Source organism: Carassius carassius, chromosome 2, assembly GCF_963082965.1.
Source record: "Carassius carassius chromosome 2, fCarCar2.1, whole genome shotgun sequence".
Classification (NCBI taxonomy): domain Eukaryota; kingdom Metazoa; phylum Chordata; class Actinopteri; order Cypriniformes; family Cyprinidae; genus Carassius; species Carassius carassius.
Genome location: NC_081756.1, coordinates 34,093,518 through 34,165,606, shown reverse-complemented (window position 1 = coordinate 34,165,606; position 72,089 = coordinate 34,093,518).

Genomic DNA, 72,089 nt, shown 5'->3' with positions numbered 1-72,089 from the left:
GGAATATGCCACATTTTGGATGACTAAATCAAAAGTAGGTCAGTACACTTCAAAACATGACATGTTTTAGTGTCTGTGAATATTAAGCCCCAAAAATGCAATATATGACTTGCACATTCTGCCTGTCTGTGGAAATCAGGCGCGGACTGGACACCGGGAGAACCGGGACAATTCCCGGTGGCCTGGCAGCCGATTTTGCCCCACTATTTAATATCATTATTGTATAATTGCCTGCCGAATGTACCAAAGCGATCATTTGTGAATACGCCATTTGATAATTAAATCTCTAATAAGTCATGAAGTGTTAGTCATGACTCGCGTGCTCTCCGCGCCTCCGCCAAACGGTTTGGATCAGACTCAGAGTAATCAATGCGAGAGAGAGAGAGAGAGAGAGAGAGAGAGAGAGAGAGAGAATAGACTGGACTGTGGAAGCGCACAGCTGGAGCAGAGAAGCAGAACTATACTGTTCAGGGTTTTAGGTCAGTTTCATCTGTAAAGATGCTTTTTTGTCTTTGTTTTTTTATTTAATTAATCAAGCAGCAGCACGTTGCTCATCAGTCATCACTCAAAAAACTATATAAAGGACATCATTATTATCTGTTGTTATGTTACAGTAGTAATTTAGCTGAAAAAAATTCAGATTTTTTTTTTTTATAGGTTTAGGGGGTTTAACACAACCCTTACGAAAATTAACATTTTAATATTTAACTATAAATCCAGAGAAAATGGTTACTATTGTTTAACTGTGGTAACCAAAAATGTAAAATTATTTTACAAATGTATTTATTTAAAAATAAATACAAATCCATTTGCAAAAAAACAAAACAAAAACAAAACAAGGTTATTTTACTTTTATATAGGCTAATAAAAGCATGGTTAATTTCTGTAAGGGAAAAAACATGACTCGTGTACAGTATTAGGATTTTTCTATAAAGATATTGTAGTATTGTAAAGTATTGTATTGTAAAGTATAGTTTTGTTCAATCTTGAGTATTAAAGTCATGAGAGAGATGGATAACAGGGCAAAATAAAGAGACTGAAGAGAAAAATGGAAGTGAAGGTGCAGTTCAGGAGAGAACTTTTAATTATTTTGCATGTCCCCAAATTAAAGATTTAAACATTTTTATGTCAGGTCCATACAAAAAATAGTTTTGTCCATGAATTTGTTTGTATGAGTTTGAATTTTCCAGTCTGAATTTTTTTCCCAGTCCGCCCCTCCTGTAAATTAATGGCAAACACATGGCTTCATTTAATACACATAGGCCTACTGAAGCTCACAGTGTTTTCAACCTCTGCCATCTCAATATAGGAGTACACGAGCACATAAACATAATTTCTAGAACTGCTCTGTGTCACTTCATGTGCATTTTACTTATTTTGAGAAAACTATCATCATATACAGAGACAGCAGTTTCAAAAAAACACCAATGTTTCAGGAGTTTATTACACAGAATACGTCACATGCTTATTAGATAAATGTATTTAAGTTGATGTACAGTATATGCTTTCATTTATAATTCTTTAATTTTCACAAATTTAGAAAAGTAATCAAAAAGTACTCAAAAGTAATTAGTTACATTACTTTAATAAAGTAATTGAAAAAGTTACACTACTATTACATTTTAAACAGGGTAACTTGTAATCTGTAACCTATTACATTTCCAAAGTAACCTTCCCAACACTGGTGATAACTGATGTTTAGAAAATATTTAAACAGGTAATGCATGCAGTAGACAAAATAAAATAAGCATTTATATTAAAAATGATGTCACAGTGTCTGGTCTGTGTTTCCCTGGGTGTCCATTAGTGGTCTCACTTCCCCATAGTCACCCCACTGCAGGCACCACATTTCCCACAAGCCTTTGTCCCATTCATCACTGTTAATTGCACACCTGGTATTGCACTCAGCTGTCTCCACTCTCATCGTTTTCACCTGTCCATATAAACCAGCCTGTCTCATTCTGTTTCATGGAGTCCTTGTTTTCCGTAATCCGGCTTTCTCGTGTTCCCTTGTGCTTTTCTTGTTTTGTACTGATTTTATGGTTATGACGTCTTTCCTGTTTTTTTGGATTTTGACCTTGGATTACCCCATTAAAGTACGGCAATTGGATCTCTCGTTTCCTGTGTGCATTCATGACAAATAAACAAACAGCTTTTTGGGATTTCGAAATGTTTGTTGGGGAAAGGAAAATTCAGAATAGACAGAATGTGTTGCCTGTAGTCTTTGTCAAAGGACTTGCTCAAGGGCACCTAAGTCATGGTATTGAAGGTGGAGAGAGAACTTTACATGCACGCACCCACAATTCCTGCCGGCCCGAGACTCGAACTCACAACCCTTCGATTGCAAGGCCGACTCTCTAACCATTAGGCCACGACATCCCCTCAAACACAGTTTACATACAACATTAAACTTTCTTACATTTCTCCTCTCTCTCTCTCTCTCTCTCTCTCTCTCTCTCTCTCTCTCTCAAGTTCAAGTTCAAGTTGCTTTATTGGCATGACATTTGAGTTACAGTATTGCCAAATTTAGCATTTAGATACAGAATAAAATATGATTACAATAAAATACAATACAATAAAAATAGCAGCAGCAGATATTTCTAATATTAATAATAGTAATTATATACAATTAAGAATATCAAATAAAACAGTTGAATATAATAAATTATCCCTTTCGTATGGTGTGTATGGTGTATAAATATTTAGCAGCTATTGTGACTGCCGTCTCATTCTCTCCAAGTATATAGAGTAGTTTCTCTGAGTCATTTAGAGACAAGAATGAAGGATTCAAAGCTTCAAACTGTGGGAAGAATGTTTCTCTTGTAGTGCTGTATTTGGGACAGACAAGAAGGAAGTGTTTCTCATCCTCTGTTTGATTCAGCTCACAGTGTTTGCCTCTCTTCTCTCGATAGCCAGGATCTATGTCTACCAATCTCTATTTATAAATCATGATCACGGAGTCGATATTTTGAAAGGATTTGTCTTTCTTTTAATTGTTTGAGTGATAAGTAATTTGCCAGTTTTGTGGTTCTGTTTAGGGCCGAATAACTCTGGAGTTTGGTTTGGAGCTCAAATTAATTTTTTCATTTTTCATCATAATTATACTTCAGATTTTTGTCAATTAGTTTCTGAATGTTGGGGTTGTGATTGGAGTCAGACTCAGTTTGGGTTTCCTTCATCAGGTGAAGCACGAGTGTCTCTCTCTCTCTCTCTCTCTCTCTCTCTCTCTCTCTCTCTCTCACACACACACACAAACACAATCTCTCTCTCAGAGTACATCCATAAGACATTACCTCTATTACAAGGTATTGCACTTGCAAAATATAAGATTCGAGAGAGTCTTGTCTGCAAGCCAAGCACGATGTGGCCTATCCCACCATGTATGCGCCACCGGTATGCGCGCTCATAATGGAAGCAACGCGGTCGCGACGCGCACGCGGTGACAAAAGCGATGACCCTCGGTACCCCTCAAGCTGAGATGTTGATGTGATATCTGATCTAAGTGGGCGTGGTCTGCGTAAGGTAGAGAGGGCATGACTGATGATAGTGTCCTGGTCCAGTCATGACAACGCGATTCTCAGCCTGCGCTCCAGCTGAGTAATCAATTTTATTTAAAAAAAAATAATTTATATATTTTATATTCAAACTGAAAACATAATGTGATTAACACTCAAGTCATTCAAGTCATCGTGTCTCAAGTCAAGTCAAGTCCCGAGTCTTTAACTTCCAAGTCCGAGTCAAGTCTCAAGTATTTTATTTTTTGTCAAGTCAAGTCACAAGTCATAAAAATAGCGACTCGAGTCGACTCGAGTCCAAGTCACCAAGTCACAAGTCCCCATGTCTGGCTTGAACTAGGCCTGACAATCAAATATTTATCAAATGTATCACATTCGTGTTATAAGAATCATGTCCAAAATTATACACTACAAGAGCGGGAAAATTCGGACCACATGCTTGGTAAGATAAACATATGATTTATGATGCCACCGAGCCAAGAAAATATCTGATTGGTCAAGACAACATTTGAGGTGTGGCCAACAGGCCAGTTTAAATACCCAGGACACCATAACATTTTGCTTTTTAGTTGTTAGCTTTGCTTCTGCTATTAGTCATGTCTGCTTTTAGCTAGCTTTTAGCTTGGCTTCTTAGCTTTAGCTTTTAGCCATGCTGTTTGTCATCACTGTTCTTTGAGCGCGATTCCAGCGTGCTTTAGCCTGCACGCCTGCTGCTACTTAGCCACGATGAGAAGAAACACCACCTATAGTCTCGTCAAACTTTACTTCTTTTCTTTTCCGTTTGAGAGTTTCGTGTTTAATATCCAGCGCAGATTTGATGTTAAACGGCTCATTCAGTGAATCGCAGGGCGTCTCAGTGATCAGCCGTGAAACAGTGATTCTGTTCAAATTCCCTTTAAAATCTTAAATGATTCCCTTTGAGCTAAATTGACCTGTTTCCCTTACAATGACCTTGAGAAACTGTCATCAGAGGGACTTAATATCATTGTTAATGGCATGGAGATGCATGTTTTTGGAGCTGTAGCTGCAATATTGGGAGACAATCTGTCATCTCACATGATAGGTGGATTTGCCATGTCTTTTGGTGCTGGTTGAATCTGTAGATACTGCATGCCTACTCACTCTGAGATGAAAAAGAACTTCAGTAAATCTGATTTTGTTTTAAGAAATGTTGATGTACACAGATACCATTTAGAATGTGTAAAACAAAATCCAGAAAACAAAGGAATGTATGGAGTTCGTGGTGGATGTGTATTTGACCAGTTAGATTACTTTGACGTCACAACATCTCTTCCTCCAGATGTCATGCATGATTTCTTGGAGGGTGTAGCACCGTTGGTATTGAGGCTTGATGTATGTAAAGCTCATCAAGAAAAACATATAACCATACAAGAACTAAATGATGAACTAAGAAAGATGTCCATTGGACAAAATGATAAGACAAATAAGCCTGTGGCTTTCTCAGAAAATATTTTACATGGATCCAGTGTTGTTTGATCTGCTTCACAGAAGTGGTGTTTATTCCACCTACCTCCTTTCTTGATGGCACACAGGGTACCTGAAGGCAGCAGTTACTGGCGGATCTATTTATTGTGTCGTGAAATTGCCGACATTGTAATGGCACCGGTTGTAAAAAAAGAGTCCCTTCTTCTTCTTGACCAATTAGTTTCTGAGTTTTTGTGTGGCATGGAAAAAGAGTTTGGAAATGTGATAACTCCAAAATGTCATTACTTGATCCATTATTCTCGTCTAATGTTGTCCTACGGTCCTTTACGGTCTTTGTGGTGCATGAGATTTGAAGGGAAACATCAGTATTTCAAACAGGTAGCTAGTTCCTCAAGGAACTTTATCAATGTTACATCAACTTTAAGCAGCCGCCATCAGTTTAGACAGTGTTGGGAATTTTCCTCAACTAATATGTTTGGGGAGTATGAGAGGGTTATGGGACGCAGTGTTAACACACTGTTACAGTCTCTTTCTTCAGCTCTTAGGCATTCCATAACTGTTAGTGAGCATTACAAACATGTCAATTTTCAGGACATTACACTCAACCGAGTAACAGAGGTTGTGATTAACAGTGTTAAATACTGTGTGGGAGATGTCTTTGTTGTGGGTCATTTGCACTGTGAAAAAATACCTTTGTTTTTTCAGGTCAAATATGTTCTAAACATACACACAGATTGGGCGTTATGTGGAAAACTATTAATTCCTCTTTCTCTCTGTTATCACTATTACGCCTACTTGGTGAAATATGAACAGGACTGGACTGTCCTTGACCCTTTTGAGGTGATGGATTTTCATGCTTTGGATACATACTGTGTCGATGATAAACTGTTTGTTAGTATGCAGCATTTATGTTAAGCTGTGTTGGGAGGGTTGTAGAGCGTTGTGGATGAGCTCAAAGCTTGTGTTTTTTAATCCAGAACACATCAAGTGTCATGTAGTTTATCCGTTAAGTGACTCTCTTTACTTAGGTGTGGTGTGCTAAAGTGTTTTGCTTGGTCTTTGATAATAAACTTATATTTTTCTGCACTATATTGCTGTTCTTATTAGTGATGTTCATGAAATTGAAAGAAGGAAAATATAAATGTTCCATTGTATTTATTCCCTTCCATGCATCAATCTCTGATATCGCTGTTCATTTTGTTTTTGGAGTGGCAGTAAGTTGTCAGTTGGTCAGTGAAATGCTTCTTAAAAAATGTAATTAATTATTTTTTATGTTTTTTATATCAGACATGACATCCTAAACATTGTGGCATTTTATTTTGGGATGTTACATTGTATGGAGATTAATTGTTACTGAATCTGTGAATTAAACTGTTTTCCATTTAAGGACTAAAATAAATGTCTAAAATTCAGTTAGTTGTTGTTTGCCTTTATTTTCTTTCACTACTTAAGGACTAAAATGAACGTTTTTGCCACCTAAAGGTACAAAATGGCTTTGTCACTGGGGCGGTACCTTAATGGGACAAAATTGTACCTTTTTCCAGAGGTACTTTATTGTACCTTTGTCTAAGGTACATTATTGATCCTCAAAGGTACAGTATTGGCCCGCTAGAAGGTACAAACAAGTAAGGTACAAATTTGCTCCTCTGACTCGAGGTACAATAATGTACCTTTGAGGGTACCACCCCAGTGACAAGCTTTTGTTCCTTAAAGGTACCGTTTTGTACTTTTTTTTCTGAGAGTGTACTCCAATTTATGTAATTTATTATAAAACCCTGTCTGTTTACTTAAGTAACAGATGTCATGCCATAACATATTTTTAATACGACTGTTTATATTAAATGTGAATTTAACATTGAAAGTTAATGTGATATAAAAATTGCTACTAATCTTTTATTGTTTAGAAAGAGAGCAACATTTACATTATTAAAGATCATTTTCACTGACAGTCTAGAGTTCAATCACTCTCAGAAACTCCCATTAAAATCACTGAAACTGTTAACACTGTGAAATCAATATCTTAATTATAGATTCGTACACACATCTGCACTTTGTTGTTTCTGACGAGAGAATTCGCCAGAAAGAGGTATTCAGTCAGTGAGCGAGTGAAGGAAGAACCGGAATTTTAGCGATGACTCTGAAAAAAACGCATCTATCTCTGGCTCAGCGCCAGCAAGCGATCACAGATCTGAATTTAGCAGCTGATGATATGACTTGCTGAACGTACTCGCACTGGTGTGATTGTATTAAAATTAATAAAATCTTAATCGCCTATTTTTTGTCTTTTGGAACTTGCATTCAACTTGACTCCCCTCTGTTATAAGCCACACGTACAACAAACTAATGTCACTGTGGTATCGTGTACTGTAATCGAATGTAGCCCAAGTTATTACCTGTTAAACAGTAGACAGCACACACGTTGTTCATCTAATAAAGATCTCCATTGCAAGCAAATAATAGCCTTTGCAGATTTGCTTTCAATTCAGTCCAATTCCATAGCTACGTTTTCAATGCTGCTGATGTTCTTAAACTTTACAGCTCTGAGTGAACCGCTTCCGACGCTCAGCGTGTGCGGCAGGGAACTGAACGAATCATTCAAACTGATTCATGAACCAATTCACTCGTTTGCCAATTGGTTTGATCAAGCCTTTGAACAGAATTGACTCAAAAGAATGAATCATTCGCGAATGGGCATCGTTCATTGTCCAGAGAAAAGTAGACGGCGCGTTTGGAATAAATTGAAGCATTTATAAGATTTATTGCATTAAGATAAAGTATCGAGAGGAGCGTCGCCCACAGTAACTAAGTACAAATACAGATTTTTCCCAAAAAATTTACTCAGTTAAGAGTAAAAGTACCCATCTTTAAATATACTCCAAAAAGTATTAGTTACCCCAAAAAATTACTCAAGTAAATGTAACGAAGTAAATGTAACTCGTTACTACCCACCTCTGGTTCTCATATATTCTCAATCCAGAACATGTTGGTGTACATGAAATTTTAGGTGGGGGGAATGCATGTGCAGTGCTCTCTCCACTCTCAATACCATGACTTAGGTCCCCTTGAGCAAGGCACCGAACCCCAACTGCTCCTAGGCCGCCACAGCATAAATGGCTGCCCACTGCTCCGGGTGTGTGTTCACAGTGTGTGTGTGTTCACTGCTGTGTGTGTGCACTTTGGATGGGTTAAATGCAGAGCACGAATTCTGAGTATGGGTCACCATACTTGGCTGTATGTCATGTCACTTTCACTTTCAGTTTCCGTTTCACTTTCAACCCTTTCTGTCCCTCAGTTAGGATCACTGAAGGAGGGTTGCATTTGACATTTCCAAATATGACTGTTTAACGTGGTTTATGGAGTAATACTAGTACTATTATGGAGTAAGACTGAAGCTTTGCAATAACAGGAATAAATTCAATTTTAAAATATAATTGGATTAATTAAATTAATTAATAAATAAATTAATTAATTTTTTTATAAAATTTCACAAGATTACTGTTTTTACTGTATTTTTGATCAAATAAATATAGCTTTTATGTGCGTAAGAGACTCCTTAAAAAAACTTATTTTTTTAAAGATTCTGTCTTTCTACCCGTTTTTTTTTTTTTTTTGCCTCTCGCCCCACCACTCAGACAATCATAACCATGCAGCCCTGATTTGTTTTTACACTTAACACTTTTCTAGACTGTGATCTTGACAGAGAGGAGCCCCTTCTCTCCCTCACACTGAATCACTGGAGCTTATAGTGTACAACACATGGCCTGCTGCTGGAGGTAAAGTAGGTTAAGAACTTTCACTCACCTCACAGTGGAAAACATTCTCCCTTACAGGGCTGAGATATGAAATACATTTCTGATATGTGTATTCACAGCACAAGCCATTCATCTTCATGCTATGGCAACTATCAGAATTTCAACAATTTCACTTGAATAAGAATTTTGTAATTTCAGCAGTTTAAAAATATACCCACAACAATAGCATTAATTTAGATAAACGTAGATGTAAAATGTAATTGCTTTTTAAGGGTATTCGCCATTAATGCATCTCAGAAGAGTGTTCACAGTTTCACCAGGGGCACTGGCGCACTCTGAGATAATATGAATGAATGGCAGTTAATAGGGATGTGCACTTCAGAGCAGAGGTCCATGACTACACATGCCTTCAGACTCTCTCAGGGACATTTAGTGTTCAGCATTAGGAAACACACTGCAGCAAGCTCTTAATGTAGTCTTTGAGTTTTTCAGTCAGGGAGAATGAGGAGGGGGATGTAGAAGTAGATTACCACCGACAACTGTGACTGCAGAAGGAGAGATAGAGAGGAGAGAGAGAGAGAGCAAATCATTATTTCGTCTGACCAGCGTTTAGAATAACTGATGTGATGTGGGGATTTGAAAATGAAAGTAAAGAAAATGTGACAGCACTCTTCATAGAGATAGGAACAGTTTGAAATGCGAAAGGGGAAAAGACAGGAGAGATGGAGAGATTTAGATAACTAAATCAAAAGTTAGTCACACCTGCTGCCCGTGAGGCACTGCTTAAAGAGATCTGGCCAGGCATCTCTTCTGAGTAATGAACAACTGAAAATGTCACACACTGTCCTTTTATTTCAAGGCTGAAACCAGATGTTTAGTGTTATGAAAATTGAACTGTTTTGAATATGTCTTCCATCAAAGCCCTTGCTACTGTGTATTCAATAACAATTACACTTTAGTACTTTGTTATAAAAAAAAAAAAAATCACATTTTGGTGTTAAATCTGAGAGCAGTAAGCCATGAACATGCAACAGTCAGCAGGGCTCTATGTTGGGTCCCCTGCCTTTGCCATGTACAGACCGTTGTATTCATCATGGTTATTTCACAGATAGACAAGTCCTATGGTATCAGTTCACTGCATGCTTTCTCCGTTGTCAAAGAAAAAGTTTATTTAAAAAATAGTTTTGTCACACTACTGCCATTTCACCCCTAGTAGTCTCTTGTTGTTCAATCTGGATTTTGCTTTGTCTTTGCTATAACCTGAAAGAGACAACCAAGAGAAGCGTAATATCTCTTATTTTTACCTCTTAAGGTTGTTTTCCTTAGAGAGGAACCATCCAACAGATTTTTACTAAACTCTGCCAACTGCCAACTATATATATATATATATATATATATATATATATATATATATATATATATATATATATATATATATATATATATATATATATATATATATATATACAAAAAAGGTTTTATAAGGTTTATAAGTTCCTCAGTCTTGACTAATTTGTTGTAGGATAGTGTGTAAGTATGAAGTGTGGAGCAGTACCATTAGAGGGACATATTTGTACCATATTTGCCCTTAAACAGTTAATAGTTGTTCCTTGAGGGCACATATTACTACTTAGTTACTAGTATACACATTTTATAGGTAGATACTGTATAACATTTTCTCTTTATGGGTACTTTCCAATTGACAAACTGATGTACCCCTAAAAGTCTCCTGTCAGTTTACCTGGGGAAATTATACAAAATGCGGAAATTCTTTGACTCTTAAACTTGCTGATAAGGTTTTTTTTTTTTTTCTTTTTTTTTTCTTTTACATTCATGTTCCAATTTACACTCATTTTGTAAAAATAAATAAAATAAAAAATAAAAAATACAATTAAATCTATTTTAAATAATTGCTATTAGTTTGAACTTATCAATCAATCAAATAATCAATCAATCACTTAATGTTTCCACAAAAATGTTAAGCAGCACAACTGCTTTTAGCATTGATAATCAATGTGTCTTAAGCAACAATGCGTCTTAAGCACCAATCGGCAAATAAGGATGATTCCTGAAGGATCATGTGACATTAAAGATGACAACCTTCACCTGAACTGCTGAGAACAGTGTCGTAGCTTGGGTTTGTTGGGCCCCCCGGTGCAATGGAATTAGTATGACAATATTTACACAACTATCAATACTTTGTTGACCAATTACCAAGCTTGGTAAAAGGTTGCATTAGCAAATCATGGAAAAACAGGGTGAGGTGAAGGTGTCTGAATAATTTTTGGTCCATTTATTTTTCTTTTTTTTATTATAATTTCACTAGTAGTCAACTGTATGAAGACTTTTGGGGTATAATATGTCACAGTTTGCTTTATTTTGCTATACTCAATATATACATAAAATAGTTACAGTGTGCTGCACCTACTCATAAAAAATAAATAAAACATTATGTCTGGTGTCTGATTAGTTGTTGGTTTGATTGTGCATTAATTCTTGTTGAAAAAGTACTTCAGTCAAGAGTAGTGAGTGATTTTCTTTCTTTCTTTTTCTTGGATTAACATTACAGCAGTAACTAGTAGCTAAATTAGACGCCGTCACTTTAAGAGACAATGAATGCATCCAATAAAATACACATCCAATTTTTTTCTCAACTGTTTACTTTCACTTAAGTAAGACATAACCAACAGTTTTTTCGAACATACTTTCCAAGATGGGTATTTTGACATATTTTGTATGTATTTGTCGGTACAAGAGCAAAAAGAGGACAATTCGGTGTTCAAGCATTTTAAGACACATCTCTCTGCGTGAGCCCTGAACACCAGAACACCGCGGGTGCTGATTTGGGCTCTTTCACATCTTTTTCTGTTAGTTTAAACAACTGCGATTTGTATTTGTTCGTTCAGGTGCAGTAGGAAATTCGAGGAGAACTTCGCAAAGGAGTGCTCGGTTCAGTGTTGCTCTCTGTGAGACTCGGGTATCTGCGTGTGCACCAAACACAGCTCGTGAGTAACCAGCTACTCAAGCTTTTCCGCGTCTTGTGTTTAAGTGCTTTAAAACACGTGAAAATTATAAGCTTTTGTGATGAGACGCAGCAGTGGCCTGTCAGCTGTCCTGATCATCGTTTTAGGCTGGCCTCATCCAGACGGTTGAGATCACCGGGGGGCCCCTATAATCATCACCACCTTTCACCCCTCTAGCGACGGCCCTGCCTGAGAACATGGCATCTTTTAAGAAGCAGCTAAAGACATACCTCTTTCGTAAGCACTTATCCACCTCGGCGAGCATGATTTCACGAAGGACAACATGTTCCTTGATCAACATCCTTGTTGATCCTGGAACAACATTCCAATCAACCAATCATAATTGAGATATAAATTTTCAGGAAATATCTGTTTTAAGCTTACAATCAGGGTTAGGTGCTTCTACACTCTTGTTAATCAGGTATCATTTTCCACTGATGTTAGTATAGGTCTAGGGGTAAGGATTGGGTTAAGTCTATATTTTTGGACAATAATGTTGATCCAGGATCATCAGACGATGTTGTTCCAGGACCATGTCTTACTTGGCAAAATCATGGCAACCCACCTCATACCATTAATTCAGTGCACTCACACACACAAATGCATTTCACCTCTTCTCTAGCATGTCTTCTAATCTAGTTGTCCAAAACACCTTGCATCGTATACTACAAATATCGTTTTTTTGACAAAATGCTTTTGTTCCTCATCTTTCACATCTGCTAAATGCATAAATTTAATTGTAAATAAATGTAGCCTTGGTGAGCATAAGATACATCTTTTAAAATATAAAAACAAATATTAAACTTTTGGAAAATTAAATGGAAATATATACTGTGAATAAGACATTAAAATATCTCTGAATGTATCATACACTACAACAGACAAGCCACTTGAGTTAAGAGAAGATTAGGCTGCTTTCTTATTTTCCAGACATATTCTGTGTTTGCAGGTGTCAAATTAGTAAAAAAAAAAAAAAGTACAATTAATTATGGATATTTAAATAAATAAATTGATCTAAGGATATTGCCAGAAAAATCACAGACTCTAATAAGGATTCAATCAATGAATAAATGGATAACACTCACACACCTAGAGTATATGTCTATCCAAGTTGTTCTCTGACCCCTGCAATGTCATTTATCATGGACAAAGCCAACATACAAAGTCTGTCTTTTTTCCTTTACATTGTGTGGGCAAGTTTATCTCCATTCATGCCCTCAGGTCAGGGGCTGTGTGTGGAATGTGAAGAATTGTGGTCTTTCAGACTATATCAATCAGTCTCTTCCCTTTATAGGATTTTTAACACCTCAATCAAACCTTGCCGAAGGTTGTTGTAGTACATTTAGTCATTGTGAGTGTGTGCAGTGTCTGCTTTACACCACAGATCACAATAAGAGGAGTAAAAATGTTGCTAGTCATCTACGCAAAACTCTGTGGTTAGACTTCCACATTCTTTGAAGGTCACCAGGTAGTGTTAGGATGAAGTAACCACACTGAAACATACAAGACAGAGTGATACATGACTAGTTTGAGTTTACGCTATAATTAAAATCAGCAAAACAGTTGAGGAAACCACCAGTGATAGCACTCCTTGTAATGAAACAACAGGACGATAAGCTTCCACAAGAGAAAATAAAGTGTTTGTCGACAACATTTCAACCCAAAGCAGATAAATCACAACATCAGGAGTGCGCTGTTCAAACTTCTGTGACAACGCAAAATCATTAGATGTCCACACGTCTACGTGAACTACTGTATGAAAACACTGGCAAGCATCTATCACACGTGTGCAGCCTCAGCCCTTTGTTTTGCTTCAACTACTTTACAGGTTTGCCTTTAATATGTATATTTTCTTACATGAAAAATTACCAAACAGTTCCAAATCTATTATTCATCAGTGATATCTCCAAGTTAGGGTATCAGAGGCTTATTGGATTAAGACAATGATGACTTTTAAGAGATATCGGGTAATCCTGGCCAGCAAACCTGATATGTCTCCCGAACAGATGAAGTGAAAGTTGCACAGTCTTGATTTTAATATGACCTGCAAGGGTAACCCCAAGATGCAGAATTAGGCATTGAATACATAAATGGATTTCAACCAACTCCCTAGTATGCTCAAATAAATCTTAATTTAGCCTGTTCGAGTCGTGTTTTCTCACCATTTCAATTTCTTTCCACCTGTTTGACATACATCAAATTCACCAGGATATTAAATGCAGGAGTCATACAAGTCTCCCTCTCCCTGTTTAATTACATGCATAGTGGATTGCACGGCTGCAGTAAAGGCTGCCTTAAGCCATGACACTCCAGAGGTTACTCCTTTATTATTTAGCTTTTCCACCCCTCTCCATTTCCTCTTAATTTATTTCCTACCCAACAGTTTTCTTGTCTTTATAATGACATATTAATGTTGTTAAATTAATTAGCAAGTGGGCCATTCTGAGATTTAAGGGATAATAAATTTGCTAAAGTGACTAGCCTAAATGTCTTACCTTTTTTGTTGTTGTTGTTGCCAAAGGTCTTTATGTGTAAACTAAAAAAAAACAAAAACCTTGCTTTTTCTTTTTCTCACCTCTACCTGGCAGAGCTTACAAATGGTTGTGTGCTAAATGGACTAAAAGCCAGGAGAGTCTGAAAAGTAAAAAAAATAAATATATAAAAAAATAAATCCTCTCAACTCCTCTATCCTCAGAGGACACTGAGAAAACATAATAAGCTTTATGGGGGCATTGGAGGTTTAAGTTAAAAATGTTCCAAATACTGGGACATAAGAAAACACCCCCTCCTCACAGCATTTTCTTTTTCTTTCTTTCTTTCTTTCTTTCTTTCTTTCTTTCTTTTGTTCAAACAATTGGTGTGTGTTTAAAAATGAAGATGCTATATATTATACACACACACACACACACACACACACACACACACACACACACAGGTGCTTCTCAATACATAAGAATGTCTAGGAAAAGTTCATTTATTTCAGCAATTCAACTTAAATTGTGAAACTGATGTATTAAATAAATTCAATGCACTGTAAGGGAAACAGGTCAATTTAGCTCAAAGGAAATCATTTAAGATTTTAAAGGGAATTTGGACAGAATCCCTGTTTTACGGCTGATCACTGACACGGCCAGCGATTCATTGAACGAGCAGTATAACATCAACTCTGCAATGGATATTAATATCCAAAGTATAGTGAATTAATTAGCACAGTAACAAGGTCGGAAGTTTAAGACATTATCTTGTAAGCACAAAACACAAGATACTTCTCTTTTCAATATGAATAAGGCTTTATTATATAAATCTAAGACATATAAACTAATCTAACACATAAGTACACACGCTCACACATTCACACGAGTTGCAGGAAGATAGAAAGTTATGAAAGAATTAGTTTAATAGAATGGAAATGTGAAATCCCAAGTTGCATAGAAATTAACAACCATCAATCACTTAATTAACCCTCGCATTGAGTTCCTCAATGAGGTTAAAATTATATTCGATACACAAGATTAGCTCAGTCTGGAGGTAAGTTACTTGTGTTGATGTGTAAAGGGGTTCCCTTTGTGTCGAAAAGGGGTTTTCCCGAGGTTGATGATTGGCTGGAAGTTCAGTAGTCGTTGAAGTGATGCCTTGGGAAGCCCGTGGTTGGGCGTTGGCTGACGACGCGGAGTTGTGGGCTGGTTGAAGTTTCAGACAAGGTCAGACTCAGAGACACAGCGTTACAAAACGTAACTCAGAACACAAAACTCTCAAACGGAAAAGAAAAGAAACTAAAGAAAAAGAATAGATGTATAGTTTGATGAGAATAGGTGGTGTTTTTTCCCATCGTGGCTATGTAGCAGCAAGCGTGCAGGCCAAAGCACACTGGAACCGTCCTCAAAGAATGCAAAAAGTGATGACTAAAAGCATGGCTAAATGTGATGACTAAAAGCAGCAGCTAAGAGCCGGCATGACTAAAAACAAAAGCTAAAAAGCTAAAGCTAAAAGCCAAATTTGATGGTGTCCTGATTATTTAAACTGGTCTTTTGGCCACACCTCAAATGATGTCTTAACCAATTAGATATTGTCTTTGCTCGGGGTGTCATAAATCATATGTTATCTTTTCAATCACGTAGTCCGAATTCTCCCGCTCTTGCAGGGTATCATTTTGGATATGATTCCTATGACAAGAATATGATACATTTGACAAATAACTGATGGTCAGAAACGTTTCCTGCAAGAAGATTCAAACACACATACTAAACATGAATATGAATCCTTAAACGAATAGATTAAATGAAACGGGACAAATTTAATCTTGACAAACTATATACATTATAAAGATCTAAGCCTCAAGCATCGACGACAGTTAACTGTTTTTCAATGGAAAGCTTATAAAGAATGTATTTGCTAAATTTGTGTAAGCAGTACACATCAAAACATGAAGAATGAAAACGCAGTACATACCAGATTCGTCATAATAACGAGTCATAAACACATCCACAGCTGTAAATCCCGGTTTAGGTAGGAAGGTAAGGGTCCACTGAACGACATCTCATTGAGCACGTTCAATGAAGTAATAACGTTGTAATATGGATGATAATTCCTTTGTTTATGTTTCAGTTCTTCAGAGACAGTATTGTTTGTGTCCGTTATGGAATAACTCATTCCTATTTCTTTAATATATTTTGTTGGTTAACATTAATGACATGGATAGGTAGGCTACTTAATTAGGAATGCTGCCCCTTTAAGATGGCTTGCATGTAATACTGACAGGTGTTCAGTTTTTACCGACCTGTTCACCTTCACTTAAGCCATAGCTGTATTTACGTGAGATATTCTACACAAAAGACATTTGGACTGCTGTGTGTGTATTTGAGCACTGGGAACTGATCGCGTGCTGTACTGTATATGACAATTGAAGAAGTGGAGCGTGCATGAGAGAGAGCACCACCATCAGCGCGATTCCACCTGTCCTTCACTAACTTTAAGTTAATCGACAAGGAATCACGACTCATGGGGAAAACGGGACGTCTGGTCACCTCATCCCTACCCTTTCGGGTGCTAAGGCCATTGTTTCTGATCGCTAGTTCCCGTTTTGTTGGTCTATCCATCCACTGTGGCTGCCACAATGAGAATTGATATGCGAACACCCCTCATCTGATTGCAATATGGGCTATAATAATATTTGAGCAAAATGTATGTACATGATTGTGTTTTTGAGAAAAAAAATGTTATGCGTGGTTAGTGAAAAACTAAAAATGTTAAATCACTTGAATAAGGCCATAAAACACATACAGAACATTGGTTTCAGGGACTTTAGAGAACTGGAGCCTAGAATTTTTCTTTCTAAATTATGTGAAAATCATCTTGTTTACTCACTCACAGAAAACAATATATTGATTTAGATTGCTAATACACTTTTTGTTTGTAAAAGTCATATGCGAGTAGGCATCAACTATCATAAATATAATTGTGATTTACACCTGAGAAGACAAAGGCCTGCATAATGAGCTGCATAATGAGCCTTTCAGTCAGGTTTGTGACTGAGAGGGAAGAGTTACAAGAAAGAATATAAGGACAAAATATTTATGTTTGTAGTTTGTTTAGAATATATTTAATTATCAAACAAACAAACAAAAGTTATATTCACTTGCAAGTGCAGATAAACAGTTTATTAGGAACAATCAAAGCTGAATTTTTGCATCATTACTCCAGTCACACAATCCTTCAGAAATCCTTTTCTATTTATAATATCCATGTTGATAATGAAAAAGATGCATCGGGATCAGCATTTATAGATATTCTGAACTCTATTGGGGTTAGACAGCACGTTTCAGGACCTACTCATTGTCGAAATCATACTCTAGATTTAATACTGTCACATGGAATTGATGTTGATAGTGTTGAAATTATGCAGCCAAGAGATGATATCTCAGATCATTATTTAGTTTTGTGTATATTCCTTCTTAGAGAAAAATGGTATATGTGAGGATTTCCAGTCAGGATTTAGACTGTATCATAGTACTGAGACTGCTCTCCTTAGAGTTACAAATGATCTGCTCATATCATCTGATCGTGGGTGTATTTCTCTATTAGTTTTATTGGATCTTAGTAGTTCTGCATTTCACACAATTGACCACAACATTCTTTTGCATAGACTTGAAAGCTTTGTTGGCATTAATGGAAGTGCATTAGCATGGTTTAAATCGTACTTATATGACCACCATCAGTTCGTAGCAGTGAATGAAGATGTATCATATCGATCAGAAGTGCAGTATGGAGTACCTCAAGGCTCAGTACTAGGGCCGCTACTCTTCACGCTTTATATGTTACCCTTGGGAGATATCATCAGGAAACATGGTGTTAGCTTTCACTGTCATGCTGATGATACTCAGCTCTAAATTTCTTCATGGCCCGGTGAAACACACCAATTTGAAAAACGAATGGAATGCATAGTCGATATAAAAAACTGGATGACGAGTAATTTCTTACTGCTAAATTCTGAAAAATTGGTGTTAATTATTGGACCTAAAAACTCTGCTTGTAATAACCTAGAACACTGTCTAAGACTTGATGGTTGCTCTGTCAATTCTTCGTCATCAGTTAGGAACCTAGGTGTGCTATTTGATCGCAATCTTTCCTTAGAAAGCCACGTTTCTAGCATTTGTAAAACTGCATTTTTCCATCTCAAAAATATATCTAAATTACGGCCTATGCTCTCAATGTCAAATGCAGAAATGTTAATCCATGCATTTATGACCTCAATGTTAGATTATTGTAATGCTTTAATGGGTGGTTGTTCTGCACGCTTAGTAAACAAACTACAGCTAGTCCAAAATGCAGCAGCTAGAGTTCTTACTAGAACCAGGAAGTATGACCATATTAGCCCGGTCCTGTCAACACTGCACTGGCTCCCTATCAAACATCGTATATATTTTAAAATATTGCTTATTACTTATAAAGCCCTGAATGGTTTAGCACCTCAGTATTTGAATGAGCTCCTTTTACATTATAATTCCTCTACGTCCGATACGTTCTCAAAACTCAGGCAATTTGATAATACCTAAAATATCAAAATCAACTGCGGACGGCAGATCCTTTTCCTCTTTGGCGCCTAAACTCTGGAATAACCTACCTAACATTGTTCGGGAGGCAGACACACTCATGCAGTTTAAATCTAGATTAAAGACCCATCTCTTTAACCTGGCTTACACATAACATACTAATATGCTTTTAATATCCAAATTAATATCCATATAAAAGGATTTTTAGGCTGCGTTAATTAGGTAAACCAGAACCGGGAACACTTCACATAACACCCTATGTACTTGCTACATCATTAGAAGAATGGCATTTACGCTAATATTTGTCTGTTTCTCTCTTATTCCGAGGTCACCGTAGCCACCAGATCCAGTCTGTATCCAGATCAGAGTTTCACTGCAGTCACCCAGATCCAGTACGTATCCAGACCAGATGGTGGATCAGCACCTAGAAAGGACCTCTACTGCCCTGAAAGACAGCGGAGACCAGGACAACTAGAGCCCCAGATACAGATCCGCTGTAAAGACCTTGTCTCAGAGGACCACCAGGACAAGACCACAGGAAACGGATGATTCTTCTGCACAATCTGACTTTGCTGCAGCCTGGAATTGAACTACTGGTTTCGTCTGGTCAGAGGAGAACTGGCCCCCCAACTGAGCCTGGTTTCTCCCAAGGTTTTTTTCTCCATTCTGTCACCGATGGAGTTTCGGTTCCTTGCCGCTGTCGCCTCTGGCTTGCTAAGTTAGGGTCACTTAATCTACAGCGATATCGTTGACTTGATTGCAAATAAATGCACAGACACTATTTAACTGAACAGAGATGACATCACTGAATTCAATGATGAACTGCCTTTAACTATCATTTAGCATTATTGACACACTGTTTTCCTAATGAATGTTTTTCAGTTGCTTTGACGCAATGTATTTTGTTTAAAGCGCTATATAAATAAAGGTGACTTGACTTGACTTTTAACAATCAGATTTTCTAAAAAAAAAAAAAAAAACATTTATTGTTATCATCATCATCATCATCATTATTATTATTATTAAAAAGAGCTGAGAATATTATTTCAGTTTTTTTGGGGATAAATTGAAAGAACAGCATTGTTTGTTACTTTTGTTACATTTACATTTATTTGTTACATTTATATTATTTACATCAAGCTTTTGAATGGTATAGTAGTGTATATTGTTATCGAAACTTCATAATGTTTCACTTGATTATACATTTAGTAAGGAATTTTAGTTTGGAAAAAGTCTAACTAGTAAAATGTTTATATGTTATGTGAAAACTAGTACAAGTATATAAATCAATAAAAAGAGACTCATGTTTATGATCTCTGCTGAATAAAGCACTTCATTCTTTTTTTCTGAGGAAATCCAAATCTCAAATCCTGAGGTAATCCACATAACACATTTTTGGGGTGAAATAAGTCTTATTCCTCTTATCGCGAAGCAAACAGTAAAATAAAAAATAAAAAAACCTACACAGTTTCACTGGTTTGTTTTCTGTTGTATGGGCGTATTCAAGCCGTGCGCTTCAGTGAAACATTATAATCTCAATAGTGCATTCAGCTATTGGCCGTGGTAGCATTAGATATATTCGCCAACGTCTTCATCACAGAAAATTTTTTCGTTGACAAATAATTTTTGTCTTCCTTAGCTAAATTAACACTGATGTGATGGTCATACTGTGCATCTCTTTGACCACTTTTAATGGTGTTAATGTTGAAAGCTGTTCTGTGAAAGAGTTGGTTGGTTAGCTTGCTTCAGACTTGGGTGCTAGGAACTGATTTACAACATCCTGTTGTCTTGAGCTGTTCTGTGGAATTCAGCTCCTCATGTTTCAACCATGCTCCCGATCGAATCTTTAATTTGTCTGGTTTGGGTCTGATATGCTACAGCACACAAACTGAAGTAGTTTAAGTCTTTGGTTCTTTTAATTGTGATGATTTTGGCTCACATTTAACAAAAAACCCACCAATTCACGATCTCAACAAATTAGTCTAAGACACTGTCTAAGACTTGATGGTTGCTCTGTCAATTCTTCATCATCAGTTAGGAACCTAGGTGTGCTACTAGATCGCAATCTTTCCTTAGAAAGCCACGTTTCTAGCATTTGTAAAACTGCATTTTTCCATCTCAAAAATATATCTAAATTACGGCCTATGCTCTCAATGTCAAATGCAGAAATGTTAATCCATGCATTTATGACCTCAAGGTTAGATTATTGTAATGCTTTATTGGGTGGTTGTTCTGCACGCTTAGTAAACAAACTACAGCTAGTCCAAAATGCAGCAGCAAGAGTTCTTACTAGAACCAGGAAGTATGACCATATTAGCCCGGTCCTGTCAACACTGCACTGGCTCCCTATCAAGCATCGCATAGATTTTAAAATATTGCTTATTACTTATAAAGCCCTGAATGGTTTAGCACCTCAGTATTTGAATGAGCTCCTTTTACATTATAATCCTCTACGTCCGCTACGTTCTCAAAACTCAGGCAATTTGATAATACCTAGAATATCAAAATCAACTGCAGGCGGCAGATCCTTTTCCTATTTGGCGCCCAAACTCTGGAATAACCTACCTAACATTGTTCGGGAGGCAGACACACTCTTGCAGTTTAAATCTAGATTAAAGACCCATCTCTTTAACCTGGCATACACATAACATACTAATATGCTTTTATTATCCAAATCCGTTAAAGGATTTTTAGGCTGCATTAATTAGGTAAACCGGAACCGGAAACACTTCCCATAACAACCTATATACTTGCTACATCATTAGAAGAATGGCATCTACGCTAATATTTGTCTGTTTCTCTCTTGTTCCGAGGTCACCGTGGCCACCAGATCCAGTCTGTGTCCAGATCAGAGGACAGTATCCAGACCAGATGGTGGATCAGCACCTAGAAAGGACCTCTACATCCCTGAAAGACAGCGGAGACCAGGACAACTAGAGCCCCAGATACAGATCCCCTGTAAAGACCTTGTCTCAGAGGAGCACCAGGACAAGACCACAGGAAACAGATGATTCTTCTGCACAATCTGACTTTGCTGCAGCCTGGAATTGAACTACTGGTTTCGTCTGGTCAGAGGAGAACTGGCCCCCCAACTGAGCCTGGTTTCTCCCAAGGTTTTTTTCTCCATTCTGTCACCGATGGAGTTTCGGTTCCTTGCCGCTGTCGCCTCTGGCTTGCTTAGTTGGGGACACTTCATCTACAGCGATATCGTTGACTTGATTGCAAATAAATGCACAGACACTATTTAACTGAACAGAGATGATGTAACTGAATCCAATGATGAACTGCCTTTAACTCTCATTTTTGCATTATTGACACTGTTTTCCTAATGAATGTTGTTCAGTTGCTTTGACGCAATGTATTTTGTTTAAAGCGCTATATAAATAAAGGTGACATTGACATTGACATTGACATTAGAATATGATGACATGCCAGTCAGCTAATCAACTCAAAACACCTGTAAAGGTTTCTTGAGCCTTCAAAATGGTATCTGACAATCATTGACACCCTTCACAAGGAGTGTACGTCAAAAAAACGAATTGTCAATAAGCTGGCTGTTCACAGAGTGCTGTATCCAAGCATGTTAACAGAAAGTTGAGTGGAACGAAAAAGTGTGGAAGAAAAAGATGCACAACCAACCGAGAGAACTGCAGCCTTATAAAGACTGTCAAGCAAACTGGATTCAAGAATTTTAGAAAACTTCACAATGAATGCACTGAGGTTGGGGTCAAGGCATCAAGAGCCAAAACGCACAGAAGTATCAAGGAATTTGGCTACAGTTGTCGTATTCCTCTTGTTAAGCAACTCCTGTACCACAGACAACATCATAGGTATCTTACCTGGGCTAGGGAGAAGAAATGGATTGTTGGCATTGGTCCAAAGTCCTTTTTTCAAATGACAGCAAGTTTTGTATTTCATTTGGAAAGCAAGGTCCTAGAGCCTGGAGGAAGGGTAGAGAAGCTCATAGCCCAAGTTGATTGAAGTCCAGTGTTAAGTTTCCACAGTCTGTAATGATTTGGGGTGCAATGTCATCTGTTGGGGATGGTCCATTGTGTTCATGAAAACCAAAGTCACTGCACCCGTTTACCAAGAAATCTTGGAGCACTTCATGCATCCTTCTGCTGACCAGCTTTTTGAAGATGCTGATTTCATTTTCCAGAAGGATTTGTCACCTACCCACACTGCCAAAAGCACCAAAAGTTGGTTAAATGACCATGGTGTTGGTGTGCTTGACTGGCCAGCAAACTCAGCAGACCTGAACCCCATAGGGAATCTTTGGGCTATTGTCAAGAGGAACAATAATATGTGTGTTATTTGCACATGTGCAGTATTTTCAAGGCAGGCTTTGAATTTGTAGAATAAAAGGAAGGGCAGGAAGTAAAATCTATTTGGGGTAACAATACGGAATACTGTCTGTGCAATGTTTCATAAAATATCTTTATATTTCTTGAACAGGGCACTGCCAACCCACCAGAGCCATTCTAAATCTGAAATGAATGTGTGAATACCGGTGACACTGTGTCCCCAAAGATAACTAATGAGTCTGAGATTGCGTACATTTACAGCAAAAGTTATTTCATAATAACATAATAACTCTACAGGCGGTTTTTGCTCTGATATTCCTTTTCAGCTGTTAGACCTTTTATTGAAAGGCCTCATTATTTTCCATAGGATATGCCATACTATGAGTATTAAAACTGCAAAGATGTATTTTATTCTTTAGCGATTACTGTTTGATATCAGGTGGAAAAAAAGTATCTGAGCCATTTCATGTTCTTTGACTCTGAAATGAAGGTTCAAGGTCATTGTGTGGTGCAGAATCTATTAGCTTGTAAAATTAAGCAAGCACTGCACTGAGATCATCTACACATACACACACAAACAGATGGCTGAGTTTCCCATTAAACAGACATGAGATAATCTGCTCAGCTTGACCGTGGAGCAATCTTATGGGACTCCGACAAATGGAGGTATTGTACATACTGTGCCTGGTGGAGGGAAATCAAACAATTAAAGTAAGTGAGGAAGCCCTGATGTGTGATTTGTTGTGTGTGTGTGTGTGTGTGTGTGTGTGTGTATGTTTAAGCTTGATTCTCTGTGTGGTTGTCACAATGGTGACAAAAGACTGTCATGTACTACATTCAAAAGTACGTTAAAATGACAGTGAAATTATATGAACACACACCCTGCAATGACACATGCACAAACAAAAGGCTAATTCACCAACACCCTCAGCTTCCCTCTAACAATCTAACATCACTATTCTCAATAATATTTTACACATAAAAGAAAGAATCCCTTGCTTGATTAGACTCATTACCCAGGTTTACTTGACCAGTCTGAATGGAAAGCCAGTGGAGGCTGCAAATCATAATTTTCCAGTACAGAAGTCCATCTACTGCACAATAATTATCTGTGGTATGTTATGGGTAAATTAAGAACTCCAGAGTAATATTATGGATATTTTGGGGCAGGAAAAGGGGTGGGGGTTAACGGACCCTCTTGGAAAGTGCTGGTAAATGACCAGAAAATGTACATTTTGCCTTTAGTTAATTTATTTTTCGAGTGGATGAATCTATTGTATGTTTAGTGGTTGGATTGGACTAAGATTAATGTGTAGTTCTTGCCTGTGTAAAAGTAGACTTTAGCATACTTTTAAAAATAGCACTTATTACAGAAGTAAAACACTTTAAAAGAATATACTTAAATGCAAAAAGAATGTACTGTTTTATGTATTATTATATATGATATATATTAGTCAACCAATCAAAATAAGTTTACTTAAAGCAAATCAAAATAATAATAAAACCATTTTATTATAATCATTATTATAAAATGTACATTTCAGAAGTGTACTTAAGTGTGTAAAGAAACAAAGTAATTAAAGTCTACTCTCTAAAGTTATTTCATAAATTTTATATATTATTTCCAAAAACAGTTTATATATAGCCCTAATCTTTATTGCATCTTATTAAATGTTACAATTATGGGTGTGTATGTATGCTAAACGAAAGGATAAAAGTGCTCGAGGAGGATCGGGATAAGATGAGGAGTTTACTAAAGGAAGAAGGAGAATACAGACAATATACTACATTACACAAATAGGTGAAGTTACATACAATACAATACACATTCACATTCAGCATTAACATAGACATTCACAGATAACTTCACATACAATCACGGACTAGGGAGAACTGAACAGACCGGGTATTTAAACACACAGAAGGTAATGAGGGAACTGGAGACAGGTGGGGAATAATCAATTAACCAAAAACAAGCACAGGAAGACCAAATAAGGAAACAGAAAGTTCAGAAACGTAACAGTTCGCCCCCTCCCGGAACGGTGCATCCTCGCACCGCAAGAGGAATACCAGCTGAGGGAGGGTGGGAGTTCTTGTGGCAGTCGAGGAGCAGGCAAGGAGCAGGTGAAGAGGGAGCATGGAGGTAGGGACCAGGGCGGATGGAGCATGGAGGTAGGGACCAGAGTGGATGGAGGGAGGAGCCAGGGAGGAGCCCGGAGCAGGGGGAGCCAGATGGTCCTCCAGAGACCAGCCAGGATGGAGATCCATGGGGGAGTCGACGGCGGGAGGAGCCATGATGGTGAATGGGCCGACGACACCAGGGGGGCGACAGGCAGAGACCGCACCGGTGGGTGAGGAGCCCAAGATGGAGCAGCGCAGCCGCAGAGCCAGGGTGATGTCGAGGATCCGGAGGGCCTAGGTGGAGGAGAAGGCTCAGGCGACCAAGGCGGAGGCGAGGAAAACAGGAGGATCAGGGCTGGACGGAACCAGCGGAAGTGGAGCAGAGGGACTGGCAGGTCTAGAAGGAGGTGGGAGAGGGAGGCTGTGAGGGAACACAGGAGACACAGGAAATTCAGAGCTGGGCGGAACCAGCGGAGAAACAGGAAATTCAGAGCTGGGCGGAACCAGCGGAGACACAGGAAATTCAGAGCTGGGCGGAACCAGCGGAGACACAGGAAATTCAGAGCTGGGCGGAACCAGAGGAGACACAGGAAGTTCAGAGCTGGGCGGAACCAGCGAAGACACAGGAAGTTCAGAGCTGGGCGGAACCAGAGGAGACACAGGAAATTCAGAGCTGGGCGGAACCAGCGGAGAAACAGAAAGTTCATAGCTGGGCAGAACCAGCGGAGAAACAGAAAGTCCAGGGCTGGGCGGAACCAGCGGAGAGACAGGAAATTCAGAGCTGGGCGGAACCAGCGGAGAAACAGAAAATTCAGGGCTGGGCGGAACCAGCGGTGAAACAGAAAATTCAGGGCTGGGTGGAACTAGCGGAGAAACAGAGAATTCAGGGCTGGGCGGAACCAGCGGAAATGGAGCAGAGGAACTGACTGGAGGAGGTAGGAGTGGGAGACTGAGAGGGTATACAAGGGGATCAGGGCTGGATGGAATCAGCGGAGAAACAGAAAATTCAGGGCATACCTCCATAGACCAGTCCATAAGATCCAATAGTTGCTCCATATAATTTCCCGAGACCGCATACAGCTCACCCTCAGTCGCGGAAGTGTGGGCAGGGCGTTCCTCCACGCCCTCGATCTCCACTAAGACTCCCACGATGCACGGTGTTGCTGGCTCACAGACCTGGTCAGTCGCGCTCTCGAGGTCCTGCATTGGCTCGGCTCTGCGGCTGCGGTGGGCTCTGGCTCCGTGCGGCTTGATGGTGGCTGGCTGGTCTCTGGGTCGGGAGTGGGGCTGGAGATATCCTCTTCGGCAGTGCTGATGGTCCATGAAGATCCATTTTTCTCCAGCACCCACTCCACGAAAGCGGCGAAATCCTCTCGGGGACCGTTCGCTGGTAGGCGTGCCTTACACCGCTCGCTCAGGCCGGTGTAGAAGAAGTTTGAGAGCGAGCGGTCGGGGAAGTGGGTAAGGCACGCCAGATCTAAAAAGTCCCTGGTATGGTCCTCCAGCGAACGGTCCAGTTGCTCCAGGCACAGGAGACGGACTGCTGGGATGGCCATTCCGGGAGAGGGAGGAAAATAAAAAACCAAAAGAAAGAAAAAATGCCGCTAAATAAATTATACTGTTAGGTCTGTGATTCTGTTACAATTATGGGTGTGTATGTATGCTAAACGAAAGGATAAAAGTGCTTGAGGAGAATCGGGATAAGATGAGGAGTTTACTAAAGGAAGAAGGAGAATACAGACATTATACTACATTACACAAATAGGTGAAGTTACATACAATACAATACACATTCACATTCAGCATTAACATAGACATTCACAGATAACTTCATATACAATCACAGACGAGGGAGAACTGAACAGACCGGGTATTTAAACACACAGACGGTAATGAGGGAACTGGAGACAGGTGGGGAATAATCAATTAACCAAAAACAAGCACAGCAAGACCAAATAAGGAAACAGAAAGTTCATAAACGTAACATTAAATCAGTTTTAACAGCATTACCTTTGACTGCATTCAATGAATGAACACATTCCCACAATCATTTGATTATAAGAATTTAAAATGAAGGAATAATACAGAACTTCCTCAGTGATCAATTATTTTATTATCTCTGTATTTGCCTTTTTGTGACTCAATATTCGTTAACGTTCATTTCAATATTTAAGTCAGCTGTGATTTTACCATTCTCGTCTCCATCAATGTTATTGCTATATAATTCGAGAGAGACAGCCAATCAGCAGTCACAGATATCCTTGATGAATTCCAGTATTCTGAATGTTATTAGGTGACCATGACACATGCTAGGTTTTTCATCTGGATCTACTTTTACATAAAGGTCAAGCTTACCCAAGAATTATATAGATGACCTTTCTGGATCTTCAATTAAAATGTGCCAACTCTTGAATGGAGATAGAGGAGTACAGTTAACTAAAGGGTAGTTACATCAATTTTTGCATTGTTTTAGACAGTTTCCTCTTGGGTTTGAGAAGACGTGGTGGTGATTTGAGGTTCTCACTCTTTTTCTCCCAGGTCAGAAAAAAAGGAAAAGAAGAATCAGTGTAGACTGTAATCCTAAATCTGTTTCATATTTGTCCATGCTTTAAATAGTAACATCAATAATGGATATGTAAGACATTTCATTGCCCTGCTAAGTGAAATAATTCTTCATTAGTCAATGTGAACAGTTTCTGCATGACCAATTATGCAGTTGTAGATGTGAGAGTAAAATGATATATGTATTTTGTCTTTATCAAAGAAAACCAACAGATCATCAACACACCCAAATATTTATAAAACTGTGAATGAAACCCCAGTCAAATAAAACCTGCTTAAACTAGCCTAAGGCTATGTCCTGAAGAACACAGGTATTATTATAAATTAAGTAATCTCATATAATCTCAACCGTAAAACCATATTGGCCAATCAGAAGCCTGAAAAATCCTTTTTTTAAATCTTCACCATGTCAGGCGTTTTCAAAAATTTTCGGTTTCAGTGACCTGGCACTGCATTTGGTGTGAAAATACTGCCAAACAGTACAGGAAAAAGAACGATTTTAAAAATAAACCGCATTCATATGGTCAGGGCCTAAAGTGGTTTTCTTGTCTCAACTGGTTTAAGATGGTCTTTGGTGATAAAGGGGTCTCCTAGCCTGGTCAAACTTTCTTAGTTTAAGTTAGAGTCATAGCCTGGTCAACTTGTATTCAGCTGTTTTAGCTGGGTGGCCAGCTGATCAGTTGAAAAATGCCCAGATCTCTGGAAAATTAGGTAACAGACCAGTCTATCAGACCAAGCAAACTAGTGTACTGGTTTAATATAAATATATAATTTATATTTATACCCATTTCTCCTGAAATATATGAAAGTAATCGATCAGTGAACTGAGAGAAAAAAAAAAAAACCTTATGGTTACCTACTCAATGTGTATTTGATAGAAATAAAACGTTGTCAAATTTTAATTGAAAGGATTATTAACAAATCAGTGTGTATTCAACCAACTAACATTTCCACCTAGTACTTAATTGAAATGACTATTTAAATGTCTGAAACCTAAAATAAATTGTATGCGATCGGAAACACTAAAGAGTCTTCAAAAAACATTCTGTAGCCTAGGTAGGGTATCTTCTTTGTTTTAGGGAAGTTCATGTTTGATTTTCTCTAAAATAACCTTGACATAATAATAATAATAATAATAATAATAATAATAATAATAATAATAATAATAATAATAATAATAATAATAATAATATATTTTATTTATGATATGCTTTTCTCACACCCAAAGTGCTACAACAATGTAAAAAAAAAAACAATTAAAATGATATGATACAAAATTCAATGATACAATATAAAACAGCAAAATTAATCAAATCAAAACCCTAATCAACAGCTTAATAGTGAAAAGCAATTTTAAAGTTTCTTAAAAGTACTTAGTGTAGGAGCACTTTGAACATTCAAAGGAAGCGTATTCCATATCCTCGGAGCAAGACGAGAGAAGGCTCTCTGTCCCATAGTTTTTAATCTGGAGTGGGGCTGAAGAGTAGAAGAATAGAATCAGCAGAGCGAAAAGGACAAGAAGGCATGTAAGGGGTAACTAAATCACAAACATAAGAAGGAGCCAATTCATGCACAGCTTTATACATTGAAACAAGCATTTTAAACTCAATTCGCGATTGAACTGGAAGCCAGTGCAAGTTACAGAGGACATCACTGATGTGCTGCCGTGAGGCTGTGTGAGTGAGAACATGTGCTGCTGAGTTCTGAATATATTGAAGCCGTTCGATAGATTTTGTTGATAGACCAATGTAAAGATAATTGCAATAATCAATTTTTGAAGTGATAAAAGGCATTGATGAGCCTTTCAGTATCAGGTGTAGAAAGGAAAGGCCTAATCCTAGCAATATTTCTAAGATGATAAAATGCTGATTTAGTAACAGTCCTAATGTGAGCCTCCAATGTCAAATTAACATCAAATATCACACCCAGGTTACGAGCTTGTATAGATTGCAGTACAGAGCTGTTATCCAGTGTCAAATTAAAACTGCTACTTTTTTGGATGGCCGCTGGTGTGCCAATAAGAAGAACCTCAGTCTTAGAGCTATTTAATTTTAGAAAGTTGTGAAGCATCCATACTTTTATGTCCTGCAAACATTCAGAAAGGATTGCAGAACAAACTGTAACATCAGATTTTGAACTAATGTCTATTTGGGTATTGTCAGCATACAAATTATATCCAAGACCGTGTTTTCTAATGATTTGCCCGAGAGGAAGCATATAAATGCTAAATAGTATGGGCCCCAAAACAGAACCCTGAGGGACTCTATATTGGACCTGACTAATGTCTGATTTGTTATTTCCCAGAACTACAAACTGGGATCTATTTGTAAGGTAGGATCTGAACCATTCAAACACAGTGCCAGAGATACTGAGCCAACTCTTTAGTCTATCAAGTAATATAGATAATTCCATCCACAGCATGTTTGAAACTTGTTAAAAGTGATTTCCACAGACACATACTGTACCCATATAAATGTGGAAGGAACATTTGAAAGAGGACACCACTTCATAACCATGTGACATGTCCTTGATCACTCAGCCCAACAACTAGTGTAATCAAAGGATGAATGATGCTCATTATATGGCATTTATATGCCATATAATGCATGTCTGTAAGGATTGTTTGTATTGCATGTTGTCATTATATGGCATTTATATGCCATATAATGCATGTCTGCAAGGATTGTTTGTATTGCATGTTGTCATATCATTTAATAAGTAAACAAGGCCACTTTATGAGTTCTCACCTAAGACTTTTGCACAAGAGACAATATCCCATTCTATGTATTGATTTTTGTTTGTTCCTTCACCCTTTAAAAGAGTCTTAAGTATTTAAACATTGGCCTAAATATAGGCTACAGTATCAGTATCAGTATCAGGCTTGTAAGTCTCTCCTCACCTTATACTTTCATGAGCTATGAAATTCACCAACAATCGGTTTTGCTATACTTTTGATAAACATCTGAACTCAGCATAGTGCAAACTAATGGGAATCTGTGTTGCAGATTGGGAACATTTTTTTTTCAGAAGAAACCTTAAGGGTCTAGAAACTCAATGCTGCTAAAGACAGAAGTCTCAACATGTATTTCAAATCTGAGAATGATGAAAATATTTTAAGATGATACTGTGTATTTTTTATTTATCTATTTTTTAAAGATGAGACTTTCTTTTTGGGCAAACCAAAGAAAATGTGAGTTATGAACTGAAACATCCAGTATGTTTCTGCTAAAAGGTGCAATAAGGGCAGAGTTTCCAAACACAACTTTTGCCTACAGCACAAATGTAACAATGGGGGATTTGCAAATAAAACAATGTAATTTGGTAAATATTGAAGTAATACTTCAGTAATTTATTTTACTTGAATCCTCTGTTGACCTGTTATGATTAAACGGACAATCCAATACACTGTATTTGTGTTCTACTTGTATAATATATTGATTATAACAAATAGTATAGATTTGTATATTGAGAACGATGTTGTCACTCTGCTCCGAAGCGAAAAGCTGGTGTGCATTGCATCTGCTGCCTTCTTATACTCATGCTGTGATCAGCTGCAACTGGATGCAATAATTGCATGCCAATGTACATTGGTTCATTTAGTTTACACTCGAAGTAGATTGGTCTATCGAAGCATTATATGTTCAACACCCTTACAGTGTAACTGAATTGCAATTGTAATGTCACTAAAATACATTTTAAGTTTAGGCTTAATGAATTCTGCATTTCAAAAATTAAATAAAAGTGACAGTGATGTGACATTCAGCCAAGTATGGTGACCCATACTCAAGAATTCATGCTCTGCATTTAACCCATCCGAAGTGCACACACACAGAGCAGTGAACACACACACACACACACTGTGAACACACACCCAGAGCAGTGGGCAGCCATTTATGCTGCTGCGCCCGGGGAGCAGTTGGGGGTTCGATGCCTTGCTCAAGGGCACCTAAGTCATGGTATTGAGGGTGGAGACAGCACTGTACATGCAATTCCTGCCGTCCCGAGACTCGAACTCACAACCTTCCGATTGCGAGTCCGACTCTCTAACCATTAGGCCACGACTTCCCCTTAAAAAAAAAAAAGATGGACTGCATTTATATAGCGCTTTCAACAGACCACATGGCCATCCAAAGCACTTTTCACGTTGCCTCACATTCACCCATTCACACACTCATTCATACACCGACTGCGGTGCCTTTATAACCTGCCCAAAAACAAACAGTAAACAGCTCTGAGGGAATATTTGTATTCTTTATTAATAAAATCTTTATTTGATGCAAAGCATCAGGCTTTTCCATCACTTGAAAATACCTCGACACTCGTTAAAGGTGATTCATACCGCGTGCCTGTATGTTGCTCTGCATAAAATTTAACGATATTCAGCACAGTAATGTAATAGAGCACTGTAATATTCTCTGGTCCCCTCCCTGCTTACCGTGGTGACGAGATGCATAGCAGATTGTCATCACTCAATGGCTGGATGTCTAAGTGGTGCCCACAGAATAACATAGGTTTCATAGACAATTGGACGAGCTTTTGGGGCAGACCTGACCTGTTGAAAAGAGATGGTCTTCATCCCTCCTGGGGTGGCGCCACTCTTCTCTCTAGAAATATGGCAAATAGTCTTAGTGTTTATACTTGACTAACTGGGGCCCAGGTCAGGAAGCAGACAGACTGGCTAAACCGACCTTCTGCTAGCTGCCTCCCGGCACAGAGGTCAGTTAATTCTCAGCACATAGAGACTCTTTCACCTAGATATCACACTATACAGACTGCGTCTGTTCCCCGAACTAGAAAATACAAAGAACGTCCAAACCAAGTTAAGATTAACAATTTAATTGAGGTTCAACAAATAAAAAACAGAATCAATATGGATAAACAAATGATAAAGCTTGGCTTATTGAATATCAGATCCCTTTATACGAAAACACTTTTTGTAAATAATATGATCACTGATCATAATATAGATTTACTCTGTTTGACAGAAACCTGGCTAAAACCTGATGATTACATTATTTTAAATGAGTCCACCCCCCAAGATTACTGTTATAAACATGAGCCACGTCTAAAAGGCAAATGTGGAGGTGTTGCTTCAATTTATAACAACGTTTTCAGGATTTCTCAGAGGACAGGCTTCAAGTATAACTCGTTTGAAGTAATGGTGCTTCATATAACATTATCCAGAGAAACAAATGTTAATGATAAAGCCCCTGTTATGTTTGGACTGGCTACTGTATACAGGCCACCAGGGCACCATACAGACTTTATTAAAGAGTTTGGTGATTTTACATCCGAGTTAGTTCTGGCTGCAGATAAAGTTTTAATAGTTGGTGATTTTAATATCCATGTTGAAAATTGGGATCAGCATTTATAGACATTCTGAACTCTATTGGTGTTAGACAACACGTTTCAGGACCTCATTTCTACTCATTGTAGAAATCATACTCTAGATTTAATACTGTCATATGCAGTGTTGGGAAGGTTACTTTGGAAATGTAATAGGTTACAGATTACAAGTTACCCTGTTTAAAATGTAATAGTAGTGTAACTTTTTCAATTACTTTATTAAAGTAATGTAACTAATTACTTTTGAGTACTTTTTGATTACTTTTCTAAATTTGTGAAAATTAAAGAATAATAAATAAAAGCATATACATCAACTTAAATACAGTTATCTAATAAGCATGTGACATATTCTGTGTAATAAACTCCTGAAACATTGGTGTTTTTTTTAAACTGCTGTCTCTGTATATGATGATAGTTTTCTCAAAATAAGTAAAATGCACATTAAGTGACACAAAGCAGTTCTAGAAATTGTGTTTATGTGCTCGTGTACTCCTATATTGAGATGGCAGAGGTTGAAAACACTGCGAGCTTCAGTAGGCATGTGTAGTAAATGAAACCATGTCTTTGCCATTAATTTACAGGAGGGGCAGACTGGGAAAAAAATTCAGAATGGAAAATTCAAACTCATACAAACAAATTCATGGACAAAACTATTTTTTGTGTGGACCTGACATGAAAAAGGTTTAAATCTTTAATTTGGGGACATGCAAAATAATTAAAAGTTATCTCCTGAACTGCACCTTCACTTCCATTTTTCTCTTCAGTCTCTTTATTTTGCCCTGTTATCCATCTCTCTCATGACTTTAATACTCAAGATTGAACAAAACTATACTTTACAATACAATACTCTACAATGCTACAATATCTTTATAGAAAAAATCCTAATACTGTACAGGAGTCATGTTTTTCCCTTACAAAAAATTACCATGCTTTTATTAGCCTATATAAAAGTAAAATAACCTTGTTTTATTTTTTGTTTTTTTTTGCAAATGGATAAATAAATACATTTGTAAAATAATTTTACATTTTTGGTTATCACAGTTAAACAATAGTAAACATTTTCTCTGGATTTATAGTTAAATATTAAAATGTTAATTTTCGTAAGGGTTGTGTTGTTGTCTGTCGTAGCTCCCCCTAATCCTATAAAAAAAATCTGATTTTTTTTTAGCTAAATTACTACTGTAACATCACAACAGATAATAATTATGTCCTTTATATAGTATTTTGAGTGATGACTGATGAGCAACGTGCTGCTGCTTGATTAAATAAATAAAAAAACAAAGACAAAAAGGCATCTTTACAGATGAAACTGACCTGAAACCCTGAACAGTAGTTCAGCTTCTCTGCTCCAGCAATCCTCCCTCTCTCTCTCTCTCTCTCTCTCTCTCGCATTGATTACTCTGAGTCTGATCCAAATCGTTTGGCGGAGGCGCGGAGAGTGCGCTAACAATTCATGATTTATTAGAGATTTCATTATCAAATGGCGGATTCGCAAATGATCGCTTTAGTACATTTGGCAGGCAATTATACAATAATGATATTAAATAGTGGGGCAAAATCGGCTGTCAGGCCACCGGGAATTGTCCTGGTTCTCCCGGTGTCCAGTCCGCGCCTGATTTCCACAGACACGCAGAACGTGCAGGAGTCATATATTGCATTTTTGGGGCTTTATATTAACAGACACTAGTCGATGTCATGTTTTGATTCAAGTGTACTGACCTACTTTTGATTTAGTCATCCAAAATGTGGGATATTCCGTCCGCGTTAGGCATTCCATTTTTATGACTGGATTCTTCTATGAAGCAGACTGTATTTCCGCATCCCGGAAATGATTAGGGCGGTATGTCTCAGAATAGTCAGTGCAATTTGGGAAAGAAATCAGTTAAATCTGTATGTGGATGTGTGTAAATATTCAAATGTAATCCCCTTTGTAATCGTAAAAAAATTCATAAGTAACTGTAATTTAATTACTCATTTTTTCTTAGTAACTGTAACTAATTACAGTTACAATAATTTTGTAATTAAATTACGTAACGCCGTTACATGTAACTAGTTACTCCCCAACATTGGTCATATGGAATTGATGTTGATAGTGTTGAGATTATTCAGCTAAGTGATGATATCTCAGATCATTATTTAGTTCTGTGCAAACTTCATATAGGCAAAATTGTAAATTCTACTTCTTGTTACAAGTATGGAAGAACCATCACTTCTACCACAAAAGACTGCTTTTTAAGTTATCTTCCTGATGTATCCAAATTCCTTAGCATATACAAAACCTCAGAACAACTTGATGATGTAACAGAAACTATGGACTCTCTCTTTTTTAGCACTTTAAATAAAGTTGCTCCTTTATGCTTAAGGAAGGTTAAGGAAAACAGTTTGACACCATGGTATAATGAGCATACTCGCACCCTAAAGAGAGCAGCCCGAAAAATGGAGCGCAGCTGGAGGAAAACCAAACTAGAGGTATTTCGTATTGCTTGGCGGGAAAGTAACCTATCCTACAGAAAAGTATTAAAAACTGCTAGATCCGATTACTTTTCTTCTCTTTTAGAAGAAAACAAACATAACCCCAGGTATTTATTCAATACAGTGGATAAATTAACGAAAAATAAAGCCTCAACAAGTGTTGACATTTCCCAAGACCACTGCAGTAATGACTTTATGAACTACTTTACTTCTAAAATCGATACTATTAGAGATAAAATTGCAACCATTCAGCCGTCAGCTACAGTATCACATCAGACAGTGCACTATAGACCCCCTGAGGAACAGTTCCACTCATTCTCTACTATATGAGAGGAAGAATTGTATAAACTTGTTAAATCATCTAAACCAACAACATGTTTGTTAGACCCTATACCATCTAAGCTCCTAAAAGAGGTGCTTCCAGAAGTCATAGATCCTATTCTGACTATTATTAATTCCTCATTGTCATTAGGATATGTCCCCAAAACCTTCAAACTGGCTGTTATTAAGCCTCTAATCAAAAAAACATAACTTGACCCCAAATAACTAGTTAATTATAGACCAATCTCGAATCTCCATTTTCTGTCCAAGATACTAGGAAAGGTGGTATCCTCACAATTATATTCCTTCTTAGAGAAAAATGGTATATGTGAGGATTTCCAGTCAGGATTTAGACCGTATCATAGTACTGAGACTGCTCTCCTTAGAGTTACAAATAATCTGCTCTTATCATCTGATCGTTGGTGTATCTCTCTATTAGTTTTATTGGATCTTAGTGCTGCGTTTGACACAATTGACCACAACATTCTTTTGCATAAACTTGAACACTTTGTTGGCATCAGTGGAAGTGCATTAGCATGGTTTAAATCGTACTTATATGACCGCCATCAGTTCGTAGCAGTGAATGAAGATGTATCATATCGATCACAAGTGCAGTATGGAGTACCTCAAGGTTCAGTACTAGGGCCACTACTCTTCACGCTTTATATGTTACCCTTGGGAGATCATCAGGAAACATGGTGTTAGCTTTCACTGTTATGCTGATGATACTCAGCTCTATATTTCTTCGCGGCCCGGTGAAACACACCAATTTGAAAAACTAATGGAATGCATAGTCGATATAAAAAACTGGATGACGAAGTAATTTCTTACTGCTAAATTCTGAAAAAACAGAGGTGTTAATTATAGGACCTAAAAACTCCGCTTGTAATAACCTAGAACACTGTCTAAGACTTGATGGTTGCTCTGTCAATTCTTCGTCATCAGTTAGGAACCTAGGTGTGCTATTTGATCGCAATCTTTCCTTATAAAGCCACGTTTCTAGCATTTGTAAAACTGCATTTTTCCATCTCAAAAATATATCTAAATTACGACCTATGCTCTCAATGTCAAATGCAGAAATGTTAATCCATGCATTTATGACCTCAAGGTTAGATTATTGTAATGCTTTATTGGGTGGTTGTTCTGCACGCTTAGTAAACAAACTACAGCTAGTCCAAAATGCAGCAGCAAGAGTTCTTACTAGAACCAGGAAATATGACCATATTAGCCCGGTCCTGTCAACACTGCATTGGCTCCCTATCAAACATCGTATAGATTTTAAAATATTGCTTATTACTTATAAAGCCCTGAATGGTTTAGCACCTCAGTATTTGAATGAGCTCCTTTTACATTATAATCCTCTACGTCCGCTACATTCTCAAAACTCAGGCAATTTGATAATACCTAGAATATCAAAATCAACTGCGGGCGGCAGATCCTTTTCCTATTTGGCGCCTAAACTCTGGAATAACCTACCTAACATTGTTCGGGAGGCAGACACACTCTTGCAGTTTAAATCTAGATTAAAGACCCATCTCTTTAACCTGGCTTACACATAACATACTAATATGCTTTTAATATCCAAATCCGTTAAAGGATTTTTAGGCTGCATTAATTAGGTAAACCGGAACCGGAAACACTTCCCATAACACCCTATGTACTTGCTACATCATTAGAAGAATGACATCTACTCTAATATTTGTCTGTTTCTCTCTTATTCCGAGGTCACCGTAGCCACCAGATCCAGTCTGTATCCAGATCAGAGGGTAACTGCAGTCACCCGGATCCAGTACGTATCCAGACCAGATGGTGGATCAGCACCTAGAAAGGACCTCTACATCCCTGAAAGACAGCGAAGACCAGGACAACTAGAGCCCCAGATACAGATCCCCTGTAAAGACCTTGTCTCAGAGGACCACCAGGACAAGACCACAGGAAACAGATGATTCTTCTGCACAATCTGACTTTGCTGCAGCCTGGAATTGAACTACTGGTTTCGTCTGGTCAGAGGAGAACTGGCCCCCCAACTGAGCCTGGTCTCTCCCAAGGTTTTTTTCTCCATTCTGTAACCGATGGAGTTTCGGTTCCTTGCCGCTGTCGCCTCTGGCTTGCTTAGTTGGGGTCACTTCAACTACAGTGATATCGTTGACTTGATTGCAAATAAATGCACAGACACTATTTAACTGAACAGAGATGACATTACTGAATTCACTGATGAACTGCCTTTAACTATCATTTTGCATTATTGACACACTGTTTTCCTAATGAATGTTGTTCAGTTGCTTTGACGCAATGAATTTTGTTTAAAGCGCTACATAAATAAAGGTGACTTGACTTGACTTAATGATTTTATAGATAAAATAAATGTATACAAACCTGTATTTTACCGACTAATGCGTCAATTCGATGGCGCTAAAAACTGCTCTCTCCAGAAGAGAAGCAAATCCCCGCGATAAAGAACTCAACCGCTGGGTTAAGTCTGACCCAGAATCTGAGTAATACACAAACTACCCAAACGTTGGGTTGTTACATTTGACCCAGGAGCTGCAAAACAACCCAAATACTGGGTTGTTACGTTTGACCCAGAAGCTGGATAACGCAAAAACTACCCAAACATTGAAAAAATAACCTAACAAAATTACCCAAAAGGCTCAACCCAGCATTTGGGTAAAAAAAAAATCACCCAAATAATAAAAAAATATTTTTTTAGAGTTGCAGATTTGTTCAATATCAGCTCTGTATTCCTCAGAATATATTAATGATTTACCTCTCTTTGAATATTTATTTGAAAAGCTACATCTGCCTCCTGTCAGTATTGGTCCTGAACTTTGGAATTCTATTAGGCAACAGGAGAATACGGAAGCTGTTGTGGCTATGCCACAAGGAGCCGTAAAGCACCTGGGCCTGAGTGGCTTACTATAGAGTTCTATAAGGAGTTCTCAGATCTATTGAGCCCACTTCTTATAGCAGTATATAATGAATCTTTTGATAGAGGCTGTCTTTTTTTATCTTTTTTCACATTACATCTAGAACCCATCCTACCCATAATAATTCACAGTGGTCAAACTTGATTTATCCAGGGATGCAACTCCTTTATCAACTTGCAGCATTTGTTTAATGTAATATACACTGAGACACCAAAGTCAAAGTCAAAGTCAAAGTCACCTTTATTTATATAGCGCTTTAAACAAAATGCATTGCGTCAAAGCAACTGAACAACATTCATTAGGAAAACAGTGTCAATAATGCAAAAATGATAGTTAAAGGCAGTTCATCATTGAATTCAGTGATGTCATCTCTGTTCAGTTAAATAGTGTCTGTGCATTTATTAGGACCGGGCTAATATAGTCATACTTCCTGGTTCTAGTAAGAACTCTTGCTGCTGCATTTTGGACTAGCTGTAGTTTGTTTACTAAGCGTGCAGAACAACCACCCAATAAAGGATTACAATAATCTAACATTGAGGTCATAAATGCATGGATTAACATTTCTGCATTTGACATTGAGAGCATAGGCCTTAATTTAGATATATTTTTGAGATGGAAAAATGCAGTTTTACAAATGCTAGAAACGTGGCTTTCTAAGGAAAGATTGCGATGAAATAGCACACCTAGGTTCCTAACTGATGACGAAGAATTGACAGAGCAACCATCAAGTCTTAGACAGTGTTCTAGGTTATTACAAGTGGAGTTTTTAGGTCCTATAATTAACACCTCTGTTTTTTCAGAATTTAGCAGTAAGAAATTACTCGTCATCCAGTTTTTTATATCGACTATGCAATCCATTAGTTTTTCAAATTGGTGTGTTTCACCGGGCTGCGAAGAAATATAGAGCTGAGTATCATCAGCATAACAGTGAAAGCTAACACCATGTTTCCTGATGAAATCTCCCAAGGGTAACATATAAAGTGTGAAGAGTAGTGGCCCTAGTACTGAGCCTTGAGGTACTCCATACTGCACTTGTGATCGATAGGATACATCTTCATTCACTGCAACGAACTGATGGCGGTCATATAAGTATGATTTAAACCATGCTAATGCACTTCCACTGATGCCACTGAAGCCATTATTTCTCTCAATGCCCAAAAGGTATTCGATCGGGTAGAGTGGGGATATCTTTTCTTAACTCTCAAAAAATGTGGCTTTCCTGAAGATATGATCTCCTTGATCATGCTTTTATATTCTGACCCAGTAGCCTTTGTTTGCATAACCAATGAAAAAAAAATATTTTTAGAATATTTCTCCTTGTATAGAGGTACAAGGCAAGGTTGCCCACTCTCATCCTTGTTGTTCGCAATTTCCATTAAGCCTTTGGCCATGCTACTTCACCAATCTCCTGTTTTTAGAGGCATCACTTGAAATGGCATGGTGCATAACATTTCTTTATATGTGGATGATGTAAATCCTCTCATATTGGAAAATCCTTTTTTGCAGAAACCTAAGTGTCAAGGGGGGTGGCACTGGCTAACTTTCTGTATTATTATTGGGTGAAAAATATTCAAAAAGTTGTGTACTGGGTATCAGATTGGGATTCAAAGTCAATTCCAGTGTGGTTGCAAGGGGAGGAAGCTATACCAAATTTTCTCTTAAGTCTTTAGTTTGTGCACCATTTCCACTATCAGATAAGAGTAGTTGTGCATACTTAAAAAAATTGGTCACAGTTGAGGAGGTATTTTGGTTTCCAGGCTGGTTCAATTGACGGTCCCATTGTGTCCAATTGCTTATTCCCCAAATCCTTTATAGACAGTTTCTGGCCAGGGAAGATAAGGGAATTAGGTCCTTAAAATATTTAGTTTTAAATAATTTTGTCTGTTCATTTGAGGAGTTAAGTGCATAATTATTCCCTGTCCAACCCCATTTTTTTTTTTTTAAGATACCTGCAGATAAGGAGTTTTATTAAGTCAATTTTAAAGTATTTTCTGAAATACCTGCTCCTTCATTCATCGAATAAATGCTGGATTTAAAACCAGAGGAAAAAAGGACTAATTTCTCATATTTATTATTTTATAAGCACCATAGATCCACAAAGCTTAGACCATTTTAAAAAACTCATGGCAACTTGATCTGGGTAGAGACTTTACTGATATGGTATTTTGGACAACGCACATTCATCATCACCCTGTGCCAGACATTCCTTCATTCAATTTAAAATATTGCACAGACTACATTTTACCAATACAAAATTGGCCAGAATCTATCCTACTATTAGTCCTGCATGTATAAGATGCCTACACTCGCCAGCCACAGCAGCCCATATGTTCTGGTCATGCCCAAAACTGGAGGGATTTTGGAGAAATATCTTTAAATATATATATATATATATATATATATATATATATATATATATATATATATATATATATATGGTGTTTGTTTAGACCCTGACCCCCTCTTACCCGTTTTCTGTACTAGTCCTAAAGATACTCTGCTTAAGGAAAGAATGTATAAGGTAATCGCCTTTACCACACTGTTGGCAATATGTTTAATTGTTTTCCACTGGAAAAAAGCTGAGGTCCCAACACATAATAGATGGGTTAACGAAGTGATGTATTTTATCCAGCTTGAAAGATATCAAAATTCTTCAAAATGCAATTTTTTTAAAACATGTTCAACCTTCTTAACACGTTTGGATGACTTACAATCTACTGAGGGAGGGCTTACATAAACACCGGAAGAAATATTGACCTACAGACTCTATGCCATTCAGCCACTTTTATTCATTTACTTGATTATTATTATTATTATTATTATTATTACTAATTTTTATTATATATATATAGCCTTTCACATCAATTACAACTATGCTAAACTGAACAGCCTGAGGCAGGTATAAGGTGGTTAATTTCACTTGCATATTTAGTATTTAATTTTCTAATTGTTAAATGTGTATGTACCATATACCAGGGCTGTCAAAATGGCTGAAAAACTAAATTCAAATTGCAATTAAATATTATCAAAATTCAAATTATATTCAAATTTAAAATGCATAATTTCAGTTAGGGTGAAGAAATGCTTTTGGCTTCTCTTCTGAGGCCACAAGAGGGCGCATTGTGCAAAATATTACTAATGCACGCTTATTCAAAGCATAAGAAAACATGAATAAAATATTGTTTATAAACCAATTATAATTATACACAAAACAGCATCATGTATGCATGCATAGTATAATGAAAAGGGTGTAAAGCCAATCACACAGAGTACGTTTTTCATGTAAACATTCATGGCAGTGGGATGGGGAAAAACCCAACATAAAGCCTCGAGATATGTTTTTAAAAAAAGTTTAACTCACCTTATTTTACATGGCTTTCTAAACATGCTGCTCTGTTGTGCGAGACGCGAGTGCATCGGTGATAGAAGATGTCCCTCTAGAAAAATGCATGAAATATTTGTTCTGTGTGCATGGCTTGGTTTCATACCCTACATATGTATGTTGCTGATACACATTTGTTTGTTGTTTTGAAGATAGTGTCTGTTGTCTCTGAACTGTAAGCTATTTGTTTCTGCTGTTAAAACCGCACAAAGAGGGAAATGGGGGAATATTCTGGGATGTTTATGTTTCATTTTGTTGCAATTTTAGTACCCGTTTAGAAATGCTTATAAATAAAGTATAAAATAAATAAAAAAAACAACCTGTACAAACAACTGATATTAAATTAGTGACAGAATCCTCTATAATACTTACAGTACCAATAACTGAAACCGAACAATTGTAATTTTAAGCTACATATCTGCTCTGTAGACAAAATACCCAAATGTTAGCATTGTTAGATAGCTGTCCTTTATTTCACTATGCCCTCTGCCTGTCCTTTCTGTTCATGTAATCTAATGGAGTGGGGTTTGAACTGTATTGATCTTAAAAGTGAAATGTTGGAATGAAGTGGGACTTGGGGGTTTGGAGCACAGTAAGAAACAGAGACAGGCAGGGAAAGTCAATGGGATAAATCGCATCTATTATGAGTCTAAGTGGTGTCTTAAATGGTGGCAATTATATAGAAACACTTGAATGGCCGATTCTGTCAGTGTGTCACCTGCGTCGTAGGCCAGAAGGATGCCTGACCTGGAATCGCATGTGTCCACACACATAGGCTAAATAAGCACACATGCGCACACATGTTTCAAATAATCTCTGCTAATCCTTAGATGTCTGTGTTTTTCAAACACACAGGCATTAGGAATACGGGGCAGCTGGAGATGAGCAGTAGGAGGCGCTAGTCACTCATGGCAGCATAGCAGGACAACACTGTCACTTGTTGGGAAAGAAAAAAGCCTGCCCATTAATGAGTTGTATACTGTCTGTTTTTCCTCAGTAAAAACAAATATATCTTTATTTTGTTTTTAATCATGCGAGAAAGAAAGCTCTAATCCTACAAATCAAGCAATTTTGTCTTGTGTGTGATTAAGCATTTATTTAATGAATTTTTTTGAATGGACGTGAAATACATACATCATTATTTCTCAAAGGGATCCCACCATGCTCCCATAACAAGTGTGCATAATTTGTAAGGGTAATTTATGGTAATGTTGGAAAGAGAATGATAGAGGGGAGATTATACTAATTAGACTTGCATGCTTAGGGAAAATACATTTCACCCACGTTAACAGTGCACTCTGGGAAGAGGAGGGTTATTTTCCCCATGAGTGTCTCTATATGTAATGCTGCAATACAGGTTTGGGTTATTAAAGTAATTTCTTTGCTTGCTCTGGGAAATTTGTTTTTGCCTTTGCTTGCTGATACTGACAGTTAAATGATTTTCTCCTGTTTCAGTGAAGTACATTATGTGCATTTTGAAAATCTGAATTGGGGATTCATTTGATTGAATGCACAACTAGTAAATCAGCATTAGTTCTACCGATGGAAAGACAGGAAATTGTTTCATCCACCCTTTCAATTATGTTCAATGTAACTGATATAAGTTCAGGTCGCTTCAGTTCATGAATCTTTAATTTGCTTAACAAATGGAATTTGTATGCCAAAACATTTATAAATGACACCTAAACTATAACTCTCATATAAAAGCATGATTATAATATTTACAGGCATATTATAACTACAAATGTTTCTACATTATTCATTAAGGCCGTTAATATTATTTCATATTGGCTTGACATTATAAGAAAACCAAAATAGTTGGAAAGTGTGATTATTTGCTTGCTCTGCAGACCCCTGATCACTCTCATGGTGATTTATCTTCAATAAAAAATAATGCAAGTAATAATACAAGGGCACTTGAAATAAAACAGCACATAGTCCCTCATTAAATTGCATTCAGAGTTTTAATAGTCCTATATTACTTTTAATCTTAATGTCGCACTATGGGTAGACTGATTAATTAATGTTTTCTTGTTAAATTATAAGCCTGGAAATTGAATATCACTCTACATGTAATTATGCTTAATGGAAAGAGGGAGTGAAAAAGAATGAGACAAAGAGTGAAAGTGTTAAAAGGTCCCTTTTTTGTGTGCTCTTTCTCTCTCTCTCTCTCTCTCTCTCTCTCTCTCTCTCTCTCTCTCTCTCTCAAAGTAAAGTTAGGAAGAATGATGAATAATGGTGAATAAGGAAATAACATAAATGGAAGTATGAAAATCATTTGATAATGATATAAAATAAAATAAAATAAATAATCAACATATTTGAACTACTTCAAAGTCTAGATTACATCTCTGCACTCTGTTTACACTTTCTCCACCAGAGGTACGTTTCCCAAAACCATTGTTATTATTTATGGCATATATTGTCACAAATCATTACCAAATTGTTGTTACAATTTGCCTTTTCGTGAAGCCAGAGTTCCAACAAACATTTGTGAAACGAATGTCTATTTTTATGTTTATCATTTTTTTTGCAGATGATTTTATCCAAAGCAAATTGGCTACATAGATGCTAAATTTCTTGTAATTATGACAATATCATTCAGTGCATCCCATTTAAATATATAAACATTTGATACATTTCAGTGTGTCGGTAATCAATGTTGTTTTTGAAATATGTATGAGAACCTGAAATGAATCAAACACAAAATAAAACAAAATGATAGTATACAAATATAGTGAAGTAGTCCTCAGATGCCATGTTCATCTAGACATTTGATGCTTTTGAACTGTTCAATGCTGTTTTTATTTTTATTTTATTTTTTTCACATGAGAGAAGAACAGAAGCACACCTGATATCTTCCGATATATAAAAATCCCAACAATTACAGGTAAACAAATACAGAAATTCAGCAATGTAGCTTCAGTCCTTGAGACCTGAAACCCTGTTGCTTTTGCTAAGCACATTATTAGACCAGTGGAGCAAAACATCCATTTGCCCTTCATAATGTAGAGTTATTTTTCACCAGAGAATCTGAGAATGAACCTCTTATCAATATGCTTATTCTACCAGAACTCTCTGCTCTCTTGTTGCTTGGCTCTGCTAATGCAGCTCTTTATTTCAGTACAAGCTTCACCTGCAATCACTCTTTCTCTAATGAAAATGCATGTTTCAACTCATTCGCTGAAAGGCAAGAACCATTAGTAATGCCTGTCTCATTGATTGAAATGGTTTAAACTTGTATACATCCAGTAATGCAAATGGAAGTGGGGGTGGCTCATGTTCATTTCCTTGGCTCAAAATTGAATGAAAAGGTCTGGATCATTGTGTGTTGTATTTGCACTAAGACAATGAGGAGGGACACACAACTGACCTCTAGAGAGAGGCACATATGCTATACTGAAAATGTCCTCCCATTGTAAAAGTTATTTGCTTTATTTGCATATCCATAGGCAGGCATATTGTGGAATTCATTAAACTTATTATTTATTTATTTATTTATTTTTACACCGTATGACTATAAGTAAACCTATACTGTATACAATATATATATATATATATATATATATATATATATATATATATATAGCCCACAACTACATAAAATTTAGTTTGAGCATCAATAATTTGGGGGTTTTGAGTCTATTAATTAATTGACATATCGTATTATTAATATTATTAACGCTTGCATAATAATAAGTAGAACATATAAACATAAAAATAATGACATTATATATTAGTTGTTAATGGACTTAAAACCTCAACAATGAAATTAAAAAGTGCTTATTTCAACAAGACAAATGTAATCTATCCTCTTCTATTTTGGATTGTGTCTCTATGGAGATGGTTTCCAAGTGCTAAAGGTTTCCAAGGGTTTCTAGTAGTCAAGTAGGCATGATGTCAATTTCAATAAAGACAGCAGCTGATAAAGAGAGCTTCATAAGTACAAGATCAAACGGCAGCTAAAGAATCATTTCACTGTGACAAAAGTGCTGAAACCACAGAAATTTTATCAAAAACAGAGATGATGTTCCTGTTCATATGACAAAAAGATTCAAACGTTCTTTAAATGGGAAATAGTGGGACTGTAAACATACCAGTCATTGCCCTGAATCAGGAAGCAGTTACACAGGTTTTGTGTTTGTTTGTTTGTTTCTGTTTCAAAAAACACTTTCAATTTATTTCATTCCACCACGCTGCAGGTTTATTTTAGGCCAGAAACTCTTAAATTGTGGTACATTTAGTTCCCTTTCAAGGGAACTTCGAACTACATCCTCTAGGGGTCGCAATGGGGAACACCTTGTCGTGACCCGTGTCTGAAGCATACATTGAAAAAAACACCAACGAGTTGGCTGGCGACAGCCTCTAATCACTTCCGGCACGACTATACATAAGCGCCAGGAGAACACCTCATTCTCTTCTTCGTCTTCATTGACTGTTTTGTTTGAAGCGTGCATCTGAGAAACGACCATGGTAAGATCGATCTTTCTCTGTTTATCATGGCATTCACTAGCAAGGCGTTTAGACAGTGTGTACATCTTTGTCAGCATTATTTGACACCTGATGGCACACACAATCTTTGTGTCTCTTGTTTGGATGAAGAGCACGCACGCGATGTCTTTGAGGGGGCGATCTGCGTGCATTGCGAGAGTTTTTCTATGAAAAAGCTCTGCTCTCGTCTGTCTCTCTTTTCGGGGAAAGAGGGACAGACATCTGCTTCCTGCGGTTCAGGACCTGCCGCTGCTGAGGCACGGAGGAGAGTGAGCTCGTGGGGATCGCAGGTGGGTCTCGCTGAGGAGTTTAGAGAGGGACTTTCACTTTCGCACTCTTCGGGGGCAGACGAGAGTGAACTTCAGGAGGAAGATGTGTTGTCATTAACACTTTCTGATACTGAAGTTAGTGCTCTGCTGGGTTCTGCTCAGAAAGAGCAGGAGATGTCTGAGGGTGGTGAGGAAGCTGAGACTGAGCCTTCTCAATCCTCCTGCCCTGCGTATGTGGAGCTGTTAGAGGATATGGATTGTGCCACGGCAAAGTTGGACTTGCCATGGAAGCATCCCAGCAAAGTGATGCTGCGGGGTCGCCTCGACGAGCGTTATTTATCTGACCATAGCCCTCCAGCCCAGGTGAGCCTTCCATTCTTGCCTGATTTACATGCAGACGTTGAAAATTAAGTTTTCTTCTCACATCCATCGAGGCGATGTGTGAAAACGGCTATGAGAGGATGACCCCTGTAGCAGAGATGCTGGCTAGCTATCTCTCTGTGGGGGAAACATCCTCTCTTAAATCTCCCTCTTTGCCATCTAAGCCCCTACAGGATACATCCTGCTTAAATTGCAGAGCATACGCAGCAGCAGGTCAGGCTGTGGCTTCATTGCACACGGTGGCAGTGCTTCAGGATTATCAGGCTCATCTGCTGAGGGAACTGCATAAAGGGGAGGGCCTTTCAGCTGAGCTCCGCCTCGTTCCCTTTCTTGAGATGGTTAGACTTTGGTTCCTTGGACTCCATTCAGCCAGCATGTATTTGTTTATACACTTCAAGCATCGCTTCCCTCAACGTGAGCCCCTCCTTAGAACAGTATTTGAAAATCCATGTTATGGTAAGTGTGCACGTGAAGTCTTTGCACACTTTCTGAAATCCACACTGTGGTGAGTTCACACCCTAGTGCTCTGCATTCTTTCTAAAATCATATATGGTGAGGGCTTTGCGTGGTTGCTTCGTCCCCTTTCTTGAGTTGGTAAAAGCCCCATTCATCTTGGGCACCACTCCATTTGTGTATCCTTGGATACCTATCTAAACAGGGTGTTGCTGCTAGGGATCTGTTGAGACAGCTCCTTCTGCAAGCTTATGCGAGAGCAAGCGGTAGCCCCTGTGTGAACGGCAAGACCTTGTATAAATACTGGGTTCTTAGACGTATCTCTTTAAAGGAATCTTTCCTGATTCCATGCCGAAGCCCTAAAAAATAACTGGGTATGTAGCTTAGGCCTTTGGCCATAAGGGATAATGTCATGGACAGCCGTCTTAACGTCCCAGGGGCTCCCATGGAAATGGTAGAGTTGGTACTTAGTGTTTGCCATGATTCTGGCCTGCCCTCCTCTCAGCATTGCCGCGTGGGTATACTGTTCCCCATAGCGACCCCTAGAGGACGCCGTTCGAAGTTCCCTTGAAAGGGAACGTCTCAGGTTACGAATGTAACCATGGTTCCCCGAGTAGGGAATGAGACACTGTGTCCTCTAGCTCCCTGCCATGCTTTGGACGCAAGCTTCAGACGAAGAAGTGAATGATGTGTTCTCCTGGCGCTTATTTATAGTCGCACCGGTAATGACGTCAGAAGCTGTCGCCAGCTAACTCGTTGGTGTTTTTTCAATGTATGCTTTAGACACAGGTCACGATGAGGTGTTCCCCATAGCAACCTCTAGAGGATGCAGTGGCTCATTCCTTAAAAGTAAAACCTTCATAGACTGCAGTATTCAAGACTTATAAAAACGGTACAGCTGTGACTATAGTATGACACTCATGTCATGTCAAGTCCACATTTAAACCTTTGGGATGTAAGGCATCCAAAGTATGAATCCAGTACAGTTCCCTTTGACATAGCACTTTATCAATGTTGCCACCTCTAGGTAATTTAATCTGCTTGTATATATGTGCCTATTTTTTTTTTTTGTATTTATGTTTGTTTCTTGTTGTGGGGATTTTACTTCAAAAAGCACCTACAATCAACAAAGAAAATGAAGATTTCAATAAGAAATGGTGTGAGATACTTAATAAATGTTCCATGGATTTAATGCTTTTAATTATTGAAGAGGTCACAAAACAAAAAGAGGACATTGCAAAAGATATTGTAAAACAAGAAACATTCATGAAAGAAAAATTGGGTGTTGATTTTGCCCATGTCTGTGACTCAATCAAACAGACACTGAAAGAATTTGAAGACAACATGTTGACCATTAAACTGAGGAAATACAGGAGAGATGGCAACGATTATCAGTCTGGAAGGGTGTACAAATGGTTGTTTGGAGAGGAGACCCAATGAGACCTATTAAGAGGACACCTTACACAACAGTTTGGCTTTATATCTGATAGTGACTTCTCTAGCGACTCCGACTCCTCCCGCAGTGCCCATCGCTTTCAAACATGCCAGTTTCCAAAAAATAACCAATGGAACAAGGGAAGGAAGTCACAAAAAAATGGCCAAAAAAAACAAGACAGGCTTCCAAGGAAGATGAGGAGAGGACAAAAGAAATGGACTGGAGATGGGGCCAGTGACACGCCAACAGGCTAGAGTCCGGTCGTGAACCTGTCTGATAAGGTACTTACTCCTCAACATCTCTTGGCCCTGACTAAGGGTTTGAGCTTTGTTCCCACTAGCCATACAAACTCTTTTGAAATTAAGACTGTTTTGTTCCTTCTTTTTTTAGAAGGATTAAATTGAGACATTTTTTTTTGGGACTGTGAATGAAAACCAGAGTTTAATTAAACCTATGTTTAAGCCTAAAAGTACATTTGTACCTCATGTAAAACACCCCTCTATTGATAAATTCTGTAGGGTTGTTGAACAGGAGATTTTTGAGAAGCAACAGACTATGCCTTACTCCCATCAGCAAAATTTGTGCCAGGATGAAAGAAATGCCATTCAAGAGCTTGCTAAAGATACAGACATTATAATAAAACCAGCAGAGAGGGGGGGGGGGGGGGGGGGTATGGGGCGATTGTTATTCTTAATGCAACTGACTGACTGACTGTAACTGAGGCATACTGTCAACTGAATGATGAAACATTATATAGGAAGCTTAAGTGTGACCCCTCTGTTGATTTTCAAAAAATAATTAGTGAGCTGACTACTCAAGCCCTAGAACAAAATTGGATAACCAAAGATGTCAGCTATCTCAATAGACAACACCAGTCACCCTGGAATTTTATATGATACACAAAAGCCTTATCAAACCCAAGGGTAGACCCATAGTTGCTAGTTACGAGTCACTACTAGAGCCATTATCAAATTTTGTGGATTTTTTTCATCAAACCTTTTGTGAAAAATCTGCCTGCTTATGTACAAGACTCAACGGATGTTATTAATAAAATCTCTGAACTCCAGGATCTCCCTTTTGATACCATTTTAGCTACGTTTGATGTAGAAAGTCTTTATACCAATATTCATCATGAACGAGATATTACAGCAATAGAATACTACTTGCAGAATCGCCCTGAGGATGTTAATCCTCCTAACACTTTCATCTGTGATTTGGCATCATCAATCCTCAGATTAAATTTCTTTGCTTTCCACCAGGGAGAATATTACCTCCAAGTTAAAGGCACAAGTATGGGGATTACATTTGCCCCCAGTTATGCTAAATTGTATGTTGGATTCCCTGAACAACAGTTCTACAGTAATATCATCAGATGTTTTATATATTTAGATGATGTGTTGTGTGTTTTTAAGTTGTCCCAAGATGAGCTGAATGAATTCACCATTCACCTCAACAGGATGAGCTCAGATCTAAAATTCACTGTAGAATCTGACTCCAAATGTGTGCATTTCTTAGACATGTGGACCAAACTAAAAGATGGTGGACTGACCACAACCCTCTATCGTAAAGAGACTGATTGCAATTTGTTCCTTCTGGCAAGCAGCTGGCATCCCAGTGCCCTAAAAAACGGCCTGCCTAAGAGTCAATTCTACAGACTTAGACGGATTTGTCATTCAATTGAAGAGATTAAGGAGAATGCTATAGATATGAAGCAAAGATTTCTACCATGTGGTTATCCCATTAAAAGTATTGAAGAGGCATATAATATCACCCTTTCTACACCACGGCCACACCTTTTGAAAAAGAGTGTTAAAAAGGATAAAAAAGTTTTCTGTCTCCTGCATAACTACTTTTACTCCAAGATCCTTTATAATTAAAAACACCATTATGAAATATTGGCATCTAATATCTGATGAAATATTGGCATCTAATATCTGATGATCCTTCTCTTCAGGATAAATTTAGGGATCCACCCTTGTTTGTGTCCATACGGGGCCCTAACCTCCGCAATAGGGTAGTTAAAGCATGTATAAAATCAGCTTCTACCCAAACACTCTTAGCACCTCTTAGGGATGGTAACTATCTCTTTGGCAATTGTGCCCAATGTAATAACCCTTACGAAAGGAAAATATATTTACCAATATATTTCTTAAAATATTTTGTGATATATTGTAATATATTATTTTCCCTTTTTATTTTCTAATATATTATATATTTGAATAAATTTAATAATATATTGATGATACATATATTACATAATATATTGCAAAATATACAAATTATTGCCGCTTTCAATATATTGCAATATATTGGAAAAAATAAATATATATAAAAATACATGCCTAAAATATATCATAATATTTTCCAATATACTGCAATATATTTTTGTTTCATAAGGGAAAACACACAAGACCTATAACTTTAAACACCCCAGATCCGGTAAGAGGTACTGTACAATGTGAAGGGCATGATTACATGTAAAACTAAGAATGTTATCTACATTTTAAAATGTCCTTGTGACATGGTGTATGTGGGTAAGACCACGTTGTTCAAAACAGAGGATCAGTGAGCATAAAAGCTCTATCAGACTATGTTGTGGGGATTTTCACTATGGGGAGTAAAGGTGTAAATTACCTAGATAACTCAGTATGTTGGGTAGGGTAAATTACAACTCCCACCATTGGACTACAACTCTCCTACATGGCTTTCACAGGTGTGGTAATCACTGTTGATTGTCCTGATGTGTTTGAACACAGGTAAGTTGATTGCTACATTTATTGTCTGTATGCCCTGAGGATGGTAGGTTGACCGAAAGCTTGGTGAAAATTTGCTTTAAGGATTCAAGTGTGCAGACAGTTTTTTTTTTTTAGATTTCAAGTCTTGTTTGTCTGGCAGCTTGGTGATCGTGAGTGCTGTGTAACTCCTGATAGAGTTGGGTCCGAGTCCACCTTTGTCGAGTACGAGTCAAGACCAAGTCCTTAAACATCAAGTCCAAGTCTGAGTCCGAGTCCAAAAGGGGCCGAGTTGGACTCAAGTCCGAGTTCTTAAAGGCAGAGTCCGAGTTGAGTCCGCCCGAGTCCAGAAAGTAATTAAATTAAAAAAGATTATAAATTGATATTGTAAATTTTTACATTCTATTAATATTTTAACCTTTCAACCCATTAAACCAATGGCAATATAAAAATGTAATGAATATAAAAATATAAAAAAAATACCACTGTTACATCTAGTCATTGCCATTGAACATTTTTATTTTATGTCAACAGAACTAGTTTCCTATCAAAAAAGGTTTCAAAGGTTTTATTGTATTACAAGTGCATGAAAATACAAACGAACCTGTTTTATTATTGTATCACACTAAATTGTCCTCCAGTTAAAGCTGACATTTCAATTATTTAATGCCTCTCCCACACATTTGACAGAGGTAAAGTGCAGCCAATGAGGAGATCCTTGATGGCATTATGAATTTCTTGTTGTCTTGGAGAACTTGCATCATAAAGTTGCACTGCTTGTATGGTCAATTCTGGTCTTGCAAATCCTGCAATGCTGAACTGTGCAGCATCTGTTGGTTGCTGCTGCTGTCTTTGGTACTCGGTTGCATCGGTTTTCAAATCACCAGTGCACTGAACCGAAAACTGTTTCTTTCGGACGCGTCCGATTTGAGGACCGATGAACTGATGATACTGCGCATGCGTGTAATTTTTCAAGTATTTTGTTAAACATCGGAAAGTGTGATAAAATAACTATATATATATATATAATTTTTATTTTTTTTGCATGTTTCTAATCTGTATATTGTAGATTATGTATAGGCCAAAGGGGTTTTCAGGGAAGTTGGACAATAATTAAGACTCTAAAGACTCTATGTTTAATAGGAATAAGGGATGATTTATGAAATATCTGTACTGTATTTATAGTTAATGATGACACATTCACAAATTGAGTTTGTAGTAAACAGAACATGATCACGAGTAGAGCAGCTGATGATACTGAACTGCAGCACGTGCCGGTTAGAGTGGTTCTCGTTCTCCAGTCAAGAACCGGTTGCATCGGTTTTCGGATCACCAGTACACTGAACCGAAAACCGTTTCTTTCGAATGCGTCTGATTCAAGAACCGAGGAGCTGATGATACTGCACATGCGTGATTCAGCGTGAAGCCGACTGACTCACAGAGCGTCTGAACCGAACTGATTCTTTTGGTGATTGATTCTGAACTGATTCTGTGCTAATGTTATGAGCGCGGGTAAACTGAGGGCTTGAATGAAGGGCAATCTGACGAAACGTAAGTTCATTTAATAACAAATACATCGCAATGGATTATGTATAGTAAGTGGATCATGGTTTCTGCGCTGATGACACCTAATTTATTTACTTTATATCTTCAAGACTTAAATCCTCATATGCACATTATTGCTGTTACTGTATTTGGGTGCGTTGTTGCAAAACTTAATTGTAAACTTTTCATGATTATGAGGTTTTTAACTCACTGATGTTTTCAACCGATTTATTGAATCAAATCTAATTTCTCATCTCAATTTTATGCTGGTTTTATTGTTACACATGACGCGAACTCGACTGTACTCAGAATATTTTCAGAGTACAAAATGTTCAAGTCCGTGTCAAGTCCGAGTACAAATTCAGCCGAGTGTGTGACATGTCCGAGTTCATTCAAAATTGGACTCGATTCCGGACTCGAGTCCGAGTTCAAGTTCGAGTACCCCAAATCTAACTCCTGAACTGTTAAAATCGTCAGTTTTTAAATATTGCTACATTACTTAATTCCAAAAATATATGTATTATTAATTTGTATTGTGAACTGGATAACAAGATGTGCATATTAAACTGCAAATAAATTGTAATCCAATATAAATGTTGCATGAGTATGTGTGTTTATAGATTCTGCTCCAGCAGGATCAATCAACAACTAGAGGAATATTGTTAATCAGAATATGTTATTTTGTTGCCCACAGTCCTAAAGCTTGTGCTCTTAGTGAGTTAAACATTCAGAATCAAAATATGAGCGATCAATAATAATAAAAAAATAAAAAAAGAAAGAATAATAATAAATGAAATAAAATAAAAATCAATATAACCTTCCATCAATAGCTTTACTTTTTCACCAAAGTAGACACTCTGAATTCTCTCTCTCTCTCTCTCTCTCTCTCTCTCTCTCTCTCTCTCTCTCTCTCTCTCTCTCTCTCTCTCTCTCTCTCTCTCTCTCTCGTTCTAGTTCAAGGTACTTTATTGGCAGTACATTTGTGTTACAGTATTGCCAAAGCATTTTAGATGTGTACAATACAGAATGATTGCACCGTCGAAGTAAAAAATAAGAGACAAAAAAGAGAAAGAGAAAATAATTTTATAAAATTAGATAAAAATAACAGCAATATTTCTAATTTTAATAATAAAAATTACAGTTATATACAATAAAGGATGTCAAATAAAGCAAATTAATTGACCATTTTGTATGGTGTATACATATTTTGCTGCTAGTTTGACTGCAATCTCATCCTCTCTGAGTATTAACGATAAAAAAACAAAAACACATTTTTTTTTTTAAATAAAATAAAAAAAGAACAATTCAATACTGAATTGTGGAAAGAATATTTGCCTTGTAGTGGGGTATTTGGGGCAGAAAAAAAGAAAGTGTTTCTCATCCTCTATTTAATTCAGATCACAGTGTTTGCATAGTCTCTGTTCTCTCTGTATCCAGCATTTCTAAGTCATGGTCGCTCAGTCAATATTTTGAAAGGATTGGTCTTTCTTTTAACTGTTTGATTGATGAGGAATTTGCCACTTTGTTGGTTCTATTTAGGACCAAATAACACTGGAATTTGGTTTGGAGGTAAAATTCTTCTTCTTTTTTTATCATTATTATACTTTAGATTTTTGTCAATTTCTTTATACATGTTTGGGTTGTTGTTGCAGTACATGCAGGACCTGGGGGCCTTTTCTTTCCCTGAAGAACAGCGGTGAGTTTTAACTGCTTAAGACAAACAAGGGATTCCTGAACAACAAGTCATGAAACAGCTGTGATTATCCAGGTAATGACACTGGTAACGTTAATTCACTTTTTAACACAGCACTTTAGATGTTTAATGGGATGCATTCCATTTTTTTTTTCATCATTATTATACTTTAGATTTTTGTCAATTTCTTTATGAATGTTCGGGTTGTTGTTGGAGTCAGACTCAGCTTGAGTTTCTTTCATTAGTTGAAAGACACTGTGGGGGATTCATTGGCGAGGAGGGCTTCATATTGAATTGATTGAGTGCCAGATTGACTCAGGTGATGCCCTAACTGAATAGCTCTTTTTTGTATTTCAATGTGTAAGGGATACGCCCAGTTCATCCTTGCAGGCATTGCTAGAAATGCCTCTGTTTACCCCTAGAATGTTTAGTTTGCAATTTCCAATTGTGTTCTTTCTATTAAAATTGAATCCCAATTTTCAAACTTTAATACTAGTCCCCAAGTTTCACTCCCGTACAGTAGAATTGGTATAATGATGGCGTGATATACAATCTATTTTTTAATTGTTAGTTTTAATTGGCCAAACCGTGATTTTATGGCTTTATTTTATTCGTTTATTAGTCTTTTCTTATATTAACAGCCTGAATGAAGACACTTCAAAACTTTAAATCAAAATATATTAATAGATTGGCACATATACTTACTGATGTAATTGTCTGACATTTACAACCCCTTATTAGAATGATAAACATGTTTCACTGATTCTGATCATTTATTTTACCAGAATTGTCGAATGAAACGGAGGGCTCAATATTTACATTTCTTCCAATGAGAAAATATGGCCATCACTGTCTGAATTTGGATTATGAAATATGCATGACATCTTTTAGCAGTTCAGAAAACATGTTTTTTTTTTTTTTTTTGTAAATGTATTTTCACCTACAAAATATCCATCAAGATTCAAGTGGTAGTTTCACAAATAGTTTTTGAAAAGATAATCAACTGAAAATATAATTGATTGACTTTTGTTTAATGATCTTTCCCATTTGCAGTTTCAAGTGTTTGTGTCATACATAAGTTTAATTCTAAAATGTAATTCAGTTATGACAGAGATTGAGTTGAGGGAAGCACTTGGATAAATATACTATTTCCTGCCACAGTGAACAGTATAAGTTCATTTCACATTTTTAAGAGGCCTTCAAAGACAATCCGAACCAGGTGAAACATCTACGGTAATATAATGAAATATAAGCAATATATATGTTTCCTTGCAATCTACTTAGTGAAAATACATGCTAGTTTTAAAAGATTATGAAGAAGAAAGATGTTCTTAACAGCCAGATGGAACAATTATGGGATCTACCAGCAAGGATCAGTGGGGCCATGCTAACCAGCCAAACATTGACATATCGATTATACTTTCAAATATATTATATGCTACGACAATATTTTGAAGATGCAAGATCATATAGGAATTGTTGTTTGTTATGAGTACATTTAGCTTTCTGAAAACATGCAAAGTGTGCTGTGCTTAGCTACATACTGTATACAGGCCTGCTATCAGCAGTGGCTATATTTTGTTGCTGAATTAATTCAGACTTCTACAAAAAGAAAAAAAAAACAACAACAAGAAGACAAGGGCTTACTTTCGTTAGTAAATATATATATTATTATTAATATATATATATTGTAACACTAATGAGCGGATGGTATTTCAGCCATCTGTTCCATATTAATGAATCCTGACTCTCTAACACATTCTGCACTCAAAGACCAGAACGTGAGTAAACAAGGACCTTCGTTTTACAACATCTTCCAACATAATTCACCATTTGGGGCGCCGCGATTTCGGCAACATCCTGGCGTGGGTGACAGCTTTACACCTATTGAGACTGTCCAGGGATAATCGCGCGAGCCTCAAAGGAGAAACAAAACGCCCACATTCCTAAACACACACACAAACTTTTCTTTACGCTCTTTATGTAAGCCCTTAATAAGATGTATTTTGAATAAGTTTGTGTGTTGCATAAAATGGTTAATCCTGTTATGTGAGGAATATAAATTGCTGACTTGTAAATGAGAAATGTTTTTGGAATGAATGTTCTCACATAGAATCATGATTTGTAACCCTACCCTCCTGACCAGCTCATAAAACTTTATGATCCCGCTGGGAAAACAGGACAGTTAAGCTAACTCTTAGAAAAGAGAATTGTACCGCGATTCCGCGGCAGCCCCGGAAGACCCGAAAGAACACGCCTAGCTACAAAGGACCACGCACACACGCACGCTGGTCTGGCGAGTCACAAAAAGACCACATGCAAGTATAATTCTCTATGGAGATTTAAATGCTGCTTAAAGTTTGTCTATTACCTTTTCAAGGTGATTTGATTCGTTGTTGTCTTTCAAGGGTTACTGTCTGTGAGTTTGCATAACTGAGCTTATTCGTGATCGCGCCTATTCTCTCATCTCTCTCTCTCATCCTCTCTCACTCATTCTCTCTCTCTATCCCTCATTTGGATTCCGTTATGTGTTGTACAAAGTTTACTGTCTGTATTGCCGTACAAGTATTTACTCTGTGTGATTTGTAGTTTGATGTATTATTAGTTCAATTATTAAAAACCAATATATATTCATGATTGCCTCTGTCTAAAACGCTCATATCACGAGTCAATGAAATGTCTGATCTTTAGCTACAAGCTCTTTACTTTTTAGCAACCGAAATTTCATAATGATAGGATAATGTTTTCATGGCCAGAGAATATTTTTCCTTGAATTATAAGAAGTGATAACTTTATGGAAAGTTGATAAGTTAATCTTAATCTAGGGCAGGCTCTAAGATGGTTTAGATCCTACCTGTCCGATCGCTACCATTTTGTTTATTTAAATGGGGTGTCATCTCATTTATCATCAGTAAAATATGGAGTGCCACAAGGATCCGTCCTAGGTCCCCTTCTATTTTCAATATACATGTTGCCCCTTGGTAATATTATTAGAAAATACGGAATTAGCTTCCACTGTTATGCTGATGATACTCAGCTATATATCTCAACGAGACCAGATGAAACTTCCCAATTATCTAAGCTAACAGAGTGTGTTAAAAATGTAAAAGATTGGATGACAAATAATTTTCTCCAATTAAATTCGGATAAGACGGAGATATTAATTATTGGACCAAAAAACACTACACAGAATCTTGTAGATTACAATCTGCAACTAGACGGATGTACTGTTACTTCCTCTACAGTCAGAAATCTGGGTGTTATATTAGACAGCAATTTGTCTTTTGAAAATCATATTTCCAATGTTACAAAAACTGCATTCTTCCATCTTAGAAACATTGCCAAGCTACGAAGCATGTTATCTGTTTCTGATGCAGAAAAGACTGGACCTCTAGACTGGACTATTGTAATGCACTTCTAGGTGGTTGTCCTGCTTCGTCAATAAACAAGCTACAGGTAGTCCAAAATGCAGCAGCTAGAGTCCTTACGAGGTCAAGAAAATATGATCATATTACCCCAATTTTACAGTCCCTGCACTGGCTACCTATTAAGTTCTGTATCAGTTACAAATTATCATTACTTACCTATAAGGCCCTAAATGGTTTAGCTCCTGCGTACCTAACTAGCCTTCTACCACGCTACAACCCATCACGCACCCTAAGGTCACAAAACGCTGGACTTTTGGTAGTTCCTAGGATAGCAAAGTCCACTAAAGGAGGTAGAGCTTTCTCACATTTGGCTCCCAAACTCTGGAATAGCCTTCCTGATAATGTTCGGGGTTCAGACACACTCTCTCTGTTTAAATCTAGATTAAAAACACATCTCTTTCGCCAAGCATACAAATAATGTATCTTTTAAATTGTGAGTGTAGTTGCATCTGATCAAATGTGCATTTTTATTCTTTAGCTTGGGTTAAACTAATTTTACTTTGTTGGATCAGCAGCTATGCTAATGATGTCTCTATTTTGTTTCTATGTTTTGCCACGGGATTTACATCCCGTGGTAACTAGGATTTACACAAGCTCCAGTCTGGATCCAGAACACCTGAGAAGAGATGATGCTGACCCTCAGAGGACCCCAGATGATCCTAACCTTGAATCAACAAACAGAACTAACAATTATTGCTACATGTGTGACTGCATCATATAAAAACTATTAATTAATAATATTGATAGTTCATCGTCTAGCTGACTACGTCTTGTATTATTATTATTTTTTTTTTTCTAAAATCCTGTCAAACGTGCACAAACTACTAGCTACTACTAAATATTGTAGAAACATAATTTTCTGTAAAGTTGCTTTGTAACGATTTGTATTGTAAAAAGCGCTATACAAATAAACTTGAATTTAATTGAATTGAATTAATCCGAGTGTCCTGACCCCTGACCTCTGATGGCCCTCTTAAACGTGCACATGGCTCAGTAGGGCATCCCTTGCAATTCTGGGCTCTGCAGCTGTCATGTTGGAGTATTCAGATTCTCTCTCCATACTCCTAAATCAGAGTCTCAGCCACAAACTGTGTGAGTCAAAGAGGAAAATCTCTCATCAGTGGGGATTAAGGCAGACAAGTTTAGACATTTTCCATAAGGTAGCATTATAATCGGACTCAGGGCCTCATAATACCCAAGATTTGAGTGGATTTGTGGGGAGGAAATGTTATTAAAGTCGCCACATGAGAAAAACAAATTAGAGCCAGCGGTATGTTCTCCAGAGCGGACATAGCGAGAGGGAAAGGGGTAGTGCTTAATCATGATGTACTTCTGTTATTTGTTACAGTTTGCCAACAATGATTTTCTGCCTTTGCCCTGTAGGAGGGGATAGCGGGGGGGCCAATATGCACTTCTAAACTTTCTGAAAGAGGGAAAAATGTGATAAGCAGCTCTTAATGCAAAGCAGTTTTGAATGGAAAACGTTTAATGCTGACTATGATATCAGCTTAATGTTCTCTCTGGGCAAATCACCTCTGGCTCGCAGAGAACATCTGTTTGATCTCGCAAGCAATTTCATATCCATCTATCTAGTGCAATTTCTGTTCATGTCCATTCCTCCGTCTATTTCATGCAGTGTTTATTCACATCCATCCATCTATCCATTCATTCATCCATAACTTGCAGTGTTTATTCACATCTATAAATTCATCTGTTTCATGCAGAGCATGTTCACATCCATTCATCCATATATCATTCATTCATTCATCAACCCAGCATCTATTCATCCCTTTAATGCTGGGCTCGTTCACATCCATGCAACCAGCCACTCATGCATACATTCAATCATTAATCGATCTCAGTGCATTTTTTGTTCATATCAATTAATCTTGTGCAGTGCTTGTTAGCATCCATCCATCCATCCATCCATACATCTGTCTTTCCATACGTTTATCCATCTCATGCAGTTTTAGTTCACATCCATCCATCTCATGCAGTGCTGAATCATATCATACATCCATATATCCAACTGTCTTTCCATATGTTCATCCATCTCATGCAGTTTTTGTTCACATCCATCCATATCATGCAGTGCTAATTCACACCATACATCCATCCATCTATCTGTCTTTCCATACGTCCATTCTTTGAATGCAGTTTTTGGTCACATCCATCCATATCATGTAGTGCTGATTCACACCATCCATCCATCCATCCGTCTTTCAGTAAATCCGTCTTTTCATACATCCATTATTCTCATGCAGTTTTGTTCATATCCATCCATCTCACGCAGTGCTGATTCACACCATCCATCAATCCACCATCCATCCATCCATTCATCCATTCATCCATCCTGTACATTTATTGTTCACATTTTTCAGTTTGGTTTAATTTCTCACAGGCAGATTCATTTATGCATTAAGTTTGTTACTGTCCCTTGACAGGGAGCAGAGCCCAATCGGTTGAAACTTATTCCTCGCTCCCCCTGCCTAACGTTTGGCATTTACATCGCTTGAGAGAAAGAGAAAGGTTAATTACGCTCAACCCTGCAATGCCATTAATTATAGAGCAAACGGTAAATAAGCTGATGCTCACAGTGATAGGAGTGGTAGCATAGAGATGGCATTAATGAACAATGTTCAGACAGAGAGAGAAATCACGTACACATCAATGTTAATGTAATTTAGAGATAGAACAATGAGACGTAAAAAGTACACACTTGATGAATCTAAATAGAATCTGTTGTTCCTCTTAAATCTAAATAAAAATTTAATTTTAATGGAAAAACAAGAAATTGAGACATTTATGTGAGCGGGTAGCAGTGGCTGACAGACCATATTCAAAATCATTAGTTTAGCAATTAGCTTTCTGCATTCCTCTGGGCCTTCTGCTGCTCAGCATATGTACAGACCAGCCAAGTCATGGGCATTGACGTGTTCATTTTATTCCCATAACATGATGACTCCATGAACAAATCAACTTGTTGGCTTCTATATGTTCTTGTAGAGGACAAAAAAAAGGTTTGGGTTTCTTTTTTAAGGTTTTTATTTATTTTATTTATTTATTTATTTTTTTGTAGAGAGAATGGTGTTAATGACCTCTGGGGCTGTCTGTAAATTATGTTAAATCACCAGTGTGCTGGGGCACTGTCGTATTAATTGTGATAGAGGACACATTTAAGAGTGATTTTAAGGTGCTTTTGAATAGTTAGGGGCTTATATGCTTGCTAATAGGCTTGTATTTCTTTAAACCTCAACAACATCATCTTTTGAAACCAAAGTTTCTACATTGAAAGAGTCATGAAAGACGAAAACAATGTTTTTTCCTCAATGTCATATCTGAAAAAACATATCTGTTTTGCATGATGCAAGACAATGGTAACACTTATTTTTAACTATCAGAGAAAATCAATTAATAAGGTTTTCACTTTGAATGAATGTAGGCCAGCAGTAGATTTCATTATCGTTCATGAGAGGGTGTAGTCATTACTCAGTCATTACTGTTGTTGTCATCCAGAAATATGGGTCACAAATGTGCGTTTTCACGGTCTCCAATGCTGACAGAGCAGCAGGGTTTCAATCAGTGACAGACATGTTTAACATGTTTTTGTGCAACAAACATTTATTATATGAGAGTTTCTAGACATGTATAGGAAGGTGGTCTGGGGCTTGTTTAACCCTAGTAGTCTCAGACATAAACATCATTCATTCAGTGTTAACTCAGTTCAACTGTATTGAATCAAAAGTTGCTTTACAAATGCAAACACACATGCATATATTTTATAGTTCACCCAAAAGGCAATCAGCTAACCAAGTTCCTTTTTGTTATCTAGGTTATGCATGTAACCATGGTTCCTCGAGGGAACGAGACGCTGCATTGAGAAACGCTATGGGTAACACGTTTAGCGTAAGCGACTCTGAATATCATGTGTAATCTGTCTTATGGAAGAGCGTGATAAGGGTTACAGGCGGGGTGACGTAAGTGACATGGAAGCTATAAAGGCACATGCCACGCAGCCGGCGTCAGCTTCGAGTACCAGCAGGCGCCGGAAGGGGTGCCGGAGGTATGGCATCAAGACGCAATGTCTCATTCCCTCGAGGAACCATGGTAACATGCGTAACCTAGAGACATTCCTCTTCGGGAACTCAAGCTGCGCCAAAAAAACGCTATGGGGAACGAGCTGCCCACTCTGCCAGACTACCAAATCCCTGCCTAGTGTGTATCCGAAGAGCACAGCTTAGGATGAAAGAACTGAGGCGCCTGGAGTGACTGATATATCTAGGCCATACAATCTTACAAAGGTTGAGGGCTTCGACCCACCTGCTAGGAAGGCCTTGGAGGCTGCCATACCCCGAGTAGAGTGAGCCTTGGCTCCCAACAGCGAGGGAAGACCAGAGGACTCATAAGTGGCGTTGATAGTCTCAGCTACCCAACGACTAATAGTCTGCTTAGATGCAGGAAAGCTCCTTTTGGGGGGACCTTAGAACACTAGCAATTGGTCCGGTTTTCTCCACAGGGCAGCTCTGTGGACGTATGTGTCCAGCCCTCGAACTGGACACATACAGTTTAGCTTCTCTTGGTCGGGGCAGAAGGCCTGCAGCACTACATGTTGAGGTGTGACTGAGGGAACCTAGGAACATATCCCACTCGAGGGTATATGAACGCTTTGGCCATGCCGGGCGCAAAGTCAAGATAAGTAGGGGCCACTGAGAGGGCCTGAAGATCTCCGACTCTCCTCAGAGAGGTGATAGCCAACAGAAAGGTAGTTTTGAGGGTCAGATGTCTGTCTGATATGTCTTGTATTGTAATAGGGGGAAATGTGTACAGACAAAGCCTCTGCCAGGTCTGTGCCATAGCGTCCAATCCCAGAGGAGCTGGATGAGCTAGAGAGAACCAGAGGGGACATTGCAATGTCTCTTGAGTCACAAAGAGGTCCACTTGAGCTTTGCCAAAAAATTATCCATTTCTGCTTCACCACTTCGGGGTGAAGTTTCCATTCCTCTGGCCTCGGCCCCTGCCTTGACATTATGTCTGCTCCCATATTTAGCTTCCCTGGAATATACACTGCTCTGAATGAGAGGAGTTTGCCCTGGGACCACACAAGGATCTGGTGCGCCAGCTTGTACAAGGGGTGCGAACGCAGACCTCCCTGGTGGTTGATATAAGAGACCACCGATGTGTTGTCGGTGCGCACCAATACATGGTGATCCCTCAGGTCTGGCAGGAGGTATTTTAGTGCTTGATAGATGGCTAGCATCTCTAGAAAATTGATATGCCATGTCAGATGGCGACCGCTCCACAGACCACGGGCAGGGTGGCCACTCATGACTGCACCCCAGCCAGTGAGGGACGCATCCGTCACTAGTGTTCCATGGCGACAAGGAGCTCCCAGCTCCCGGCCCTGATTCAAGAACCAAGGTTTCTTCCACATGTCTAAGGCACGGAGGCATCACCGCATGACCTTGATAGTTCGAAGTGGATTGCCCCTCGGGGAAAATCCCTTGGTCTTGAGCCACCACTGTAGGTGTCTTATGTACAGGAGGCCAAGAGGTATCACGTTGGACGCAGCTGCCATCAGACCCATCAATCTCTGAAATTGTTTGACAGTGAGTAACTGGCCTTTTTTGACTCTCTTGACTGACATGAGGATCGACTCGATACGAGCAGGGGACAGACGTGTCTGCCTCGTGGTCGAATCCCACATTACGCCTAGATAAGTTGTTCTCTGAACTGGAGAAAGTACACTTTTCTGGCGTTCTGTCTCAAACCCCGCTCCCCCATGTGAGTGAGAACGACATCTCGATGTAGAACCGCCATGTGCTCTGATTGAGCTAGAATCAACCAATCGTTGATATAATTTCATATGTAGGATGAGAGTGCAAGGCCGAAAGGAAGTACTCGATATTAGTATGCTTCGCCCCTGTAAGCGAACCTCAGAAACGTCCTGAGTTGTGGAAGGATGGAGACATGGAAGTATGTGTATATGAGATCTGTCATGACAAACCAGTCCTCGGACCTGATTTGTGATACAACATGCTTTATAATGAGCATTTTGAACTTCAGCCTCATAACTGAATGATTTAACTGACTAACCTTGGAACTTGTGAAATACCGGCTAATACCGGTTAAGATCCCTGGATCCCTGTCTTGAGGAGGGGCCGCCTCAATGGCCTCCTTTCTAATATGGTATTCACTTCTTGTTCCGTAACCAGTGCCTGCTCGGGTCCAACCAACATCGGAATAACCCTGTTGAATTTCAGCGGTAAGAGCCGAACTGAATGCGATAGCCTTATTGCCATATGCAAGACCCATTGAGATAAATTTGGCAGTCGTTCACATGCTGCTAAATAATCTACAAAGGGAATTAGTCTCTCGAGACTGACCTCTGGTGCAACTGAGGCAGCTAAATCAGTGCCTGATGTAGGACACCATCCCCGGCAACCGATCTAACAGTTTTAGAGACCCCCAAAGGGGTAGCGAGCCTCTCTGCACCGCTACGCTCACGGTCGGAAGAAACTGAAAGCAGTGCTCGCTGGAAACCGCTGCGCCCTGGAGCTTTGGCAGGGTTTGCAGATCGATTTCCCGAGGGCACTGAGGAGAGATGGGCAACGTATAATGCGTGTAACACCACTCTACCCAAATAGTGGCCGCCCTCTGCAGTCGTGACCGAAACGTGTCAGGACTTTTTTTGATGGATGGATGCAATTTTTGGGGCTTCAAAATCTTAACAACCATTCACTTCCATTATGAAGCTTGAAAGACCCAGGACATTTTATTATATAACTCTGATTATATTTGTCTTAAAGAAGACAGTCATGTACACCTAGGATGGCTTGAGGGCAAGTAAATAATGTTATGGGTGAACTATCCCTTTCATAACAATAACAACATCAACAATAACAACACTCAAAATAATGAAAGTAAATGGAGTCCAGGGGATAGATGAATAAAACACCACCAACAAAAATAACTCGTTTGGTTAGCTATTTACCTTAAAAGTCCATAGATATTGCAGTTAATACTGCTGTTAACAATTTCTCTGACAAACAGATGCAATGAGACCAATTTATTTATTTATTATTATTATTTATTTATTTTTGGTCATGTGACATCCGACATAAACCCCATTAAAGTACTGAATGATTACCAAATTAAGTGTCATAGTACTAAATATATCACCCAATCAACATGCCTATAAAATATTTAAATACATTATATTACCAGGTTGCATTTCCAAAACATGGAGATAGCGTGGCATGTTTGTTACTGAAACATGCTTGTCTTGCTTCAGATGTAAATAGCTTAATTTAGTTTGTGAGAAGTATTTCTCTGTCAAGTGGCTGTGTTAACATTAAGGCACTTGACCCTTTCAGTGTCCTCTCCACTTCTAACAAACATAGTTCACATTCAGTTGAATTATTCAAAGGTGTAGCAGGGATTATGTTTTCTACAATGGCTGTGCTGATACCTCCCTCTCTGCAGTAGTTACTAATGGACATGTGCCCTCAGTGAGATGTGTAATGACTGTGTGTTAACTGGAAAGTTGCAATGACAGCATGGGTTGGCGCGGCTGGAGGGTGGATCACTTTTGCTTTGAGATCCCCTCACTGCCCCACCATATGGCACAGGGTACAATAATGTGCCAAAATCATGAGTCAGATGGCCCAGGCAGCACAGCGGCAACACACTTATCCATTGTTCATGCTCTTACTTGCATTTGTTCTGTTTTGTTTGCTTGTTTGATTGTGCTGAATCAGAGTAACATTGTTTGTGTCATTAAAACAAAATAAAATACTGAATCGTTAAGGGTTCAAATGTTAATGCTTTTTTTCTTTCTTTCTTTTGTATTTTTTTTCTTCCTTCCTTCTTTCCTTCCTTCCTTCCTTCCTTCCTTCCTTCCTTTCTTTCTTTCTTTCTTTCTTTCTTTCTTTCTTTCTTTCTTTCTTTCTTTCTTTTTTCCTTCCTTCCTTCCTTCATTTATTAATTTAAAATTATCAGTACAGCATATATTTATGTATTTTTTCTATTTATTTGATTGATGATCTATCTTATATTTAATGATGACAGCTGGAAACAGATATTGTCTTGGTAATCGCAAAAGTGTTTTGGCTTCTCCGAGGAGGAAAATGAGGGGAAACTATTCCCACTTATTTTCTTGATGGCGGAGGTCATGAATGGATTACACGCTGTTGATGTATTTACGGTGTCAGTAAAAATGACCAAATGCATTTCTTTTACAGGGTGAGGCTGCGAGCAAGAAACACATTATATTCAATTAGTAGCCTAAGTTCTCTTACGAGAGTTCTCTCGTACTGCGTCTTAGCTAAGACGCTACGGGGAAAAGTCTCTTTTCACGATACACTGAAGCAAAAAATTATCCTTAATTTTGAATTATTGTAAAGCGCATTTGCAGCAGTACACAGCCATAGGCGAGAAGGCTCGCTCGCTCATTGGCTGCTCTGCGGCAACTGCATAAGCCTATCGAGCGCAGGCTATTGCAACATCAGACCTCCATGCCACTTCCCGCCGAAACGGGTGTGGCCTAGCCCTATAAAGGGAGCTCGAAAAGGCTGACTCACCTGATTTTTCATCTCTTCAGTGAAGCTCACGCATCGTTGGATCACGAAAGGAAGCAAGCATCGTCAGATAGCATCTCAGCGGGACAAGCCATTCCTGAAGCCGCTGGCCAACGCCGCCTTTCACTGCCGTTCCTGCGCCTATATCCTTTTTTCATATCCTCGTGTGTGTGTTCGCCCTGCGACAAACACTCGTAAAAGAGCTGCATCTTTTTAAAGATGCCCTCTTGCGGCTCGTGCAGAGCCCCGCTCAGCGAGGGAGACCGTCACGTCATCTGTGTCTCCGGCCTAGGTGAGGATCATGCAGCGCTCGCGCTCGCTGACGGCGGCTGCCCTCACTTCGAGCTGTTGCCAATGGTGACTCTGAGGACTCGCTTGGCATTTTTCTCCGAGCCTGCATTCCCCGCTGCGCTGCAGCGCCGTAAAAAAAAAAGGCTCCCAGCGGATTCCGGAACCGTCTCCAGCTCAACCGAGCTCGCCGGTTCGCCCTGCTTCACCGGCCTCCCCTGCATCGCTTCCCGATGGTCAGCGCCCGCTGTCTGCCGCCGCATCTTCCGAGGATGTAGATCTCAGGGCCGCGTCGGGGGAAGAGGACACGTGCTCTCTACTAGCTTTGGGCAGTGAAGGCTGGCAGACGAGCTGACATCGAGAAGGAGCTGATGCGAGTGCTCACGCTGGCACGCTCTCGTTCCCGGCTGGATGGTAGTTTTCTTCCGGATGAGCGTATGCCGAACTCAAAGCCCGCCCCATTTCTTCCTGAGCTTCACGAAGAGGTGGCAAAGGCTTGGAACGCTCCATACTCAGCGCGAACTCGTTCGTCTGTTTCACCAGCATTCTCCACACTGGATGATGCTAAAAACAGAGGCTACCAGACACTTCTGCCGGTGGAACAGGCGATAGCAACGCACCTTTGCCCTCCCTCTGCTGGACGGCGGACGAAAGCGGTGTTGCCATCTAAAGCCTGCCACATGACGTCATCTCTGCTTGCGCGGATCTTTTCTGCTGCTGGGCAGGCTGCGTCTGCACTACACACCATGGCCACGCTGCAGATATTCCAGGGTGATCTCCTCCGTAAGCTGGACGAGATGGGACCTGAGGCTATCTGTCTCGCGGATTTGAGGAGTGCTTCGGATCTCTCTCTTCGCGTTACTAAGTCCGCTGCACAGGCCATGGGACGAGTTATGGCTTCCGCTCTGTGGCTGAGAGGCATCTATGGCTGACGCTATCAGACATGGCAGAGTCTGAACGCACTGCGTTCCTCGACGCCCCGCTGACTCCCACTGGCCTCTTCGGATCTTCTGTCAACGAGCTCGTTGAGAGATTCGTCGAGGACCAGAAAGTGTCGCAAGCATTCAAGCACTTCCTCCCGAAGCGCTCCGGTTCTGCAGCGAGTCGTGCTAGACCGGCCCCGCAAAGCTCTCAGCCACACCCCCCGCCTCCTGCTGCTTCATCGCAACAGCGTCAGCAACGCAGCTCGAGACCCCGCTCTCGCTCTACCGGCCGTCGCCCCGCGCCGCGGGGACCACTGCAGAGGATTACGGTGAGGCCGGAAGCCCCGAAGTCATCCTAGCACTCCTAGGAAAGCTCCGGTGCGGCCGAACTCTCACCCAAGCGCGCCGCTTTTTCAGTTCCAGGAATTGTGACTGTCTCAGCGTCTTGTGCAACGTGCAAGCCTGTACAGTTGCCCACTTGCCTGCACACAAAAGCCGTTATCACGGCTACCCAGATATTTCCCGAAAAGAGTGTAATTTCTGGTGTCCCGGCCACGGCTGATGGTGATATAAATGTAGTGACGATGCCCACTGCTCAGTGCCCATCTCCACATATGAGCACAGCCCTTCACACAGGGCTCGCGCCCATAAAAGTGACTCAGGTCGATCGCGCGCACTACATAGTAAACGTGCCCACTCCTCAGTGCCCACAAACACTATGTCACATACGGCATGTGGTTTCTGTAAAAACGAAACCCGTGCACGTTCGTTCTGCCCAGGCAGACAGCAAGTCGAAAGCAGTAAATGTGCACGCTTACAGCCCACAATTACTCACAGACAGCATGAGTCCCACGGGACCCGCTCAGCCCTCCCTCACTCGGTTAAGCACCGTGGCGGGGCGAGGACGAGCGATCTGCCCGCTGTGATCAGTGCGCTCCCCGCCTCAAATGTCACAGGCATAACGCCCATGTTACAGCACATCGAAGCGCTGCCGTTGCCCAGCCAACAGAGCGCGCTTCGCATCCAACCCTTAGCCATTCATGCAGACACATGGTCAGTGCTTCCAGGGGTTTCGGATTGGGTGCTAGACATTATTAAGAGAGGCTACTCGCTACAGTTTTTTCGACGCCCTCCGCGCTTTTTAGCGCGCGTCAAAACTACGGTCAAAACAGAAGTAGCACACCTACTTCGAGCCGAAATATCAAAACTGTTGAGCAAAGGGGCTGTGGAGCCTGTCTCTCAAGCTCAAAGCGAAGGGGGGCTGTACAGCAGATACTTTCTAGTGCCCAAGAAAGACGGGGGTTTCAGACCCATACTGGATCTAAGACAGCTGAACAAGGCATTGGTGAAACGCAGTTTCAAAATGCTTAAAACCAGGAAACTCCTCGCGCATATTCGCAGAGGAGACTGGTTCATGTCGATAGATCTGAAGGACGCGTATTTTCAAATACAGATAGCGTCACGTCACAGGCGATACTTGAGATTTGCCTTCGAGGGCCAGACATACCAGTATACAGTCCTGCCGTTCGGCTTGTCCATGGCTCCTCGTACGTTTACGAGGTGCATGGACGCAGCGCTTGCTCCTCTCAGACTCAGAGGCATGCGAGTGCTGAACTATTTGGACGACTGGCTGATTCTGGCTCAATCACGATCAGAGCTCGTGGAACACAGGGCCATTATACTCGATCACCTCGAGAAACTCGGTCTCAGTGTCCACTGGACGAAGAGTTCGCTGAACCCCAGTCAGACGATACTGTTTTTGGGTATAGCTCTGGACTCACGCTCCATGACGGCGCGGCTGTCGCCACAGCGCGCGTTGGGCATTCAGCGCGCAGCAAACTCTCTCCGCTGCGGCACGACCTTCTCGATCAGAGAATTTCAGAAGATGCTAGGTCTCATGGCCTCAGCATCAACAGTTCTTCAGTTGGGGCTGCTCTGCATGCGCCCCTTGCAGTTCTGGCTGAAAGCGCGAGTACCGCGCAGAGCGTGGATATCCGGTCAGTTGCGTCTCAAGGTCAATCAGAGCTGTGTCACAGCCTTGAAACCCTGGACAGCGACCGACTGGTACCAATCAGGTGTAAGCCTGGGGACTTCCTCGAAAGTGAAAGGGGTGTCGACGGATGCCTCCACTTCGGGATGGGGAGCAATGCTCGAGGGAAGACCGTTCTTTGGCCTGTGGTCAGAACGGGAAAAGCTCCAACATATCAACTGTCTGGAAATGCTGGCAGTGGAGAACGCGCTTAAGCGCTTTTGTCCCCGAATCAAGGGCCACCACGTCTTAGTCCGTTCGGACAACATGTCTGTGGTGTCCTACATAAATCGCCAGGGCGGTTTCAGGTCCCGAAACCTGTACAGGTTGGCGGAACGCCTCCTGGTTTGGGCTCAGCGCAACTTGTGCTCGCTGAGAGCAGGTCATGTGCCTGGGCTACAGAATCTGGGTCCAGACAGACTGTCCAGAAGCAACATTCCCACGGGCGAATGGTCTCTACACCCACAGACAGTCCAGCTGCTGTGGGAGAGATTTGGCAGGGCGGAAGTGGACCTCTTCGCGTTTTCCAAGAACGAAAGCGCGCTGTCACAAAGGTGGCCGTGCTGTCCGCTCTATGCTTTTCCCCCCGTCTCCCTCCTTCCGCAGGTGATAGAACGGGTGAGGGAAACAAGATGCTCAGTACTGCTTGTAGCACCACTTTGGAAGAACCAACCATGGTTTCCAGATTTGATGCAGTTAGCAAACACTGCCCCGTGGCCAGTGCCATTGAGGAGGGACCTCCTCTCGCAGGCCAGGGGCTCGATTTGGCACCCTCAACCGGAGTTGTCGTCCCTCCATGTGTGGGCGCTCAACGGTTACCCGCTGATCTCTCAGTGGGAGTGCTAAATACTATCACTCAGGCTAGAGCTCCATCGACTCGACGGCTATATGCCTCGAAGTGGTCAGTATTCTCCAGCTGGTGCACAGCTCGGGGACGTTCACCCCTTAGTTGTGAGGTGACGGAGGTTCTCTCCTTCCTACAGGAGCTGTTGGATAAGGGCAGAGCCCCCTCCACGCTCAAAGTTTACGTGGCGTCTATCACAGCGTTTTCTGAGACAACGCTCGGTCAGTCAATAGGAAGGAACGATTTGGTCATCCGCTTCCTTAGAGGAGGTAGGAGGCTGAATCCTCCCAGACCTCCGTCAGTCCCTGTATGGGACCTCTCGACGGTTTTGGAGGCCATGAAAGGTTCCCCTTTCAAGCCTATCCGAACGATTAGCCTCAAACATCTGTCATTCAAGACAGTGTTCCTGTTGGCTCTTGCTTCAGTGAAGCGTGTGGGTGACCTGCACACGCTCTCGGTGAGCCCGACGTGCTTGGAGTTTGGGCCTAATGACTCAAGAGTCATACTCAAACCTAGGCACGGTTATGTGCCGAAATCCCTCAACACACCGTTTCGGGCTCAGGTTATTTCCCTGTCTGCCCTGTCGATGTCAGAAGAGGATGGAGACTCAAGTCTTCTTTGTCCCGTTAGGGTTTTAAGAACTTATGTGTCTCGCTCTGCTGTCTTCAGACAGACTGAGCAGCTGTTTGTCTCGTTCAGTGGACGTTCCAGGGGAATGGCCGCTTCGAAACAGAGCCTATCCAGATGGATAGTTGAAGCTATAGCGTTAGCTTACACTTCCA